Raw genomic sequence first — 60,948 nt, 5'->3', positions numbered from 1 at the left:
GACAGTGCTGTAGGGTGTGATTTCTGTCCAGGATGCTGTAATCAGTCTTCTGTACCGCCATTCCTATTTCACCCAAAGCTGTGTACGAGTCAGGGTTCTAAAGAATCACAGAATTTATGGAATGAGTCTCTCTCTTTCTCTCTTTGTCTCTCTTATCTCTGTCTTCCTCTCTCCCTCCCTCCCTCCTTCCCCCCTCTCTTTCTCTCTCTCTCTCACACACAGATTGAACAAATAAAACAACAACAAAACAAATAAAAAATCCAAAGTCAAAACAAACAAACAAAGAAACAAAAATCTAAAAAACCCCACAGAAGTAGATGGTGCCCTGAGCTGTTGCCTGAATTTGACCCCTGACCTCTACATACATGAGCACATACTTAGTTGCACCCACACGCACCTGTACAAACACACATACAAATCACTCAAGGCACCTTACACAGTGGATCTGCACCACATATATATCCAGTCCTCATCCTCAGTAAGCATGGACTCCCCATGGTAGTCTATGAGAGTCTTCAGACTCCAGTTCCTGATAGTGTCCTAGCACTCAGGCTCTGATTTTATACCCAGCTGTGTTTTCCCATGACACTGGGGGCAGAGAACAGGCTCAACCTTCCTGTTTCTGTCTGAACAATCCAATTCCCGTGCAAGTCTTGTGTGCCCTGACCCAGCAGATAACCTCCTTGATGAAACTGTCCATCTGTCCACACCTCCTGTCAGACACAGTTCCTGGTGTCTGTGTGGCCAATGCTGTACTGACTGAATCATCTCTCAAGCTCCATTGCATGCGTCTAACACCAAACTTCCCCAACCACCTGTGTTAGTCAAAGTTCCATTGCTGTAAACAGACACCATGACCACAGCAACTCTTATGAAGGAAAGTATTTAATAGGGGCTGGCTTACAGTTTCAAATTATAGTCCATTATCATCATGGCAGGAAGCACGGTGGCATGCAAGCCGACATGGTGCTGGAGAAGTAGCTAAGAGTTCTACATCCACATTGACAGGCAGTAGGGAGAGAGACACTGGGCCTGGCTTGAGCATTTGAAATATATAATCCCACTCCCAGTGACCTAATTTTGCTATCACTGCCTTGCCTATCCAACAAGGCCACACCCACTCCAACAAGGCCACACCCACTCCAACAAGGCCACACCTACTCCAACAAGGCCACACCCACTCCAACAAGGCCACACCCACTCCAACAAGGCCACACCACTCCAACAAGGCCACACATCCTATGTGCCACTCCCTGGTGAGAAAGCATACAAATTCTTGAGCCTATGAGTACCAGTCTTATTGAAATCCCTAAACAACCCCTCATGTGGTCGTTGGGAGGACAGACACCTTCATATCTGGGGTTTGGTTTTAGTCTGCTGTCCTGTAGGAGAAGCAGCAGTGAAAATGTGGCAGCTATGCTGATCCTCCCTCTGCCTCTCAGCAGTTTCCTGTGTTCAGACAACATGAGGAGCCCAGGGCAGCAAACAGCTCTACAACAGCCATTCAGGGACAGGTCTGAGAGTCGCCAGACCTCAGCTGTCCTGTACATCACAGCCAATCAGAGGACAGCTCTCCTCTCCGCCCCCCTTGTCCATGCCCTTCTCCCTTTCCTTCCTTCCCCTGCCTTGACCTCATGCCCCTCCCCTGCTTTCCCTGCTCTGCACTCACCAGGCCTCCCCTTTATCTCCCTGGGACCTGGCTCTCCCACCTCTGGGTTGCTCCTCTTACCTTTGGAGGGCTGAGCCCTTTGAAAACGTGGGCACTTCCCATATGTGATTATCCTTTCAGATGCTTTAAACATAAGAATTCAGAAATCTGGGTGGTAAGACTTCAGGATAGGTTGTCTTAAAGGGACTCTCAACTTTGTCCTTTGTTCTCTTTGACCCTAAAGAAATGTAAGGCTCCTGAAAGCAAGGCCTCAGCTAGCAACTAACCTGAGGAGAAAGAAATTAAAATTGCATCAGAGTGCCCTATCCCACCAGTTCCGCATGGGGTTCGTCCTATGGGAAAGGAAGGTCCTGGACCTCAGGAGCCCCTGACACAGGAGGCAGCCAGTTTTCCCCTGAAGGTGATGGTTCCAGTGACCTGGACTTGGAGCAACTCATGGAGGACATTGGAGAGCCAGAGGAGGGAGGGGACTCGCAGCAGAGGGACGGCTCTGAGGAGTTCCTGGCGGCCCTTCTTGAGGAGTAGCGGCTCTGGTCCTCCTACTGCTGTCTGTCTCTCAGCGTTCTTGAGCAGCTGATGAATTCAGGGTTGTTGCCCTGCCAAGTGGTTCTAGTCAGAGCTGTGCAGCCCGTGTCAGTAAAGCCGGTCTCTGGCTACTGCTGAGGGGTGCTTCCTGTCCTGTCTCTATGGCGGAGACCCAGACCTGGGGAACCTCCAGGACAGCATGTCTGTGAGTCCTGGCTCTCCTTCCTGGCAGTGACTTGACCTTTGGAAAACACCGTAACCATCTGGTGTTCAGTTCCCTGTCTCACGCCATCTCTCTAGGGCTATTGCTGCTGTCTTGTGTGGTGGTGCATGGGGACCAGTCACAGTGTGTGCTGGTCTTTATACTCACAGATGTGGGTGCACATCGTGTGGACAGCTGCCAGCATTTGAGGCATCCCCTGCCTTGGGTAGCTAGAAAAAAGTGATGGGGGGGGAATCTTAGAGGGCCCACTACTAGTGACCCTTAATTAGATTCATTTAGGCAAATTCTGTGGACCTTTTTATTTGTATGAAAAGGGCCTAGCAGGTTAGAAAAGGGAACTGAGAATTTTAGTTTCTCTGAGTTTCTGACGTGTGAATTTCTGTCCTGGCCATGGGTATCTGTGACTTGTGCGCGTCTGACTCTGTGGGCATCAGTGGAAGCTGGGAGTCTTCCTACTAGAAGCAAAGGTGACTCTGAGATGGTCACCCAGACCCGCTCATTTGGCCTTTACAATGGCGTATACAGTCTCTTCCTGGGAGTTCTCATGAACAGGCCAGCAGGCTGGTGTTCCTGGGGAGGTTGGGCTTGAGAAGGCAATGGAGGCATACACGATGTTGTTGTCCTGCAGGGGTGGGGGGACAAGGCATTAGATAGCAGCAGTGCAACTGAGGCTCCCATAAAGCAGCAGCTGCTGCCTGAGTGTCCCCCTCCCACACCTCTGACCTCCAACCTTCTGCCTCTGTCAACACCCCTTTACCTCCTTCAGACCTGAGTCTGAATTGCTTACCTTGGGGTTCTCGTTGGGGTCCATATATCGTCCTAGAGGAAAAGGAACACAGAGTTCTGAAGTCAAGGTGTGTGACTGGAAGGGAGACTGATGGTGAGGTGAGGACCTTGGTTACTTGGGAGGGACAGGGTGAGGGAGGGACAGGGTGAGGGAGGGAGAGGCGAAAACACTGAGGGAATGCTTGTGTAAGTGCATGGTCTTGGGAGAAGAAGGCAGAGCCAAGTGTGGAACAAGAAGCTGGCAGAATTTACCTTCAGGCTCAACTTTCTCACATTTCTCAGTGTTTTCAATGAGTTCCCTGCATGAGAACAAGATGGGCAACAGATTAGAGGCTGGACAAGAAAGAATTAAGACATTAGGTACTGGGCTGGAGAGATGGCCCAGTTAGTAAAGTGCTTGTCACATACACATGACGTCCTGACTTCAGACCCCAGAGCCCACCCACCTACAGCTGGATGCTGGAGAAGCAGAGACAGGCAGAGAAGTCCCTGGAGTTCAGTAGCCTGGACTAAGAGATGAGCTCTAGATTCAGTGAGAGACCCTGTCTCAGAAGATGAAGTGGAGGCTGGAGATGGTTCAGCTGGCAAAATCTTTGCTTAAAATGAAGACCCAAATTTAGATCCCCAGGGACCCATGTAAAAACCTGGGGTACAGCCAGGCAGTGTTGGTGCACGCCTTTAAACCCAGCACTCTGATTGTTTGAGGCCAACCCGGTCTACAAAGGTTGTCCCAGGACTTCCCCCCTCCCCCCGGATGTTTATACGGAGAAACCCTGCTTCAAAACAAAACAAAACAAAACAAAACAAAACAAAGACAAACCCAAAGCAACAACAAAATGCTCTGAGCACAATGTGCCTGGAGGGTGGGGGGAGATGGGTGGATCCCTGAAGTTGTTGTCTGCACAGCTCAGCCGAACTGATGAGCTTCAGTTAGTGAGAGACCTTACTATAAAGGTCTCAAAATAAATATTAAATAAAGGTGGGAGAATCTGAGGAGAGTCACGACATAGACCTCTAACCTCCACATACATGCACAAGTGCACACACAAACACAACATACACACAGGAACACAACATAGAATGGAGAAAAACTGAGAAAGAACACCATTGATCTCTGCCTTCTACACACAGGGCACGTGTGCACTGCACATATACCCCCACACAATAACATGTAATAACACACTTGGGACTGGGATGGTAGTTCATGTTTGTATTCTCAGTGCTCAGGAGATATAGACAAGGGGACTCCTGATGTTCACTGGTCAACCAACCAGGTCTAATTGGTGAATTCCAGACCAGTGTGAGACCCTGTCTCAAACAAGACAAAACAAAACAAAAACCCCAAACCCAAGTAGGGTCAGGTGAAATGACTTTGTGGATAAGGCCATGCCATTAAGACTGACAACCTGATGTCATCCCAGGGAAAACAAGTTGGAAGGAAAAAGACAGCTCTAGAAGTTGTCCTCTGCTTTCCACATGTGTGCTGTGACAAGCTCATACCCACACATGCATATATACACATGCACAAAGACAAGCAAAATGCAATAAAAATAATTATTTAAAGTGGATGACACCTGAGAACACACACATGTGCATGCGCATGAGTGCCTGCGCACATGCATGCAGGCACACACCCGAGCACACATATTCACACACTAGAAGCTGGTTCCCTTTGAGTGGTCTCTGCCATCCTCAATGCCCAACTCACAATGGGGTTGTTGGTGTTTGGCCTTCACTGTAGAGAGTGAGAGGCCATCGGTCAGGTGACCTGGCCAAGGTCTCTCAGCACTAGCTAGAAAATTGTAGGAAATTGCCTTACACTGGGCAGGAACAGAGACTAGTAATAGAAAGAACTTACGCTATCCTCACACACTACATTGATTAAAACTAGTAGGCAGAAAAGTTTCAGATCTTCGGGGTAGGTGCTCAGGCTAAGGTCGTGGAAGAAGGGACTTGAGATCAGACTGGAGGAAGGGCATCTGGCCAAAGAAGCCACAGGGAGAGGAAAGACGGAGGAGCTGGGAATGCAGTGTTGCTCTCAGAGTGCTTGTGTTAACTGACAAGGCCCTGGGTTCCATCCCCAGCCCCTCATAAACCAGGTGTGGTATGATGCCTGTCATTCCAACAGTTGGGAGGTGGAGGTGAAAGGATAAGAAATTCAATGTAGTCCTTGGTTACATAATTCTGAGACCCTTTCTCAGAAAAAACGAAGGCTCAGAGCAGGCCATGTGCAGTAAGGAAAAGAAAAGACAGGAGAGAAGGGCAGAGAGGTTGGGAGGTGAAGAGAGAAGGGCAAGAGATGTGAAAACCTAGAACAAAGAATTCCTGGGGAGCAGGGCTCACTGACCACAGAGGAAGACAGAGGGAAGAAAGGGAAAGATGGGAGAGCTGGCAGAGTCCGGGCTGATGTTCAAGGCTGAGAGGAGCCAGAGCCACAGAGAGGGAAGCCTAGGAAGTGGAAGGAGAGAAGGAGAAAGATCCCATGAGGCCTGCGGTGGGGGCTGTTCTGGGAAGGAGACTCCCTGAGACTCTGCTGCACCCCTTGTCAGTGTGTGAAGCAGGTGGTCCTGAAGGGATGGCGTCATGGAGGAAGCAGTCAGGATGAGTCAGGGGTGGGGAGATGTGCAGAGCCCTGTGTGCGGTTCTCCATTGCTCCTCTAATGCCATTTGAAGGGGCTGGAGAGATGGCTCAGTGGGCAAGAGCATTGGCTGCTCTTGCAGAGGACAGCATGGCGCTCACCTGGCTGGGGTTTCGGCTTTAGTCCTCTGGCCTGTGGGGGAAGAGACAGTGTCAGTGTGACATCTGTGCTGATTGTCCATCTGCCCCTCAGCTGTCCTCCATGTTCATCTCCTTCAGAGGACAGGGGAGCAAAGAGACCGCCCCAGACAGCCAGAGCAGAAACTACCTCTGCTGGGCTGCTGTCCTACACAGCAACCCCTCCCCCAAATCCCTGCCAGGTCCAGACCCCACCCCTGTCTCCTTTTTTCTTTACCTAACCTTGAGTTCCCCTTGACCTTGCCCCTACCCCTGCTTGGCTACTCTGCATTCTCTGGCTTCCTTTTTGTGCCGTTAGGACCCGCCTCCTTCTGGATTATATTTTACTCTACTTTCTCTATTTGTCTTGGTGCATTCTGTGCTCTTTTAATTACTATAGCTTTTAATTGCCACTTACTTATTATGTGGCAGGGGCTGTGCCACAGTTTGTGCGGAGGTCGAGGGCATCTTGCAGGAGTTGATTCCCTCCATCATCTGTTTCCCAGGAGTGGACACTGAAACATTTTACCCTCGGAGGGCTACTGTAGCCTTTTTTCTTTGTAATTTATTTCATATTGACTTACCTACTGTATTTTTGTTTCTAGAATTTTAAAATTTTGTGCATCTGATCTGGGGTAGATGCACATGAGAGCAGAGCCTGTGGATTCAGGAGAGAGCTCCCGATATGCCTAGAACTGGAGTTACAGGCCTTCTTAAACTACCTGATGTGGGTGCTGGGAGCAGAACTCAGGTTCTCTGTAAGAGCATTCAGTGCTCTTAACTGCTGAGCCATCCCTCCAGCCTCCTATTGCAACTTTCAATAAATTCTGGGGTCGGGAAGTGAGTGTTCCATTATTGATCATTTCATTTCTGTTGTTGTTCATCTCATTTTGTCTTTGAGGAGGCACGTGAATTGGAGAAGATAAACTGTTTTTGCAAAATTGCCATTGTCATTTAGATGGGAATTATATTGAATTCAATTTTTGTTGTGTACATATCTTTTTAAAATAATCTTTAATTATTTTTATTGTATGAATGTTTGCCTGCTTGTGTGTCTGTTTGCCACGTATGTGCCTGGTCCCTGTGTCAGTCAGAGAAGGGCATCAGATCCGCTGGAACAGGAGTTACAGGGGCCTGTGAGCCATCGTGTGGGTGCTGGGAATCAAACCCCAGTCTTCTGCAAGAGTATCCTATACTATACTAAATGCTATAGAGATTTGCATTGGTATTGATCTTAGTTTATTGATACAAATTTAAGATCAATTGTGTTACATATATATATATGTCTACTCTAGATTAAGGTATTGTGATTGTTTAGTTTTTAAAAATGTAATATATAATTAAAATATAGGTTAATAGATAATCATCTATAATAGTCAAGCTTGTAGTCATGTTAGTTAGATTTTCTAGAAGTATAGAGATACATTTCAGGTAGACAGGAATTCTTCAGATCTTTCAGAGACCTTCAGAATATGGCATTTGAAATGCTTAAGAACTTTAGACTTTTTATGACAGTGAGACACATCTGCTCCTAGCAGCACCAAGCTACTTCAAGAGGATGATGGGCATTGAAGAGGCTCCTTATGGAGTTGTTTGGCCATTTGGCAAGAAACTGCTCTTGCCTGGACTGTTTGGTAAACTGGACAAGCAGGTCCCACAGAGAAATGACTGCTAAACATGCTTAAAGGTGAGACAATCCTTCAGGATTCCTGCATCATGAATGAGTCTGGTAGACATTCTGCAGGACACACACACACACACACACACACACACACACACACACACACACACGTGATGGACAAACTGCCAGCATAGGTGGAACTGTCTTTGAAATTTCCTGCTTTATAAAAAAGTCTGCTGGTTACTATGGGCCTGTAGGCTAAAGATGGATGCCCCAATGGTACAGAAGAACTTTGGGTGACTGTCCAAGCAGTGAGATGTCTCTGTCATTACTAGAGTTTTGGAAGTTGCTTACAATGTACTTCCTGCTTACTTAGATAATATTATAACTTTCTGGAGTCTTTGATTGAGTTGAAGAATAAATGATTATAGTTATAGTTTTCCTTAATTATGATAAAAGATAAAATAAATATAAATATTGTAACTGTAATTCTTGCTTGATACTTGTTTTGTTTTATGTAATATTACTATGTTAAAATTAAAGCCTTCCTTTTTATCTAAACAGAAAAAGGGAGGTTATGTGGGATTTCCCTCTGTATGCTGTGATTACTGTGAATAAGAAAACTACTTTGAGCCAATAACAGAGCAGGGTGGGGCAGAGCAGAGCTAGGCAGGGAGGACTGGACTGAATGCTGGGAGAAAGAAGAGCAGAGTCAGAGAGAAGCCATGGATCCTCCACCTGAGGCAGGCGCTGGGAACTTTAGCTGGTAAGCCACAACCACGTGGCGATATACAGAATAATAGAGATGAGTTAGTTTAGGATATGAGTTTTGCCAGAAATATGCTTAAGCTATTGGTCAAACAGTATTGAAAATAATATGGTTTTCTGAGTGGTTATTTCATGGCTGGGTGGTCGGGATGAGCAATCAACCCTTCCCCTAACAATATCCAGTGCTCTTAACCACTGAGCCATCTCTCCAACCACCTAATATAGACATCTTAATTAATATTTCCATTTTTAGAATGAGATGTTTCCTACTCACCTACTTCCTCTGTCATTCAACAACATCACTGTTATTATTCAGACATCTGTACTGGCCCCTGAGGTTCAGACAGGATATGTTCTCAGTGCAGCCACTAACAGCACCTCCTGTGTACTTTTGCTAAGTTCCCTTTTATAAAGTGGGCCTTGTCCACCTCCTGTATCTTCCTTTCTCTCTTTCTGCTTCTCTGTCCTGCTCTCTGTCTCCCTCTGTCTCTCTCTGCCTCTCCTCTTCTGCTGCTCCTGTTCCAGAAGCTGGTCTCCCTTTGCCCATCCTTTGCCTCTGTTATTAGAGGCTTGGGGACCTGACTTACAGGGTTCCCTCTGCTGTCATCTCCTGCCTCCCGTGCCAGTACCACACTACTCAAGAGTTTCTTACATGGTTTCCCTTTCCTGGAAGGCCAGAGAGTGTCCTACATGACTCCCAGCACCTTCCTGGCTATTCTGTTCAAGAGAGAGGTGGTGCGGGAGAGTTATCTGTATTCTGTCAATCATATTTTAATAAAACGCTGATTGGCCAGGCAGGCAGTATAGGCGGGTCAACCAGACAGGAAGTAGAGGCGGGGCAAAGAGAATAGAATAAGGTTATGGAGGAGGAAGGTCCCTCCGGCACTCCTGCGCAGATCACTGAAGAAGCAACATGTAAGCTGCCCCCGCTGGAAAAGGTACTGAGCCATTATGGCTAACATAGATGAGAATAATGGGTTAATATAAGTTATAAGAGTTAACAAGAAGCCTGACCTAATGAGCCAATCAGTTTATAATCCTATGGAGTCCTGTGTGTAATTTCTCTTTGGGATTTGCCGGCTGTTGGGGTACCGGGCGGGACGGAAATCCCAACAAGCCGGCCCCTCATGTTACATATGGCGCCCAGACGTGGATAACTGAATCCACAGAAAGCCTGAGAAAGCTTGGAAAAGAATAGAGTAAAGCATGGCTTCTTGGTGGCAGCAATTTCTCAGGTCTACTTTGCTTGCTAGAGGCAAGCAAGCACTCTCTTCTGAGAGAGGCTTCCTGACTCAGCTTTAGCTGCAAAACCTTGCAGCTCTTTAAAGAGGTCCTGCCACAAAACACTTAAATGTTGTTGATGACAAGCTGAACGCATTCTTTTCAGTTTTCAGCTGTAGCAGGAGAAAAGCTGTGCTGTTTTAAAATGCCGGCTATCTGGGCTGTCCTGCCAGAGCAAACTCTGACTCTTTCAGGCAGGCAGTCCGACTGAGTGTGGTCTGTGAGCAGAATGCTGCAACTTGCTTGCTGACAAGGACCTTAAAACACCGTAGAGTTGTGGCAGTAAAAGGCTTCAGTGGTACCTCAGCCACAAGGCTGGAAAGCTAAAAAATGAGCTGGATCTAGCCGTCAAAGCCACGGCTTTAAAGGAGAGGACTAATCTTCTCCTTAAAGACTCATGTAGTCAAAAAAGAGAGAGAGATACAGTAAAGAGAGGTTCAAAGACGAAGAAAACCTCTAAATGGTTTACAGTGTGTTAAAAATATATGCAGGATAAAAGTTAAAGTTCTTAAAGTAAAAAGAAAGAAAGAGAGTAGTTAGGTGTGGTAGAACACACCTTTAATCCCAGTGCCTGGGAAGCAGAGGTATGTTGACCTCTGAGACTTTAAGGGGCAGAGGTAGTTGACCTCTGTGACTTCAAGGTGTGGTAGCACACACCTTTAATCCCAATGCCTGGGAGGCAGAGACAGATCTCTAAGTTCAAGGTGTGGTAGCACACACCTTTAATCCTAGCACTGGGGAAGCAGAGACACGTGGATCTCTGTGAGTTCAAGGTGTGGTAGCAAACACTTTTGAGCCCAGTACTGGGGAGGCAGAGAAGGAAGGATCTCTGTGAGTTCAAGGACAGCCTGGTCTACAGAGTTATTCCAGGACAAGGATATACAGAGAACCTGTCTCAAAAAGTAAAAATAAAAGAAATAGAGGTTGAAATAAAGCTGCATAAAGATGGAAAATAAACAGAGAATCTTGATACTGTATGCTATTATTCTCTCTTTGAATTGTTTGAATGCTGAGGAAGGAGCAACAGCTGCTAAAAAGCTTTTGTTTATAAATGCTGCTGAACTAACCCAAGATAGGCATTTTGAAAATACCTTGGCTTCAAAACTGAAGTCAAAAGGTATGTTACTTTGGAGAAGAGATTCTGCTTTTGTTTCCACAGAAAATGAGAGACTCTGGATTTATTCAGAGTTAAGAATAATCACCTTTGACCAAGGGAGGCCACCTGAAAAATCTCCGATAGGAACAGATGGCCCAGATGTCTGAGTTCTACATCCAGAACAGATTCAAGACTGCTGCCTGAGATGATCGAGACTCACAGGATACTCCAGTCATGACTTGATTATAACTCTAAATTTTCTTTAGGTCCCCTTAAGACTATCAGCGCCCCCAACCAGCAGGAAGTAGCCTGAAATACTACGCCCACATTCCCAACAAATGGATTATGGGTATTTTCCTTTGTTTAAAAAAAAAAAGAGAGAGGGAAATGGTGCGGGAGAATTATCTGTATTCTGTCAATCATATTTTAATAAAACGCTGATTGGCCAGGCAGGCAGTATAGGCGGGTCAACCAGACAGGAAGTAGAGGCGGGGCAAAGAGAATAGAATAAGGTTATGGAGGAGGAAGGTCCCTCCGGCACTCCTGCGCAGATCACTGAAGAAGCAACATGTAAGCTGCCCCCGCTGGAAAAGGTACTGAGCCATTATGGCTAACATAGATGAGAATAATGGGTTAATATAAGTTATAAGAGTTAACAAGAAGCCTGACCTAATGAGCCAATCAGTTTATAATCCTATGGAGTCCTGTGTGTAATTTCTCTTTGGGATTTGCCGGCTGTTGGGGTACCGGGCGGGACGGAAATCCCAACAAGCCGGCCCCTCATGTTACAGAGAGGGGTTTTGATAAATGCTCATGGAGTCAAGATCCTCCTGCTCCCCCACCCCAGGTGCACAGAGTCAGGTGTGTATCACCAGTGGCTGTCATTGTTTTTATTTTTAATTGTGTTATATTTATTTATCCACCATGTGTGTGAGTGTGCACAGGCCATGGATGCGTGTGTCAGAGGACAACATACAGGACTCAGTTCTTTCCTCCGGCCCTGTGTGTTCTAGTATGTCCAGTGCCTTGACCTCCTGAGCCATCTCACTGCCTCTGGCTGTCACTATTTATTATTTGACATTGTATGTAATTTTTCCTCCTCTGAGAGCTCCCCAACTCCCCTGTCTCTACTCTGACCATGTCTGTAAATACCACAGCCCTCTGTGAAATTAGCTCTCAGCCCTTGGGACACCTCCCCCATCACCCGCAGTTACGGGGAAACTGGATGTTCATCTATTTGTAATTCTCTGGTTTCAAGCTGGACTTTGGGAAGTGGGGCAATTAATACAGCTGAGCTGAGGCGACTTCCAGTCCCTTCTGCTTTCCCCTCCCCTGGTTTCCTCTGGGCTGGCCCTTTCTCCTCTGATGACAAAATGATTGAGTCAACAGAGAAGAACTGACTTTGTGACTGTACTGTGTGGTTCACAAACTGAACCCTCTAAGCCTCACTTGGGGAACCGGAACCGCCTTAAAGCAGATTCCCGGTGGTGTTAGCAGTGCAGGCCTGCAGCCAACCAAACTGAAACAACAACAACAAAAAGACCCCAGCTACTCTAAGCAGAAGCCTCAAAGCCTGACTCTGGACTCAAGAACAGGCCATCAGGGATCTGCCCTGGGGAAGCCAGAAGCCACCTTTAGGTATTGCTCCTCAAAAGTTGTCCACCTTGTTGGTTTTTAAGACAGGGTCTCTCACTGGGACCCGAGGCTCAACAATCAGGCTAGTGTGACCTAGTCATCAGCCTCGGGGATGATCTTGTCCCCCCTGCTCAGCACTGGGACTACAAGGACTGTGGTGAAGGATCCTCAAGCTTGCGCAGTAAGCACTTTACTGACTGAGCCATCACCTGAGCCTTAGGATCTGAGTTGTCAACAATCCCCTTCGAGGACTCTGGTGCAGATTGTCCTGTGAAACACTCAGGAAGTGTGATGGGGATGCAATCTGGACCACTTACCTTTCCTTCTCTTCCACCTGATGGACACCATCAATCCCAAAACCCCAGCCAGGAGTACAGCAGCAGCCACTGCCAACCCAACTCTGGTTCCCCGATGAACGGTCTCATTTTCTCCACTCATCTGACCTTCTGTGGCCGTGAGGGCGTTTTTGGTGCGTGTAGAAGTTGCAGTGGTGGGGCTTGGAGCGGTGGTCGTGGGGGCTGGGAAGAGATAAAGGAAGTCAGCATGGAACTTCCCCAGTAGGAGTGAAGATGTTCTAGAGATGCCTCTGCAGCACTCTTTGCTGTCAGATACTGAAGCCGTGGATTCCAAGGAACTGGGGACACCCAAAGAGTCTCAAGCTGGGAGAAGGAAAAGGCAAAGCTTGGAGTCAGCCAGTAAAGAACTGATCTCCCAGAAAGAGAGTTCACACAGTTCTGACAACTCCTCAGATCACCTTGCAGGAGAGACTGGAGACAGAGGCTGATGGCTCACTGTGGGCGGGGCCACCCCGGAACTGGGGCTGCTTAGCTGTGCTTATGTCTTGTCTTCTATTTAGGCCTAAACCCCAGGTCAGGATGGGTCAAATCCCAAATACAGAGTTTAGGGGTTGTCAGTGGACCTCCTTGTTCCTCTTCCCAATCTGGCCAAGCTGAGCGTCGGAAGCTGTGACATCATACAGTAATTGCTCAGTCATCTTTCAGGAGTGACTTATCAGAACCAAGGGATCTGCTAAAGGCTAAACCAAAGGAATGCTTTTGGCGTTCTTGCTTTGTGAACAAAGTAGCTGTCCTTTGCTGTTTTTCAGTGTAGCTGACTTCCCTTCTGTCACATATTTAGGAATTTATTCCCTAGTTCAGAACAGTTCCCCATTGTCCAGCCTTGTTTCTCTCTCCTAGGTAAGCGCAGAGATCTGCCTTCCTGCAATTACCTTTATCAGCAGGCATTTGGTCAGGGCTTAGGGTCCAGGTATAGAGCATCACCTGCCCAAGCTGCTGCTCTGTTTTTACCCCATATAAAAGATTCTTAACTCCTATGCTTACCTTCACCTCGGTTCACTGATGATTTTAGTTCGGGACTCTCAAGGACAGCAGAAGAAATAATTAACTGCAGCCCAGAGAAAGGCCCACAATAGCCAGGATCAGAATGACTGATAACAGCATAGCCCAGAAGCACAATTTAGAGGCCTGGCTGTCTTCTTGGTTTAGAGCAGTGAGTCTAACTCCAGACTTAGACCATAGAAACTGCAGAGTCTGGTGTGTGTGATATCTGATCAAGAACCATCACCTTCTCCCTGTTTACTTAGGTTACCTGGAAGTCTGTATGCACGCAGGGAGAAAAGAAGTGGCGTGCTGATTTAAACAATCACAGCCCTGTCCATAATTTTTCTGAAATAAACCTTTTAAGCTCTTTCTACCACCTAAAAATGTAGTGTAGCTCAGTAACCTTCCCCTCTAGAATCCTCTGATGATTTAATTCCTTTCTTAACTACCTTTCTCCATTAAGGAGTTCATAGATGTGTGTGTGTGTGTGTGTGTGTGTGTGTGTGTGTGTGTGTGTGTGTGTGAAAACCCTTGTCTGGCTTTCTAAGGGGCCAAAGACTTCTGTCCCTGGAACCTGCCAGGGCTGGGGAATTGCTGGTTTTAAGGATATATATGGCTGGGAACATTTGTAATGGGTAAACTGAGAACAATGTAGGACAAGGACCAAGGCAGAACAAGAGAAACAATGAGAAATGATGGACTGAAGAGAGAAGAATAAAGAATTGTGGATAGACGGAAGCTGTTGGGAGTAGACTCCTGATCTCTTCGCCTCCACCTTTCACTGGGATCACAGGTTTGCACCACCCAACTTAAAAAAATCATTTTTATCTCACTGGTAGGGCACACCTCTAATCTTAGCATTTGAGAGGCAGAGACCGGCAGATCTCTGTGAGTTCAAGGCCCATCTAGTCTACATAGCAAGTTTTGGGCCAGCTAGGGCTACATAGTGAGACACTGCCTCAGGTATAAATGTATGTGATGTACGATATATCATTTGAACTCTGCAATATGCGCTCCAGTAGCTTACAGCACATTCATTTTGTGAAGCAGCCTTCATTACTATTTAGTTCCAGACTTTTTTAATATATAAAGTATTTCCTTTGTTGCCCTAATTTTAACAGGGAGTGTAGGCAAACGTGTGTGTACATATGTGTGCATATGCACATATGTGTATACATATACATTACCTTCTTTCCCAGAATGTCCCAAAAGAACAAAACAAAAAACAAAGTTGTTGGAAGCACAGTGGTTGAGTAATGGCTGAGAGGGAAAAAGTCTCATCGGCCGCAGTCATGGATACGGTTAGAGTCACTAAGGAAGTGTAGTCCCGAGAGGAGAACAGGCAGGCCAGCAACTGAGGAGATGGCTCAGTCAGAAAGCACTTGCCCTGTGCTCTGGTTAGTTATTGTGTCAATCTGACAAAGCTGTAGTTATCTGGGAAGGGAACCTCAACTGAGAGAATGCCTCCATCAGATTGATCACAGGTGAGTCTACAGGACATTTTCTTTCTTAGATTGATGTGGGAGGGTCCAGCTCACTGTGGGTGGTGCTGTGTCTGGGTTGGTGGTCCTGGATGCTTTAATCAAAGCAGGCTGAGTAAGTCAGTGAGCAGCCCTCCTCCATGGCTTCTGCTTCAGTTCCTCTTCCAGGTTCTTGCCTAGAATTCCTGCACTGACCTCCCTTGATGTTGGGTTGTGATTGGGGTGTGTAAGTGAAATAAACCTTTTCCTCCCTGAGTGCTTTGGTCATGGTGTTTTTCACAGCAATAGAAACTCCAACCAGGACACCTCTGAAGCACAAAGGCCTCGCATCCCCAGGGACCTGCCTGTCACCGTGCACTTGTAATCCCAGCACTGCATGGGGAAGACTGGCAGATCCCTAGTCTCACTGCCAGCTGGCCTAGCCCAGCCCACTTGGTGAGTTCCAGGCCAGAGACAGACACCTATCCATAATAAAGGAGGGAAGAAAGAGAAAGAAAGAAGGAAAGAAAGAAAGAAAGAATTGAAAGGCATAATGTGCCCAGGGAAAGGTTTCTGAGGTCGTTACCTGGCCTCCACATGTATGTCCAAACAGACGCATGCATGTAAATATGTAACCACACTGACATACACATAAATTAAAAAAAATTAATAAAAATAAAAAACCAGGTTTAACAGATAAAAACACCTGCCATGACATTTAATTCCTCAGAACCCACATAAAAAGCCAGATGTGGTGAGCATCTGGGAGTGCAGCCTTGCTTTGGGGAGATGGGGGCAGAGATGGGAGAATCACAGGGAGGCTGTCTGGGCAGCCATCTTGCACTCCATGGTGAGGACACACAACAGGGGGAGACCCCTCATTAAAGGAAGTTGGAAGGAGAGAACTTACTCCTAAATGTCCTCAGACCACCGCTGAGACACCCACGTGCCTGTGCACACAAACAGGAAGTACAACTGGAAATGAAGACACGGTGGAACAGGATGGGATAGACAGGCCAGAGAAGCATGCTGTTCTACAAGAGAATCTAGAAACCAGATCTGGGTTTGCACCAGGTCCTCTGAGTACACTTTATGGCTGTTACCTTGGAGGTTTTGTTGGACTCCTAACGGTGGGAGTGGGTTTGTCTCTGACTCTTTTGCCTGCTCTTAGGACTCTTTTCCACTTATTGGGTTGCCTTGTCCATTCTATTATAATAGTAGAGCTTTTGCCTTGTCCTGTTGTGTCTTGTTTTGTCCTGTTTGGTAGTCTCTTAGAGGCCTGCTCTTTTCTGAAGATGAAACACAGAAGGGGCCTCAATCTGGTGGAAAGGGAAGATGGAAGATGTTGGGGATGGAAGAATACAAAGAAGGGAAAACTGTGGTTGAGATGTATTTCATGAGAGAAGAATCTATTTTCATTCAGAGAGAGAGGAAAGAGAAGAGAAGAGAAGAGAGAGAGAGAGAGAGAGAGAGAGAGAGAGAGAGAGAGAGAGAGAGGTCATCAGGGGTCTTTTTGCTTAGACATGAAAGAGAAAATTTGCAAAGCCAAGTATTATTGAATTTGGCTGCAAAAATGAAATTATATAAAAATAGTAAACCAACTGCAGGGTTCTTTCTCAATACTTGTTGCAAATATTTCTCTGGTTGCGATTTCTTTGCACTAAATGTGGGCATTTTGGTCAGATAAACACAAATCTTTTGGGTCTGTGGATGTAGCTCAGTTGGTAGAGGGCTTGCCTAGTGTGCGCGAGGCCCTGAGTCCCATCTCAGGCACTGCACACAGGAGTGGTGACACACGCTAGTGATCATAGCACTTGGGAAGTGGAGACTGGATGGTTGGAAGTGCAAGGTCATTCTCAGCTACACAGCAAGTATGAGCCTGGGCTACATGAGCCTGGGCTACATGAGACACTGTCTTAAAAGATGGAAAGAAAAAAATGTCTTTTTATCATTAGTTTTAGCATTTCAAAGCAATGGGGGAGGAATAGTCAGTTAATGAATTAATTTTAAAAATGCAGACGGAAGAACCCATAGGGACTTGAGGTGTAACTCAATGGCAGAGCCCAGGTCTAGCATGCGTGTGGCCTTGGGGACCATCTGAAGTCCTGCTAAAGAAGAAACCATGGTGTGTCTGACTGAAGCAGAGACGGGCATGGCTGCCTTAAATTGAGATTTCTACCAAGCACCTGACGGATTATCTCAAGGGCCAGGAGAAATTAGGAAAGGAGGAAGAGGGAGAAGGCTGAGAAGAACAGAGATCTCAGAAAAGGCCGTTTAGGGAAATGTGTAGGAGGCACAGAAAACGCAGACGTAAGGCGGCCTGGCCAGTTCTGGCTGTGTACTTTATCCCGAACCAGCACAGGGGTTAAAATGAGGAGTGGTTTGCCTGGTCGGTCTAATGTGGAAGTGATAATCCCATTTATCACTGTCACCTTGAGATCTGGCAATACAATTAATGACTGATATTATTTGGCTGTTAATTTTCTATTTTATTTTCTAAATATTTATTTTTATTAAATTTTTGCATATACATAATGGTCTCTCTCTCTCTCTCTCTCTCTCTCTCTCTCTCTCTGTGTGTGTGTGTGTGTGTGTGTGTTTGCTTGTGTGTATGTGCCAGAGATTAACCTTAGTTGTTCCTTCCTCAGATATCATACCCATTATTTGTAATTCAGGCCATGTGAGCACCTGTAACCACAACACCATGGGAGATGGGGACAAGAGGATCAGTGCAGATTCGTAGCCCTTCAGCCTGGCCCAGAACAGTGAACTCCAGTTTCAGTGAGAGACCCTGCCTCAAGGGAATAAAGTCGGTCTTACCAGAGGAGGATTCCCAGTGCCGCACTCTGGTCTTCCCAAGCACAAAAAGGTGTATATGTGTACACACGCACGCGCACGCACACACAGACACACACACACACACACATACACACATACACACATACACTTACATCATATATCCATGGTCCACAACCTCAAGATAGGAGGAGGCAAACAACAGCGTGAACTCCAGCAGAGGCCATGTGTCTATAGTTGAGAGACGCTTGGAGGTAAAGGGTCCTTTAGGGTCTGTTTGTCACCAGCATCCTTAGGCAGAGGTTGAGTTCTGCTGGTCTCTGTGTCCTTCTCTGTATAATGACCACATGAGTGCCCAGCAGTGGTGACAGGTGGCAGGGGTAATGCTCACACAGTGACTAGGCTGGGCCTGAGTGTACTCTGTGTGGAAGCTGAAGTCACAGATGCCACAGAGGAGGTGAAGTGTCCAGAAGACCTGATCATGATGAGAACGTGAGGGAGAAGAGGGAACTGAGGGAGGGGAAAAGAAACTGGGGCAGGAGAGGTGAGGGATGTGACTTAGAGAAGTAGGGGGACCCAGAGGAGGAGGGGTGTACATGGAGACCAGAGGCACCTTCTGTGGAAGGCATGAGATGTGGTATAACCGGGAATTAACAGAGACTCTGACACAGCACCAAGTGAAGGCTGCTCCATCCTGGAGAGGCCACACCCACATGGATTTCTGGCAACAAGGGCTGGGGTGGGCAGGGCAGTAGTGTAGATTGGAGAAAGGAGCAGGAGGCTGGGCATCTGGGAAGAGCTGAGGCCCGGGAGTGGGGTGGGATCTGAGGACACAGTGAGGGGGCAGCTCAGGGAGAGCAGCTAAGGCTTGTGGATGGTTGTGGGGAAGAGGAAGGAGGAAGTTGGCAGAGCTCTGGGGAGGGGACAGAACACATGAGAGGAACTGTGGGAAGGATCAGACATAAGATCGCTAATGACATCTACAGTACAAGGAAGCCAGGGCCACCCAAGCCTGACCTGGGATGTGCTTACCACGGGTGATGGTGAGTTGGGTCCCTTTGATTGACTGAAAAAACTCCATGCGCTTTGTTGTTTTCAGACTAACTCGGCAGAAGTACACTGTCTTGTCCTTGTCCTTCAAGTCCAGGATTCTGAGGATTCCAGATGTCTGAGGCTGTGTCCAGTTCAGGATGAGCCGGTCCTTGAAATGCTCATGGATGAAACCCGAGGAAGAGTTGTAGATAAAGTCCCCATGGAAGTGTTTCCATCTCCAGAGAATCGTCATCTGTGGATCTGGTACCAACTTCCGGGGGAAGTAGAAGGAGAAGGGGATCTCGATGGAGCCGCCCTGGACACCAGAGAGGCGTGCTGGTTGATTGACACCAAAGGTATTTGCACTGATGAATACTGCTGAGTTCCCTGGGAAGGGTGGGGAAGAATCTGAAACTGCTGCAGGGGATGGAAAGGACAACCCAGATTTCCCGAGTCTCCATCCAAAGGCAGGCTTAGGACTCGGGAAGGGCTATCCCCATGTCCCACTGTCCAGTAGGGGACAGGATAGACAGAAAGAGTTGAGCTGGACCCACTCTGAAGATGAGCTCTCTCTTGTTCTTCAGAGGACAGGCTAGTTCCTCTAGCAGTCACCTGTCCACACGACAGCCTACTCTTCCCAGCCCCACTCACCCGTCCTGTGGTTAAGTCTCCAGTAGTGAGGTTTCCACCACTCACCAGCTTGCAGCAGAAGCAGGACCCAGGCCATGTCAGGAATCCCTCCAGCAAGAGAGACCAGCAGAGCCATCAGGAGGGAGAGGAAGCCCTGTGGAGGGATCCTCAGGTGCTCAGGAGTCAGGAGAGAATTAGGATAAAGTGATCCACATTCCCTGGGTCTTCTTATGTGGAGGACTGAGTGGGGGCAGGACCTCCCCATCTCCACTTCCTTGAGGTCAGCAACTTCCTTTATCATTCTGGCTTCTTCTTTCCCATGTTGCAGCAGTTCTGCCCTTATGGTCACTGAGAAGATGACTGTGCCCTTGAGCCCAGCCCCCATTTTTTGCTGGAAGAAACAGCCTTGACCTCTGCATGTCGGGCTCTCCTCTCTTCCATCCTGACCTCCTGTCTCATCCAGTCTTTCCCATTCCCTATGCAGCCTGTAATCACTGTTTCCTCAGTTCCTGGTTTCCTCTACTCCTGCCTTCCCCTCAGTCTGTTTCTCACTATGTCTCCCCTCATGCTGGCTGTCTGTGTTCCTCTCTCTCTCTCTCTCTCTCTCTCTCTCTCTCTCTCTCTCTCTCTCTCTCTCTCTTATAAGATCATTTTCTGCTCACCAGACACTGTGAGGAAGGAAGTGATGAGGAAACACATTCAGTCCCCAGGCCCAGCTTGGTGCCCCCACCATTGTCTGCTCTTTGCACTCTTGCTGCCTGTCAGGGACTCCTCACAGCGGCCCTGGAATCCTAGGGCCCAGTGGACACTTTCGCCCTGGCTGCTCGCTGCTGCCGAGTCTGTAACTTCCCTGTGCTTCCGGGTAAGTTATATTCTCGTCTTCCTCACCCTGACACTGACTCCAGAGCTACTCCAGCTTCTGTAAGAGACTTTTTGCCTCCTGCCACCCTTAACACACACTCAGAGGAGGAAATCAAGGGTCAGATAAGCCTGGCATATGTCACATGACTGGCACATGGCAGGTGAATGGACTTCAGTCCAACTGAGTTCTCATAGTCTCATTCTCCACATTGACTTCTGGCTGCTCAGTGCAGTCTGTGAACTCCCCGCACAGGACACAGATCTGCTGCTGGGCTCCAGGGCCCACAGAACACTTCAGTGATTCCTTCTAGCTGTGGCTGTTCTAGAACCTCCTTTAAATGCAGTGGGCAAAAAGTGTTCAGAGCAGCAATGTGTCAGTCATGACATATTGCCTGGGAAATTTCTGAGTATGGACACAGTGGTCCGTGAAAAGAGTCGAGTCGTGAGATGTGGGGGCAGTGACTGTGATGTCCTCAGGGCTGGTTCTGTAGGAGGTCATCCTACCCTTCCCCATGACAAGGTGCCATCAGTTCCCTGAAGGGCAGGAATATGTGATTGTATCAGAGGAAGTGGCGTTATTCTCTCTGAATGACATGTGCAGAGGTGACTTCCCATTCCCTTAGATTTCCTGGCATTGACTGCCTTCTCCATGCTTCCCTGCAGGTGGCTACACCACTGCCCTGTCATGTCTGCTTTCTCTACCTTCCTCACCCCTTGCTAAGTCTCTTAAGGAAGGACTGGGCCTAATGAGCTTCCATGCTCCAGCTGCTGGTCTTCACAGGCTCTGGTTGGTCCCTCAGGATCCCAGCTGTCCCTTGTGCTCAGCCTCACTGCTGCCACCTGCTGGCCACTCAGTCCCAAATCATGAACTCTGTTCTAATGTCAAGTCCTGGACTCAGTTGTTTCCCATAGGGACCCTGCTGTGGGACGATTTCTGTCCAGCAGGCTATAATCATTTTTCTGTCGTGAGAACCCAGTTTGCCCCAATAGCAATGACTGGACCCTGCAGTCATGACACTTTTATAGGGGAGGGGCACTTTTTGTGGAAGATCAGCCTGGGGCTGTCCAGTGCACACATGGGGCTTTTACATACATGTGACCATGGGGGATGTCAGACTGCAGTGTTAGAATCTGGCTGCTGCTCAGGCTGTAGCACAAGTGTGCCCTGCACCCACAGAATAAACACGTGTATTTTAAAAGCTAAACTTAAAGTGGGCTAGGCATTATGGTGCATGCCTTTATTTCCAGCTTTAGAGAGGCAGAGGCAAAGTGAGTGGATCTCAGTGAGTTTGAGGCTATCCTGGTCTATATATCCAGTTTCACACCAGCAATGGTTATATAGATTTGTCTCATGAAAAGAAAACCAAACCAATAAATAAAGAAATCCAAGGTAGAATATGTCCTGATTAGTAACGCCTGAGGTTGTCCGCTGGCTTCCACATAGGTGAGCACACACTTGCACACATATGCACCTGAATACAGACACAGACATGTCATGCATGGAGACATCCATAGTTGATGTGCCCCACATGTCTATCCAGTCCTCATCCTGTGTAAACACGACCTCCCCAGCCCAGCCTCTGTGACTCTCAGACTTCAGTTCCTGGTTGTGTCCCCAGCATTCAGACCCTGATTTTATACTCAGCTGTTTTTCTAATGACAGTGGTGGCAGAGAACAGGCTCAATCCTTCTTGTTTCTGCCTGAACCATCCAATTCCAGAAACTTCCCTCAAATAACACAGTGAAGGGCAGATGGACCCCATCCCAGCAAACAACTCATAGATGAAAAGTGTCTATCTGTCCACCCATCTGTCACACCATCCAGTCTCCCACTCCCAGAATTCTTTTCCCCAGTGACAACTAATGCAGCCCAGAAGGAACCCAGAGTAGCTGCCCAGACTGGATCCTGAGAGAGTCGAGGGGAAGCTTGAGAGAGGGTGGAGGATGATGACCTGTGGTGTAGACAGGACACTCAGGCTGCACTAGGACATCACAGTAGCACATTTGCCCTGCCCCCATCTGAACCCTCTATTCTCCCCTTGATGACATCAACATCTGTCATGTGTTCTCCAACCTCAGTGTGAGCACCTCCCTGCACCCCATAGAGGGGAGCCCCAAGAATAGACTCTATACCATTTCCTAAAATCCAGTGAGTGGCTGGGTGACCAGATCAGTCACCTACTCCTCTGGATGAAGTCTTCCAGATTCTGCAGATAGCCAAGGCAGAGGAAGGAACTCACAAGTCACTGAGTTTGAGGTCACAGAAACTGAGACCCTCTCAATTTCCTCTCCAACTTTTTATATTGCTTAAATAAAACTTTTCATAATTACAAAATTTATTTCAGTGAATCTAAAGGAAAACTGATTATGTCTTCAACAAAGTGAATTAATGGATAACCTGCCTCCCTAACCTCTCTACTGTTTGGATTAGGTTAGCTTTGGTTTGTTGGTTTCAAAACAGAATCTTGTGTAGCCTAAACTGGACTCAGACTCTATAGGTCCTAATGATAGCTTCCAATTCATATTCTTGCTATGTCTACTTGTCAGTTATTGGGATTATAGTCTTATGTCACCATGCCTGGATTCCTCTCGTATTTTTTGTAACGTAATGGTTCTGGCAGGGGAACACAAATCCTAAACTGTGGTAACCTTGCTAGACCCTATGTCTGCTCTTATTTAAGCAGTCCTGCTCCCTGCACCCTGAGGGAATTTTATGTAAATGATGTGGAGAATGCTGGATCTGTGTAAACCTCTGCTGTGGGCCTCTTTATTGCTCCTCCTTTTTGAACAAGGGAAATTTACATGATAAGTCATATGACTATCCGTGTAATCTCCATGAGGTCCCTTCTCTGTGCCCAGCTGCCTGGACGGAGGTGATAGTGAATTAACCATACTGTAGATGACTGGGCAGATGGTCATCATGGCAGCCTGCTTGTGTGAACACCTCAGGGATGCTCAGAGGAGACACCACCCCAGTTGTCAAGATCACTGTGACCACGGCTGCGGCTGAGTTCAGCCTCAGAGGCTTGGATCCAGTTACACCACAGCAGACATCTCACAGCTGCTCCAGGGGACTCTACTTTGGTCATGAGAAGCCTTGGCGACTTCTCCATCACCCCTCCTAGCGTCAGCTAGTCCCATGGGAATGGGACAGTTTTCCAAAGACTCAACAAAGGCCCCTGACTGATACACATTCAGGGCTTGTCATTGATGGAACAAGAGTTGCAACTATACAGGACTGTGATTGGTGGATCTGAATCATGCATGCCTGTCTCATGGTTTCTATTGCTGACAAGAGACACCATGACCATGGCAACTCTTATAAAGGAAATAATTAATTTGGGGTAGCTTTCATTTTCTGAGATTTAGTGCATTATCTTCATGGTGGGACATGGTAACATGCAGGGAGACATGGTGCTGCAAAAGGAGCTGAGACTTTTTCACCTGAATCCACAGGTAACATCAAGTGAACAGTATCTACAGTAAGTGCATCCTGAGCATTGGAAACATACAACACACCCCCACAATGATTCACTTCCTCCAACAAGGCCACACCTGCTCCAACAAAGCTATGCCTCCTAATAGTGCGAACTACAGCCACACTGCCAAATGCCCATGCACCTCTTCTGGCTGTGAAAACAGCCTGGATTTCATCCTTAATGGTCATTATGGAATCTGTCCTTATGTCCCAGCATGCTCTTTGGTAGAAACTGACTCATTGACTATCAAATGTTAAGACAGACAGGACTTGGGATGGAAGTCTTTTCCTAGGGGAGACCTCTGAAGTCAGAACATCCACATGGCAGGAAATAAGGAAAGCCAATGCATGTAGATGGGCCTGTGAGGAAAGGAAGCCCAGCTTGGGACCCAAGCAAGCCATGGTCTGTCACTTGAGGAGGAGCATGGAGTGGTCAGGGGGTGTGGCTGAGATGACAGCATCCAGGGAGAATGGAGAGAGGAACAGGGTTCTCATGCAGTGGTTCTCAGTGTGGACCTTGTTACCTGCTTCTCTCTGTGTCTCTGTTCCTGGACGCAATCTGCTATTCTTTAAGGTCTCAGATAGGTGTTAAAAGAGACAGGATACACATTGCTTGGAGGAATATATTTATTAAAATGTTATTAACTCCATGGACAGATAGGTAACAACACAGTTGGGGTCTCAGGACAAGAGACAGACAAATTGACTGGATTCCGAGGAAAGGAAATCAGAGCTCACATGGCAGAAGTGGTGTTGTCATCTTGTACCTGTCTATGGACAGATGTTTCAAGCACATCCTGCAGCCCTGCTCTCTGATCCTCCGGTTGATGTGAAGGAAGAAGGGGTTGAGATGCAGGATGTGTGGCCACCAATCCCTACTTGGATGGAAACTCACCACCCTGGTGAGCGATGCTGGCTCCTGGAGTTCTGTTAGCTGGGGACTAACAGACACTGCTGTACCTAAGAAGGAGAGGACAGTTTTCCTTAGTCAGTTTTCTACTTGCCCCATTTAGGTCCCCAAATGGATGCAGGTCATTGGGCTTGGATGCAAACACCTTCTCTCTCAGAGCTCTCTCTGTGCTCCCCATTTTTCTTTTGTCCATTAATATGTAATTTTCAAACCCTTCATTTAAAATAAACTTAGAAAATGACATGACCATGATTTATCCCCTTGAAGAATCCACATTATTTTTTATGACATGGTTTCTTATTGGCCTGAAACTCAGAAATTACGCTAGACTAGCTGGACAGACTGCTCCACGCTTCTGTCTGTCTCTTACTTGTCCAGAAGTGGGATTACATATTTCTGTCACACCCCTTGTTTACAGTGTGGCTGCTCCCAGTCAGACTCAGGTCCCCCTGCCCGTGTGCAAAGGTTTCTAACTCAGATCATCTCTCTAGTTCCCTTGCATGCTCTCATAATAAACTTACTCAAGCAGCCCCTCACCTGCTCCTTAGGATGACAACTGCTCACCTGGCTGGATTTGGACTTCAGTCTGCTGGCCTGTAGGAGAAGAACCAGTGTCAGTGTGGCAGCCATGCTGATCTTCTGTCTGCCTCTCAATTGTTCTCTGTGTTCAGACATTAGGGACCAAGGGCAGCAATCAGTTCTGAAGAGACCATTCAGAGACAGGTCTGAGAGTCAGTTCCTCAGCTGTCCTTCTGCCAAACGTGATCACCAGAAAAACGCTCTTAATGTCCATGGTCCCTTGTCCATGTCCTTCTCCCTTTGTTTCTTTCCCTTGTCTTGAACTCATGTCCCTTCCCTGCTCTCCCTGCTCTGCACTTACCAGGCCTCCCTTTTGTCTCCTTGGAACCTGGCTCCCTGGCTTCCCTGTTGAGTGCAGCTGCTGCTCCCTGCAGATTCAGTCTCAGGGTTTGAATCCCAGTCAGACTTCTGCTGCCCCCCAGACTGCTGCTCTCCACCTCTCAGCTGCTCTTTTTATCCATTGCAGGGCTGAGCCCTTCTGAAAATCAGGGCCTGCATGTTCAAGTCTGTGTTTCTGGACTTTTCCTTACACTCCACTATCTGCTCATCTCTGCTCCTGTCCTGTAGTCTACACATTATGGATTTAAGTCTGCTCTGAATCTGGTCCACACTTTGCCTTTGCTTTATGTGTGTCCAGGGTCTTGTGAAATCCAGGTTCACCCTCAACTTTCTATGTAACTTCAGATCAGCTTGAACTCTTAATGCCCCCTGTGTACTTCCCAGTGTTGATATTAGGGTACCTCCTACTATGTCCCCATGTGTGTTTCTTAGAAACTTTTTGATTTTAGAAGACAAATAATTTGTCTTTACAAAAACGCAATTGGGATTTGAATAGAGACTGCATTGATTTTTAGACTGCTTCACATTGTAAAGAGTTATTGTATAAAATTTTCCATTGTGCAAATAATCTTACATATTTCAGTATTTTCCTACTTTTTATAATTTTATTTCTGTCAGTACATATATGTATGTGTAGAATTGCATATGTGTACACACATGTGGGTGGTAGAGGACAACCTTGGGTATCATCCGGCAGGAGCTGTTTACTATAGTTTTGGGGACAGGTCTGTCTTTGGCTTGGGGTTCCCTGATTGAGCAAGTCTAGCAGCACAGTGAGCCTCATGGATCCTATCGTCTCTTCCTGTCCAGTATCTATCTGTCAATGTGGCCAACTTATCTGTGAATATTGGAGATGGAACCCATGTCCTCGTGTTTGTGAGGCAAGCACTTCAGCAACTGAGCCATCTCCCAGCTGCTATGCAATTTCTCTCTGCAATGTGTCATTTTAGGGTACAAATCTTTCACCTCTCTTAGTGTAGGCTGTTCTCAAACATGTTCTTTTCACCTGTGGCTCTATTGCACACTGTTGTTTAATTGCTGTGTTGATACCATATCCCCAACTCAGCAGTTCTCTGTCTTCACGGTCTCACCTCCTGTGAGATGCTGTCCCTGAAGGCTGCTCTACTTCAGACCTTGTTTAGCAGCCACAGCTCTTTCCAAATGAGACCCTGGGGCTCCCGCGTGCCCCTTGAATTCCTTAGGAGCGGGCTGTGTTCAACTGCACTCGGTCCTCTAATTTCCAACTGGGATCTAAGGAAGTAGGAGCAGATTCAGTCCTGGGTGGGTTCAGCCTCTTTTCTGTCCCTGTGTCCTCTGGACTCTGCCTCACACAAGTTTCCTATGATGGCTTTTCTGGTCAATGGTACTGTATCGGGAATGAACTATAGTTCATTAATGAAGGGACACACTTGTGATCTGGATCTTGAGGGAGGAAGACAGCATCCCTTTGATCCAGACCTCGAGGCTAGAAGGCACACCTTTCATCTGGGCCACACCTTCTGTCAGAAGCCTGTGTAAGGACAATGGAAGAGGGAAGGGTGTTCTTCATCTGCTTGTTCTCACCTCTGTCACACATTCATTTCTGTTTTCGAGATCCCAACAGAGCAGCTGAGTCACCAAGCCTCAGGGGACGGAGTAGCTACTGGGTTCTTGGTCTTTCCATTCATAACTGGTCACTGTTAGACAGTTGCCTGTAAGTCATTCCAATAAATCCCCATATATATTCATTATATATATTCATAAATCTATCTATCTATCTATCTATCTATCTATCTATCTATCTATCTATCTACCTATACATTCATTCCATAAATTCTGTGAATCTACAGAACCCTGACTAATACAATTACCTATCTCCATGTCCCACAGCTGAGAAAACTCAGAGGTAAGCTCAGGTGAGAGCCTGTCCTGGACCACTCACCTTCTCTTCCACCAGAGGAAGATCAGCATCACATAGACGGGGGTTATGAGCACAGCTGTGGCCACCACCACCCCCACTGTAGCTCCTAGGTTCACAAGAGAAGGATTCCTCTGGCCCTCTGTGTCCTCCAGTTCAGCCATGGTGACTGCAGAGGTGACGATGGAGGGGCTCTGCATGGTGGTTCTAACTGCTTGGGAGAGATGAGGAGTGAGCAGATCCTCCCTGGATGAGGAGGGATGGGGTGAGTGTCACATCTTGTCTCCTCTGTGGGAGGTGGGATGGGCAGCAGCTGTTAGAAGTTCACAGAGGGGAACACATGTTGAATGCTGAGACTCTGGGAGAGCAAGCTCAGTGCACACCTTCCACCTCTCCCGACTGTGCGTCCTCAGATTTACATTTAGTCATAGATAATTAACTCATAGAAATACAGTTGTTTTGATCATAAATGTATGGAACAAGCAGATGTCTCAGTCTGTATTGTTTGCTCTCTGGAACTTAGACCCTGAGTTAGATCTCTAGAGTCCATCTGAAGAGCCTGGTGAGCTGGGCATGGTCTTTAATCTTCTTCCTAAAGGCAGAGGCAGGCAGATCTATGTGAGTTAAAGCCAGCCTGTCTATATATATTTAGTTCCACACCAAACAGAGTTGAGAGAGTTGTGTCCCAGTAAAAGAAGGTGGGGACAGGCATGTCCCAGGGGCTCACTGGTTAGCCAGCCTAGTCTATTTGGCAAAGTTGTGGTGTGGGAGAATTGTCTGTATTCTGTCATTCATATTTTAAATAAACACTAATTGGCCAGGCAGAAAGTATAGGAGGGTCAACCAGACTGGAAGTAGAGGTGGGGCGATGAGAACAGGAGAATGATGGGAAGGAGGAAACCCATTCTTCCCAGACTCCTGCCCAGATCATAGAAGAAGCAGGATGTGACCTGCCCTACTAAAAAAGCTACTGAGCCACATGGCTAACATAGACTAGAATAATAGGCTAACATAAGTTATAAGAGCTAATACAAAGCCTGAGCTAATGATCCAATCAGTTTATTCTGTACAGGGCAGCATACATTCATCTACTCTGCAATCCCCACTAAGGTCAATGTCCACATTTATCTATTTGGAAACACTAGACCAACAGTTCCCATCCTGTAGTTTGCTACCCTCACAGTGGTAGAATATAATATCACATGCAGTCATATATTTACAGTATGATTCATAACAGTAGCAAAATTATAAAATAATTTTATGGTGGGGGTTCACCACAACAAGAAGAGCTGTATTAAAGGCTGTTTGCATTAAAAAGGTTGAGAATCACTGCTCTAGACCCAAGAAACATCTCCTTTCTCTCGCTTCCCTGAGCCCTGACAGCTGCCTTTTGACATTACATCAGATCAACATGGCAGCCATAGAGACTGCACCGGAACTGTGCTGTGGGCGTCCTCACATAGGTTGGCTTTAATCCAATCAACAGCCACTGCTGGATGTGGTGGCAGAGGCCTTTATCTCAGCACTCGGGAGACAGAGGTATGTAGATTTCTCTGTGTTCCAGAACAACCAGCGCTACATGGTGAGACATGTCTTACGAAAATCAAAACACCAATATATATATATATAAAGAACAACATAGCAAGGTTGTGGTCAAAAAGAAAGCACACAGAGTTCCCAGCTCCTGCAGGACCATTTAAAGGGTGCAGGGGTAATAGAAACATAATATTCCACTCTGTGTTTCTAGTGCATGGGTCTGCAGTTACTTCTGCTTCAGAGGAGAGGCAAGGATCAGAACACAGAGCAGCCACTTCATAACAATGGTGACATTAGTTCCCAAGACCCTTGGGGCTTGTGTGGGAGAGGTGAGGGCAGGAGGACAAGGAAGGGGAGAGGGGAGTTGGGAAATGGAGACCTTCTAAGGGAGTTGTCTGGAGAATTTCTATAGTGCTACAACTGGTTTGACTCCAGAGTGTTAGCACTTCGCCTTAATCTGCCTTTTGTGACTGCTACAGCTTTCCCCTGTCCCCTCTATATGATTCTTGCCTGAGAATTTTCTGAAGGTGCAAAGCCTATGCAAATTTGGTTGAAGCAGTGCTCAGAACACCTCAGGTATTCTTCATCTGAGGATTTGGGCAGCTTAGATGAGAGGTGTTGGGGTGCAGAAATCAACTTGCTAAAAGGTGTAAGTTGGAGAGCAATAAAAGGGTCCTCCCTATGCTACAGTGGTTCAATCTGAAGACATGGAACCCCTGCAGCAAAAACGGCTAGAATCATCCTTGAGGTGCCTTATCTCTTGATTTCCTGAAGCAGAGAGTGGGTAGGGAGAGGTGAGGGAAGTGTCCTGGGGAGCTAGGATGGGACACAGGGGACTGTGGTGACAGATGGCAGATTACAGTTGGGTTGTAGGACACCAGGGACATCCGGTGGGCACCGACTGCTTGTTCTGGGCTTAGGTTGGGGCTGTGTGGAGATGCTCCATACAGGGACTAACTGGAGCCCTGACGCAGGACCAAGTGAGTCAGCCGCATTCTGAAGAAATCAATCCACCTGAAGGAAATGGGGAAGGGAATGTAACCTCATAGCCCTTCAGACTAGCCCAAAACAGTGAGCTCCACGTTCAGTGAGACACCCCAATTCAAGGGAATAAAGTCGACCGGTCTTTTTAAAGGAGGATTCCCAGTGCCTCATTCTGGCCTTCCCAAGCACAAAAATGGGGTATATGTACACACACACACACACACACACACACACACAGAGAGAGAGAGAGAGAGAGAGAGAGAGAGAGAGAGAGAGACAACACACACGTGCACACACATGTACACTTACTATATATCCATGCTTCACAATATCAAGATAGAAGGGAGGCAAACAATAGAATGAACTCCACCAGAGGCCATGTGTCTACTGGTTGAGAGATGCTTGGAGGTAAAGGGTCCCTTTTTCGGGTCTGTTTGTCACCAGCATGATCTTGGGCAGGGGTTTAATTCTGCTGGTCTCCGTGTTTCTCTCTATATAATGACCTCAGGAGTGGCCAGCAGTGGTGACAGGTGGTCAGGGTAACGCCCACACAGTGACTAGGCTGGGCCTGAGTGAACTCTGTGTGAAAGCTGAAGTCACACCTGCCACAGAGGAGGTAAAGCAACCAGAAGACCTGATCATGGTGAGAACGTGAGGGAGACGAGGAAACTGAGGGAGGGGATAAAGAAACCGGGGCAGGAGAGGTGAGGGATGTGTCTTAGAGACTGGTGAAGTAGGAAGACTCAGAGGAGGAGGGGTGTACATGGGGACACTAGGGCATCCTCTGTGGAAGGCCCGAGATATGGTGTAAACCGGGAACTAAAGCAGACCCTGGCACAGCACCAAGTGAAGGCTGCTCCATCCTGGAGAGGCCACACCCACATGGATTTCTGGCAACAAGGGCAGGAGTGGGCAGGGCAGTAGTGCAGTTTGGAGAAAGGAGCAGGAGACTGGGCATCTGGGAAGAGCTGAGGCCCGGGAGTGGGGTGGGATCTGAGGGCTCTGGGAGGGGGCAGCTCTGAGAGAGGAGCTGAGGCTTGTGGATGGTTGTGGGGAAGAGGAAGGAGGAAGTTGGCAGAGCTTTGGGGAGGGGACAGAATACTCGAGAGGAATCTGTGGGAAGGATCAGAAGTGTAGGATCTCTAGTGACATCTATGTTATAAAAAAGTCAGGGCCACCAGGGCTGACCTGTGATGTGCTTACCACGGGTGATGGTGAGTCGGGTCCCACTAATCGACTGCCACATCTCCTTTTGATTTCTTGCTTTCAGATGAACTCGGCAGAAGTATGTGTTCTGGTCCTCCTCCTTCAAGTCCAGGATTTTGAGGACTCCGGATGTCTGAGGCTGTGTCCAGTTCAGGGTGAGCCGGTCCTTGAAATGCTCATGTATGAAACCCGAGGTAGAGTTGTAGATAAATTCCCCATGGAAGTCCTTCCATCTCCAGAGAATCGTCATCTGTGGATCCTCTGTCAACTCCCAGGGGAAGTAGAAGGAGAAGGAGATCTCGATGGAGCCGCCCTGGACACCAGAGAGGCGTGCTGGTTGGTTGACCCCAAATTCTTTTACTCTGTTGTATCCTGCTGAGTTCCCTGGGAAAATCAAGGAGAATCTGAAGTCGGCAGGGTATGGAAAGCACAGCCCAGAGCTTCCTGAACCTTCATCCACAGGCAGGTGTGGGACGTAGGGCAGGACTATCCCTAGGTTCCACTTCCCATGTGACAGGGCAGACTAGCAAAGTTGTTGGGTTGGACCGACTCAGAGCGATAAGTTCTCTCTTGGGGCACAGAGACAGGCTGGCTCCTCTAGCAGTCAGTTGTCCACATGACAACCCACTCTTCCCAGCCCAAATGACCCCTCTTGTGATTAAGACAGAGTCCATGATAACAAGGTCCCCACCACTCACCAGGTGGTAGACATGTTGCTGGCAGTAGCAGAAGCAGGATCCAAGCCATGGTCCAATTACCTCTCCAAAATGAGACCAGTGGAGCCATCAGGCAGGGGAACAAACCCTTTGGAGGGACCCTGGGTTGCTCAGGTGTCAGGAGAGAATGAGGGTAAATGGATGCATATTCTCCCGGCCTACCCATGTGGAGGACAGTGTGGGTAGGACCTCCCCATCTCCACTCCCTTGTGGCCAGCAACTTCCTTTATCATTCTGGCTTCTTTTTTCCCATACTGCAAAAGATCCTCCCTTGTGGTCATTGACAGGATGGCCATGCCCTTTTGCCCAGCACCCATTTTTTGCTGGAAGATACAGCCTTGACTTCTGCATTCTGTGTTCTCCTCACTTCCACCTTGACCCCCTGTCTCATCCAGTCTTGCCCATTCCCTATGCAGCCTGTAATCACTGTTTCCTCAGCTCCCGATTTCCTCCACTGCTGCCTTCCCCTCAGTCTGTTTCTCACTATGTCTCCCCTCATGCTGGCTGTATGTGTTTCTCTCTCTCTAATAATCTCAACTAAGGAAGTGGTCAGCTTCTGCTCACCAGACACAATGAGGAAGGAAGTGATGAGGAAACACATTCAGTTCCCAATCTTAGTGTGGGGCCTCCACCATTGTCTGCTCTTTTCCTTCTTCTTGCCTTTCAGGGACTCTTCACAGGGCCCTGGGAAAATCAAAGTTCAGTGGACACTCTTGTCATGGCTTGCTCACTACTGTTGATTGAGCTTGTAACTTCCCTTGGTTTCCTGGGTGACCGTCCCCCTCACCTCGACAGTGACTCCCAAGCTGGTCTAGCGTCTGAAGGAGCCTTTCTGCCTCCCACCAACCTTGACACAGACTCAGAAGAGGAAATCAAGGATCAAGAAGCCCTGGCATATGTCACATGACTGACACATGGCAGGTGACTGGACTTCAATCCCATCGAGTTCTTGTAGTCTCATTCTCCACATTGACTTCTGGCTGCCTGCTCAGTGCAGTCTGTGAAATCCCCGCTCAGGACACGGATCTGCTGCTGGGCTCCAGGGAGGCTGTTCCCACAGAACACTTCAATGATTCCTTCTAGATGTGGCTGTTCTAGAACTATCTTTAAATGCAGTGGGCAAAAAGTGTTCAGAGCAGCAATGTGTCAGTCCTGACATATTGCCTGGGACATCTCTGAGTGTGGACACAGCTGGTCTGTGAATAGAGTCAAGTTGTGAGATGTGGGTACAGTGGCTGTGGTGGCCAAAGGGCTGGTTCTGTAGGAGATCATCCTACCCTTTCCCATGACAAGGTGCCATCAGTTCCCTGAAGGGCAGGAACACAGAGGAAATGGCATCATTCTTCCAGAGTGACATGGACAGAGCTGACTCTCCATTTCCTTAGTTTTCCTGGCATTGATTGCCTTCTCCATGTTCCCCTCAGGTGGCTATGCAGCGCCCTCTGTCATGTCTTCTTTCTCTGCCTTCCTCACAATCCCCATGGTCCTCTGATCTCTTGACCTGAGCTCTCATGGTCATGGACCTCATTCTCAGGGCCTCACTGCCAGCTGCACATGGATGCACTTCTGTATCCATCCATCCTGTCCTTGGAGATGCAGAGTACAGAACCTTTGGGATGATTTAGCCCCAAATGGACCATCAGTCAGGAGAGGGGACTGGGCTTGTTGTACCTGTCAGAAAGGTCTCCCTTATTGGATGAGGTCTCATGTAGCCCAGGATGAGCCTTGAACTTGTTTTGTAGCCAAGGATGACTTTGAACTCCTACAGAACCTCTGCTCTGCCCTTCCCTTGTACAGGGTGACAGGTGTGACCCATTGTCCACATTTGTCTCTTGCTGGAGATAGAACCCAGTGTACTGTGCATGCCAAGCAAGTAAACGCTTCACCAGTTGAGTATTGTCTTTAGTCTCAGTGAAATCTGAGAGGGGGCCCTCCTGATCCTGATTATTCACCTCCAGGTTTCATCTGGCCTTGCCCTACTATCTAGGGTCTGTGGGAGAGGGTCACCCAGTTCCTAAGACTCTCTAGGAAGGCCTGGACCCCATGAGCCTGCATTATGTCAGCTGCTGGTCTCCAGCATTTTTATACAACAGGCTCTGGTTGGTCCTTCAGGATCCCAGCTGTCCTTTGTGTTCAGCCTCACTGCTGCCACCTGCTGGCCCCTCAATCCCAAGTCATGGACTTTGTTCTAATTTCAAGTACTTGACTCAGTTGAATCTCCTTAAGGACTCAGCTGTAGGAAGATTTCTGCCCAACAGACTGTAATCATTTTCCTGTAGTGAGAATCCAGTTTCCCCCAATAGCAATGACTGGGTCCTGCAGCCATGATGCTTTCACAGGGTAGGGGCACTAAGTGTGGAAGAGCAGCCTGGGGCTGTGGTGTGCACACATGAGGATTTTGCATATATGTGACCATGGAGAGTTTCAGACTGCAGTGTTAGAACCTTTTGATGCTCAGGCCAGTCTCTGTGACTCTTCAGACTACAGTTCACGATCATATCCCCACCATTCAGACTCTGATTTTATACCCAGCCCTGTTTTCCCATGACAGTGGTGGCAGAGGACAGGCTCAACCTTCCTTCCTGTTTCTGTCTGAACCATCCAATTCCAGAAACTTCCCTCAAATAACACAGTGAAGGGCAGATGGGCCCTGCCCCAGCAAATAACTCATAGATGAAAACTGTCCACCTGTCCACCCATCTGTCACACCATCTACTCTCCTACTCCTTGAATTCTTTGCTTTGTGTCTAAAAGTCCCTTATGAGTGACTACATATGATGTTTGTCTTTCTGGTACTGAGTTACTTCACTCAATATGATGGTTTTTAGATCTATCCATTTGCCTGCAAATCTCAAGATGTCATTATTTTTTCTGCTGTGTAGTACTCCATTGTGTAAATGTACCACATTTTCCTTATCCATTCTTTGGTCAAGGGGCATTTAGGTTCCTTCCAGGTTCTGGCTATCACAAACAATGCTGCTGTGAACATAGCTGAGCACATATCCTCGGTGTACGATTGAGCATCCTTTGGATATAGACCCAAAAGTAGTATTGCTGGGTCTTGAGGAAGGCTGTTTAGTAATTTTCTGAAAATTTTCCACACTGACATCCAAAGAGGCTGTACCAGTTTGCACTCCCACCAGCAATGCAGGAGTGTTCCCTTTACCCCACATCCTCTCCAGCATAAGTTGTCATCACTGTTTTTGATCTTGGCCATTCTTACAGGTGTAAAATGGAATCTCAGAATTGTTTTGATTTGCATTTCTCTGATGGTTAAGGATGTTGAACATTTTCTCAAGTGTCTGTCAGCCATTTTAGATTCCTCTTGTTGAGAGTTCTCTGTTTAGGTCTGTACTCCAATATTTTTTACTGGCCAATTTCTTGAGTTTCTTTTATATAGTGGAGATCAGCTGTCTATCTGATGTTGGGTTGGTCGTTTGGGCCTGTTCCCTTGGAGATTGCTTGCTTAGGGCTGTTTCTGCTGTGGCTGCTGCCTTAGGCTTGTTCTGGCAGAGGTTGCTGCTTCAGGCCTGTTCCAGTGAAGTTTGCTGGCTCTGGCCTGCTCCCTCAGAGGTCACTAATTCATGCCCTGTCCTGCTAAGGTCTCTGGTTTGGGCCTGCTCCCTCAGCAATGGCTCCCTTGTACCTGCTCCTGTAGAGTGCACTCCCTCAGGCCTGCTCAGGCAGAGGTTGTTGTCTCAGGCCATTGCTGCAGATATCCCTGGCTTGGGCTTGCTCTCATGGAGATCCCTGGATTGGGTCTGGACCTGCAGAGGCCTCACATTCAGTTCTATTCCCTCAGAGGTCCTGGACATGCACCTGGACCCGCAGAGGGCACAAGCTCCAGCCTACTCCCTCAGTGGTCGCTCCCTTGTACCTGCTCCTGTGGAGATTGCTGTCTCAGGCCTGCTTCAGCAGAGGTCACAGATTCAGGCCTGTTCTTGTAGATGTTCCTGGTCAGGGTCCACTTACGCAGAGATCCCTGACTTGGGCCTGCTTCCGTGGAGGTCCCTGGCTTGGATCCAGTCCCACAGAGGCCTCTGGTTCAGGTCTACTTCCTTTAGGTCCCAGAGTCGTGCTTGGACACGCAGAGGCCACATGCTTAAGCCTACTCCCTCAGAGGTCATTCCCTTGTTGGATTTCATCCTTATTGGTCAGTGTGGATGCTGTCGTTATGTCCCAGAAGGCTCTTTGGTAGAAGCTGACCCACTGACTATCAAATGTTAGGCAGACTGAACTTGGGAAGGAAGTCTTGTCCTATGGGAGACCCCAGAGGTCAGAACATCCACATGGCAGGAAATAAGGAAAGTGGGTGGATATAAATGGGCCTGTGAGGAAAGGAAGTCCAGTATGGGACCCAGTCAAGCCATGGTCTGTCACCTGAGGAGATGCATGGAGGGGCCAGGGGGCTGTGACTGAGATGTTAGTGTCCAGGGAGAACAGGAGAGAGGAACAGGGTTCTCATGTAGTGGTTCTCAGTGTGGACCATGGTCCCTGCACCTCTCAGTGTCCCTGCTCCTGGACACAATCTGCTACTCTCTAAGGTCTCATGTGTGTATGTGGGCGGGGGAGTGTTAAAAGAGGCATGAAATGCACTGCTGGGAGGAAGATATTTATTAAATATGTTATTTATTCCATGAACAGATAGGAAACAGCAGATTTGGGATCCCAGGATCAGAGACAGACAGATTGACCTAGGTTCTGAGGAAAGAAAATCAGAGCAAACATGGCAGTAGTGGGGATTCTCTTCTTGTACCTGTCCAAGGGTGGTTGTTTCAAGGCAAAAGACTGCAGCCATGCTTTCTGATTCCCAGTCCATGGTCAGGGAAAGGCTTGAGATACAGAATGTGTGGTCACCAATTCCTACTTTGATGGAAACTCACCACCCTGGTGAGTGATGCTGGCCCCTGAAGTTCTGTTAGCTGGGGACTAACAGACAGTGCTGTGCCTAAGGAGAGGACAGATTTCCATAGTCAGTTTTCTACTTGCACAATTTGGGTTCCCCCAAAATGAATGCAGGTCACTGGACTAGTTTGCAGACACCTTTTCCCACTGAGTTATCTCTCTGTTCCCCACTTTTCTTTTGTCCATTAATATATTACTTTGAAATACCTCCTTTAAAGTAAATTTGGAAAACGTTATCAGCATGATTCATCCCCTGGAGTCACACACATTATTTTTTATGAAATGGTCCTCATTGACCTAGAACTCAGCAATTACTTTAGACTAGCTGGACGGACAGCTCCATGACTCTGGCTGTCTCTTGTTGTCCAGGGCTGGGTTAACAAATTCCTGTCACCTCCCTGGCTTACAGTGTGGATGCTCTCAATCAAAGTCAGGTCCTCCTGTCCATGTGCAAGGCTTTTCTACCTCAGTCTCCTCTCTACCTTGTTTGCAAGCCCCTCACAACAACTTCCCCTCACCTGCTCCTTGGAATGACAGCCGCTCACCTGGCTGGGGATTCAGCTTTAGTCTGCTGGCCTGTAGGAGAAGAACCAGTGTCAGTGTGGCAGCCATGCTGATCCTCTGTCTGCCTTTCAGCTGTTCTCTGTGTTCAGACAACATTAGGGGTCCAGAGAAGCAAACAGCTCTGAAGAAAATATTCAGGGACAGGTTTGAGAGTCCCCAGGACCTGAGTCCAGTCCTCAGCTGTCCTGCACAGCACAGCAAATCAGAGGACAGCTCTCCTGTCCACTGCCCCTTGTCCATGTCCTTCTCCCTTTCCTTCCTTCCCCTGCCTTGAACTCATGTCCCTTCCCTGCTCTCCCTGCTCTGCACTCACCAGGCCTCCCTTTTGTCTCCCTGGAACCTGGTTCCCTGACTTCCCTGTGAGTGCAGCTGCTGCCCCCTGCAGATTCAGTCTCAGGGTTCGAATCCCAGTCAGACTTCTGCTGCCCCCCAGACTGCTGCTCCCAACTTCTCAGCTGCTCTTCTTATCCATTGCAGGGCTGACCCTTTTGAAAACCCGGGCCTGCATGTTCAAATCTGTATTTCTGGGATTTCCATTACACTCCACTATCTGCTCATCTCTGCTTCTGTCCTGCAGTCTACACATTATGGATTTAAGTCTGCTCTGAATTCAGTCCACACTTTGCCTTTGTTTTATGTGTGTCCACGGTCTTGTGGAATCCAGGTTCACTTTCACCTTTCTATGTAACTTCAGATCAGTTGAACTCTTAATTTCCCCCTCCTGGTGCATTTCTCAATGCTGGGATTACCTTCCCACAGTAGGTGACCCCTACTGTGTCCCCATGTTTATCTCTTGGAATCCTTTAGATTTTAGAAGACCAATCATTTATCTTTGCAAAAAAGCAATTGGGATTTGAATAGAGACTGCACTGAACTTTTAGATTGTTTTGTATTGTAAGGGGTTATTATACAAATGTCCTTACATATTTCAGTACTTTCTTCCTTTTTATAAATTTATTTCTAAATTTATATATATATATATAATTTCTAAAATTATATATGTGTGTGTGTGTGTGTGTACATTTGCATATGTGTACACACGTGGGTTGTAGAGGACATCCTTGGGTATCATCCGGCAGGAGATGTCCGCTATAGCTTTGGGAACAGGTCTGCCCATGATTGGGGTTCCCTGATTGTGCAAGCCTGGCAGCATAGTGACCCTCATGGATCCTATCGTCTCTTTCTGTCCTGTATCTGCCAATGTAGTCAACTTTATCTGTGAATCCTGGGGATGGTACCCATGTTCATACTTCACTAACTGAGCCATCTCCCGGCTGCTCTGCAATTTCTCTCAGCAGCATGCCATTTTTATAGTACAAATCCTTCACCCCTTTTAGTGTAGTTTCTTCTCAGACATTATCTTTTCCCCCGTGGATCTATTGCACAGTGTTGTTTAATTTCTGTATTAATACCATATCCCCAGCTCAGGCAGATCGATCTCTGTCTTCATGGTCTCACTTCCTGTGAGATGCTGTCCCTGAAGGCTGCTCTACCTCAGACCTTGTTTAGCAGCCACAGCTCTCTCCAAATGAGCAGTTAGCCCCTGGGGCTCCCGCGTGCCCCTTGAATTCCTTAGGAGCAGGCTGTGTTCATCTGTACTCGATCCTCTAATTTCCAGCCGGGACTCTAAGGAAGTAGGCAGAGATTCCAACATAGTTGAGTTCATCCTCTGTCCTTGTGACTCTGCCCTGCACATGTTTACCGTGCTGGCTGTTCTTGGTTGTCAACTGGACTGTGTCCGGAATGAGGTATAATCTAGAAACGGAGGGCACACTTGTGATGTGGATCTTGAGGGAGGAAGACAACAGGCTTTTGATCCAGACCTCGAGGCTGGCAGGCACACCTTTCATCTGGGCCACACTTTCTGTTAGAAACCTGTGTAAGGTCAATGGAAGAAGGAAGGATATTTTTCACCTGCTTGCCCTCACCTCTGTTACACATTCATTTCCATCTTCGAGATCCCAGTAGAGCTGCTAAGACACCCAGCCTCGTGGGACGGAGCAGCTACTGGGTTCTTGGTCTTTCCATTTACAACTAGTCAATGATGGATGGCAGCCTTGACGTCATTCCAATAAATTCCTATATATACATTTCATTATATATATTCATAAATAAATGTCATTATATACTAATATATACATATATTTATTCCTTAATTTCCATGACTCTGAAGACCTGACTAAAACAATTACCTTTCTCAATGTCACACAGCAGTAAAAACTCACATGGGAAAATCGGATGAGGTCCTGTCCTGGACCACTCACCTTTTCTTCCACCAGAGGAAGATCAGCATCACATAGACGGGGGTTATGAGCACAGCCGTGGCCACCACCACCCCGACCGTGGCTCCCAGATTCACAAGAGAAGGATTCCTATGGCCCTCTGTGTTCTCCAGTCCAGCTGTGGTGACTGCAGAGGTGATGATGGAGGGGCTCTGCATGGTGGTACTGACTGCTGGGGAGAGATGAAGAGTGAGCAGATCCTCCCTGGATGAGGAGGGATGGGGTGAGTGTCACATCTTGTCTCCTCTGTGAGAGGTGGGATGGGGAGCAGCTGTTAGAAGTTCACAGAGGGGAACACATACTGAATGCTGAGACTCTGGGAGAGCAAGCTCAGTGCACACCCTCCACCTGTTCTGGCTGAGTGTCCTCAGATCTTCCTCTTGTCACAGATGACCAAGCCATGGAGACCTGGCAGTTTTGTTGTAAATGTAGGAAACACACAGCTATCTCAGTCTACAGAGTGCTTGCTCCCAGAACTTAAAACCTAAGATTGATCCCTAGTATCCATGTAAATAGCTGGGTGGGTTCTGATAGCCGGCCTGTAGCAGCTAAGACCGCAGGCAGGGACTCTTCTGAACAGCAAGGGGCTCTGATCCTGTGCAGGGGTAAGTGTGTGGACCGGTGAGGGGACACACAATATTCCTGCCATCCTTATCTCCCTGGCTACTCTAAAGGGGCAGCTTCCCCCAGCTAATCCCTCTCTCCTGCTACGCCATCCCAGCTTTTGGCCTCGAACCCCTCCCCTCCTCTCTCCCTTTTTCCGGGCTTAAATTCCTCCATCTCAGCCAGGGTGGGCACCACGGGTCTGGATAGGTGGTGAGTGCAAAGGGAAGGAAGTCCCTTTGTTCTAAAGCCTGCCTGCAGCTAGCTAAGACTGCAGGCAAAGTGATTCCTGGATAGCAAGGGACACTAATCCAGTAGAAGAAGACCCAGCGGAGGGAAGAGCCATTGGAGAGCATCTGAAGGAAGAGATGGGCAGGCGCCAAGGCAAGAATTCCTCCAACAATCTGAAAAACAACATGAAAACACCAGATCCCAGCGATCTTTCGACAGAAGGACTCGAACGCCCTATTCCGGAAGAAGTGGAAAACAGTGTCATTATGAAAGCAATAGAGTCTCTTAATCAGGGTATGAATAACTCACTTAAAGAAATAGAAGAGAAATATAACAAAAAATGGAAGAAATGAGTAAAGAAATGGAAGACAAATATAACAAAAAGTTTGAAGAAATGAGTAAATTCGTAAATGATACCCTGGGAAACCAAGAAAAAGCAATCAAACAGGTAATGGCATCAGTTCAAGAATTGAAAACTGAAATGGAGGCAGTGAAGAAAACACAAACCGAGGGCCGACTGGATATGGAAAATCTAGGTAAACGAACGGAGACTACAGAATCAAGCTTAACCAATAGAATACAAGAGATAGAAGAACGAATCTCAGATTATGAAGACACCATAGAGAAAATAAACGCCCTGACCAAAGAAAACAGCAAATCCAACAAATTCTCATCACAAAACATTCAGGAAATATGGGACATAATAAAAAAACCAAATCTAAGAATAATAGGAGTAGAAGAAGGAGAAGAATTGCAGATCAAAGGTCCAGAAGATATATTCAACAAAATTATAGAAGAAAACTTTCCCATCCTAAAGAGGGATATTCCTATGAAGGTGCAAGAAGCATACAGAACACCGAATAGACTGGATCAGAAAAAAACGTCCCCTCGCCATATAATAATCAAAACACAAAGCAGTCAGATTAAAGAAAGGATATTAAGAGCTGCAAAGGATAAAGGTCAAGTAACCTATAAAGGTAAACCTATCAGACTTACACCAGACTTCTCTATAGAAACCATGAAAGCCAGAAGGTCCTGGATAGAGGTACTGCAGAAATTAAGGGACCATGGATGCAAGCCCAGACTACTTTACCCAGCCAAGCTTTCGTTCACTATCAACGGAGAAAACAAAATATTCCAGGATAAAAACAAATTTAAACAATATGTAACTACTAATCCAGCCTTACAGAGAATACTAGAAGGAAAATTACATCCCAAGGAATCCAACACTGCCAACACTGACTACAATAATTCAGACATCTAGTGACCCTTCACTAGCACAATTCAAAGAAGGAAAACACATACACTCAATTACCACCAAAAAAAATGAATGGAGTCAACAACCACTGGTCATTAATATCTCTTAATATCAATGGACTCAATTCACCTATAAAGAGGCACAGACTTAGAGATTGGATACGAAAACAGGATCCAACATTCTGCTGTTTACAAGAAACACACCTCAACCACAAAGACAGACACCTACTCAGAGTAAAGGGTTGGGAAAAGGTCTTACAAGCAAATGGACCTAAGAAACAAGCGGGTGTGGCCATTCTAATATCTAACAAAATCTACTTCAAACTAAAATCAATCAGAAGAGATGGAGATGGACATTTCATACTCATAACAGGAACAACTCATCAGGAAGAAGTCTCAATCCTGAATATCTATGCCCCTAATGTAAAGGCACCCACATATGTAAAAGAAACTCTTCTAGAACTCAAGGCAGTCATCAAACCACACACGCTAATAGTAGGAGACTTCAACACTCCTCTCTCACCAATGGACAGGTCAATCAGACAGAAACCAAACAGAGAATTAAGAGATTTATTGGAGGTATTGAATCAAATGGACTTAACAGACATCTATAGAACACTCCACCCAAATAGGAAAGAATATACCTTCTTCTCTGCAGTTCATGGAACCTTCTCGAAGATTGACCACATACTCGGCAACAAAGCAAACTCTCACAGATACAAAAAAATATTAGTAACCACCTGTGTCTTGTCAGATCACCATGGATTAAAATTAGAATTCAACAACAATGCTACCCCCAGGAAGTCAACAAACTCATGGAAGTTGAACAGTCAACTACTAAATCACCCCTGGGTCAAAGACGAAATTAAGAAAGAAATTAAAGTCTTCCTTGAATTTAATGAAAACAAAGACACAACATACTCAAACCTATGGGACACTATGAAAGCAGTGCTAAGAGGAAAGTTCATAGCAATAGGTGCCCAAATAAAGAAAACGGAGAAAGCACACATTGGAGACCTAACAGCACACTTGAAAGCTCTAGAAAAAAAAGAAGCTGATTCACCCAGGAGGAGTAGAAGACTGGAAATAATCAAACTGAGGGCTGAAATCAACAAAATAGAAATAGAGAAAACAATCCAAAGAATCAATGAATCAAAAAGCTGGTTCTTGGAGAAAATCAACAAGATTGACAAACCCCTAGCCAAACTAATCAAACGGCAGAGAGAGCACATGCAAATTAATAGGATCAGAAATGAAAAGGGGGATATAACCACAGACTCAGAGTAAATTCAGAGAATCATTAGATCTTACTACGAAAGTTTATATGCCACAAAGTTGGAAAATGTAAAAGAAATGGACATTTTTTTAGATAAGTACCATATACCAAAGTTGAACCAAGAACAGGTGAGTAATCTAAATAGACCTGTTAGTCGTGAAGAACTAGAAGCTGTTATCAGAAATCTCCCTACCAAAAAAAGTCCAGGACCAGATGGTTTCAATGCAGAATTCTACCAGAACTTCCAGGAAGAGCTAATTCCTATACTCCTTAATGTATTCCATAATATAGAAACAGAAGAGTCATTGCCAAACTCCTTTTATGAAGCTACAGTTACCTTAATACCAAAACCACACAAAGACACAACCAAGAAAGAGAATTACAGGCCAATCTCACTCATGAACATCGACGCGAAAATTCTCAATAAAATACTGGCAAACCGAATCCAGGAACACATTGGAAAAATTATCCATTATGATCAAGTAGGCTTCATCCCAGAGATGCAGGGCTGGTTCAACATACGCAAATCTATCAATGTAATCCATCATATAAATAAACTGAAAGAAAAAAAATCATATGATCATTTCATTGGATGCTGAAAAAGCATTTGACAAAATTCAACACCCATTTATGATAAAGGTGTTGGAGAGACTGGGGATACAAGGATCATACCTAAATATAATAAAAGCAATATACAGCAAGCCGACAGCTAACATCAAACTGAATGGAGAGAAACTCAAAGCCTTTCCACTAAAATCAGGAACACGACAAGGCTGTCCACTCTCTCCATACCTCTTCAATATAGTGCTTGAAGTTCTAGCAATAGCAGTAAGACAACATAAGGGGATCACGGGGATTCGAATTGGAAAGGATGAAGTTAAACTTTCGTTATTTGCTGACGATATGATAGTGTACATAAGTGACCCCAAAAACTCTACCAAAGAACTCCTACTGCTGATAAACACCTTTAGTAACGTGGCAGGATACAAGATCAACTCCAAAAAATCAGTGGCCCTCCTATACACAAAGGATAAAGAAGCAGAGAGGGAAATCAGAGAAACATCACCTTTCACGATAGCCACAAATAGCATAAAATATCTTGGGGTTACTCTAACCAAGGAAGTGAAAGACCTATTTGACAAGAATTTTAAGTCTTTGAAGAAAGAAATTGAGGAGGATACCAGAAAATGGAAAGATCTCCCTTGTTCTTGGATTGGGAGGATCAACATAGTAAAAATGGCAATTCTACCAAAAGCAATCTATAGATTCAATACAATCCCCATCAAAATCACATCAAACTTCTTCACAGACCTTGAGAAAACAATAATCAAGTTTATTTGGAAAAACAAAAAACCCAGGATAGCCAAAACAATCTTATACAATAAAGGAACTTCAGGAGGCATTACCATCCCTGACTTCAAACTCTATTACAGAGCTACAGTATTGAAAACAGCTTGGTATTGGCAAAAGAACAGAGACGTCGACCTATGGAATCGAATAGAAGACCCGGATATTAACCCAGAAACCTATGAGCACCTAATTTTTGACAAGGGAGCAAAAGGTATACAATGGAAGAAGGAAAGCATCTTTAACAAATGGTGCTGGCATAACTGGATGTCAACCTGTAGAAGGATGAAAGTAGATCCATACCTATCACCATGCACAAAACTCAGGTCCAAATGGATTAAAGACATCAACATTAATCCGTCCACTTTGAACCTGATAGAAGAGAAAGTGGGAAGTAGTCTACAAGATATAGGAACAGGAGGCCTCTTCCTAAGTAGGACCCCAGCAGCACAGACAATAAGAGAAACAATGAATAAATGGGATCTACTGAAACTGAGAAGCTTCTGTAAAGCAAAGGACACTGTCAGTAAGACAAAAAGGCTGCCTTCTGACTGGGAGAAGATCTTCACCAACCCCTCATCAGACAAAGGTCTGATCTCCAAAATATACAAAGAACTCAAGAAACTAGGCACTAAATCTCTAAATAACCCAATTAAAAAATGGGTACTGAACTGAACAGAGAATTCACAACAGATGAACTTCGAATGGCCAGAAGACACTTAAGGTCATGCTCAAACTCCTTAGCGATCAGGGAAATGCAAATCAAAACCACTTTGAGATACCATCTTACACCTGTCAGAATAGCTAAAGTCAAAAACACCAATGATAGCCTATGCTGGAGAGGATGTGGGGTGAGGGGAACACTCATCCATTGTTGGTGGGAATGCAAACTTGTGCAGCCACTGTGGAAATCAGTGTGGCGGTTTCTCAGGAAACTGGGAGTCAACCTCCCTCAGGACCCAGCAATTTCACTCTTGGGAATTTACCCTAGATATTCCCTAGCATACAACAAAAGCATTTGTTCAACTATGTTCATAGCAGCACTATTTGCAATAGCCAGAACCTGGAAACAGCCGAGGTGCCCCTCAATAGAAGAATGGTTAAAAAAGGTGTGGAACATATACACATTAGAGTTTTACTCAGTGGTAAAAAATAATGACATCTTGAATTTTGCATGCAAATGGATGGACATAGAAAACGCTTTACTGAGTGAGGTAAGCCAGACCCAAAAAGAGGAACACGGTATGTATTCACTCATAAGTGGATTCTAACCATAATTTAAAGGTCTTTGAGCCTATTTTTCGTGATCCTAGAGAAGCTAAATAAGAAGACGATCCTGATGAAGATTATTTAGCTATCCGCCAGGAGGTAGGAAATAGTCAAGAGTCCCAGGTAACCTTGGGTGCATGGGGGGGTGGGTGGGAGGGTTGTTGGAAGGGGAGAGGGTTAGAGAGAAGGGAGTAGGAGAGGAATGGAGAAAGCTCGGTTGACCGGGATGGGGGGAAGGGAGGAAGGATGAATAAGGGATCAGGGAAGAATATATTTCAACTAAGGGAGTCATTTTAGGGTTTATAGGAAACTTGATTATATATGGGATCCCAGGTCCAAGGAGACATCCTCAGATTGTTCTCTGGACAGAGGAGAGGGTGCCTGAACCGGCCTTGGCCCATAACCATGCTGATGAATATTTTGCTTATCACTATAGATCCTTCATCTGGCGATGGATGGCGATACAGACGGAGATCCACATTGGAGCACCGGCCTGAGCCCCCCAGGATCCAAATGAAGACCAGAAGGAGGAAGAAAATGACGAAGGACTGCGAGGGATGCTATCACCCACTGATACAAGGGGTCGGATCTAATGAGAGTTTACCAAGGCCAGTTGGACTGCGACTGAACGAGCACGTGATCCAACCAGATTCTCTGAATGTGGCCGGATTCTCTGAATGTGGCTGGCCCGGAGTCTTTCTGAGAAGCCATGGACAATGACACTGGGACTAGTTTCCTCTGCATATACTGGATTTTTGGGATCCAGTCGGTTTGGATACTCACCTTCCTGGACCTGGAGGGAGGGGGGACGAACTTGAACTTCCCACAGGGCTGGAAACCCTGACTGCCCTTAGGGGCAAAGATGGAGGAGGAGAGGGAGGGGGGGAGTGGGAGGGTGTTGGGAAGAGGGGCGTAAATGGAAACTTTTATAATTTAATAAAATTACTGTCAAAAAAAAATAGCTGGGTGAACTGAGCATGGCCTTGAATCTTAGCCTCAGGGGCAGAGGCAGGCAGAGTTCTGAGTTAAAGGCACACCATATATATACACATACAGATCTATCCACAGGAAACAGAGCTGAGTGAGTTGTAATCCCTGTAAAGAGGAGGCAGAGACAGGAGTGTCCCTGGGGCTCACCGGTCCCACAACCTAGCCTACATGACAAACTTGAGGCCCGTGAGAGATTCTGTCTCAACAAATAGGGTGGATGGCATCTGAAGTTGTCCTCTAACCTTCACGTGCACTGAACAAATGTGAACATTCACACACACACACACACACACACACACACACACACACACACACCTAAATGTATAAAACCACATGATCACACACACAGAATACATAAACTGTATCACACAATATATATAGAATTTTAACCATAAGAGTACAGAACAGCACAGGGCAGAGGACATTCATTTGCTCTGCAAACATCACTATGGTTAATTTCCACAACACTTACCCATTTGGAAATTCTATACCCGCAGCTCTCAACTTGTGGGTCCATAAGCCCACAAAGATCCCATATTGGATATTCTGATTATCATAAAATTACACTATAATTCATAAGAGTAGCAAAATTACAGTCATGAAGTAGCAACAAAATAATTGTATGCTTGGGGTCACCACAACATGAGGGACTGTATTAAATAAAGGGTCTCTGCATTAGGAAGGTTGAGAACCCAGTTCTAGAGCCACAAGACAGTTCCTTTCTGCTCCCTGAGCCCTGGCAGCTGCCGTTAGACATTACATCAGGACAACATGGCAGCCGTAGAGACTGCACAGAGAACTTGGCTGTGGGCGTCCTCTCATGGGTTGTCTTTAATCCAGTCAACAGCCACTGCTGGATGTGGTGGCACATGACTCTAGTCTCAGCGCTCGGGAGACAGAGGCAGGCAGATTTCTGTGAGTTCAAGGTCAGACTGTTCTACGTAGTAAATTTGAGACAGACCTGGTTGAAGTGTGAGAACCTGTGTTGTGAAAACCATATATTTCACCTCCAGGGTGGCCGTGTATAGAGTTCCACCATGACAAGGCTGGGCCTCGGGGCTCAGTGTGCAAGGGTCTGCAGTCACTTCTGCTTCTGAGGAGGGGCCAAGATCAGAAGACAGCAACCATGTCATGATATTGGAGACATTAGTTTAAAAATCCTCGGTGCTTTTAAGGTAGAGTTTAGAGCAATGGAGGAGAAAGGGGAGTTGGGAGATGGGGAGGAGACGTGGAGTGGGTAGGGAGAGGTGAGGGATGTGTTCTGGGGATTTAGTAAGGGCAATGGGGACTGTGGTGGCATGTAGAAGTTCACACCAAGAACATCCAATGGGCACCTACTGCTCATTCTGGCCTTAGGTTGGCGCTGTGCAGAGATGCTCTATATGAGGACTATGGGAGCCCTGACACAGGATCAAGTGAGTCAGCTACATGCTGGAGAAGTCAGTCCACTTTGAGGTCAGGAGAAGGGGAAGTGGGCAGAACCACAGTGTTAGTTTGGGTCAGAATGGAGGTGAACTAGGGGGTAGGACACAAAACGAAGCCAAGAGAAGGGTGGGGTTCCCTCTGAGCAGAGAATGACAGACACATCAAGGAGACAGCCAAGGCTTGGACATAATTACAGTGGAAAGATCCTGTTGGCAGAGACCTGGGCAGAGCCAAGGGAAAGGAATATAAAACCAATCTCAGAGCTGTGGAACCTGAGGGGACATGTAAGGGACAAGGAAGCCAGAGGCATCAAAGCCACAGCCAGGGTGGCTCACCATGGGTGATGATGAGTTGGGTTCCACCAATAGACTGCCACCTCTGCATGCCGCTTTTTGTGTTCAGATGAACTTGGCAGAAGTACACTGTCTGGTCCTCCTCCTTCAAGTCCAGGATTGCGAGGGCTCCGTATGTCTGAGGCTGTGTCCAGTTCAGGATGAGCCGGTCCTTGAAATGCTCATGGATGAAACCCGAGGAAGAGTTGTAGATCAGTTCCCCAAGGAAGTGCTTCCATCTCCAGAGAATCCTCATCTGTGGATCCTTTGCCATCTCCCAGGGGAAGTACAAGGAGAAGGGGATCTCGATGGAGCCGCCCTGGACACCAGAGAGGTATGCTGGTTGGATGACCGCAAAGTATCTTTCTCTGTAGGTTCCTGCTGGGTTTCCTGAGAATGATGGGGAGAATCTGAAGCCATTTCAGGGGATAAAATGGACAACCCAGAGCTTCCCGAGCCACCATCCATAGGCAGTGTGGGACACAGGAGAGGTCTGTCCCTATGTCGCACTGTCTCATATGGAACAGGAGAGACGGGGAAAGGTTGGGCTGGACCAACTCTGAGGATGAGCTTTCTCCTGGGGCACAGAGGACAGGCTGGCTCCTCTAGCAGTCACCTGTCCACACGACACCAACTCTTCCCAGCCCCACTCACCCCTCCTGTGGTTAAGTCCTCAGTAGTGAGGTTCCCACCACTCACCAGTTTGCAGGCAGGCTGCTGGCAGCAGCAGAAGCAGGACCCAGGCCATGTCCAGAATCCCTGCAGGAAGCGAGACCAACAGAGCCATCAGGCAGGAGAGGAGGCCCCGTAGAGGCATCCTCGGGTACCAAGGAGTCAGGAGAGAATTAGGATAAAGTGACCCACATTCCCTGGGCCTTCTCATGTGGAGGACCGAGTGAGGGGCAGGACCTCCACATCTCCACCTCTTTGAGGTCAGCAACTTCCTTTATCTTTCTGGCCTTTTTTCCCCCTCCATGTTGCAAAAGATCCTTCCTTGTGGTCACTGAGAAGATGACTGCACCCTTGAGCCCAGCCCCCATTGTTTTGCTGGAAGATGCAGCCTTGACCTCTGCATGCTGGGCTCCCCTCTCTTCCACCCTGACCTCCTGTCTCATCCAGTCTTTCCCATTCCCTGTGCAGCCTGTAATCACTGTTTCCTCAGCTCCTGATTTCCTCCACTTCTGCCCTCCCCTCGGTCTGTTTCTCACTATGTCTCCCCTCACACTGGCTGTCTGATCACTGTTAAGGGATTGATCATTTTCTACTCACCAGACACACCGAGGAAGGAGGTGATGAGGAAACACATTCAGTCCACAGCCCTAGCTTGGTGTCCCCACCATTGTCTGTTCTTTGCATTCTTGCTGCCTGTCAGGGACTCCTCACAGCGGCCCTGGAAAACTAAGACCCAGTGGACACTCTCGCCCTGGCTGCTCGCTGCTGCCGAGTCTGTAACTTCCCTGTGGTCTCGGTAAATTATAGACTTGTCTCCCTCACCCTGACAACGACTCCACAGCTACTCCAGCTTTTGAAGGAGACTTTTTGCCTCCTGCCCCGCTTAACACACATTCAGAGGAGGAAACCAAGGGTCAGAGAAGCCTGGCACATGTCACATGACTGGCACACGGCAGGCGATTGGACTTCAGTTCCATTGAGTTCTCGTAGTCTCATTCTCCACACTGACTTCCAGCTGCCTGCTCGGTGCAGCCTCTGATCTCCCCTCAAAGGCCATGGATCTGCTGCTGGGCTCCAGGGAGGCTGCTCCCACAGGACACTTCAGTGATTCCCTCTAGCTGTGGCTGTTCTAGATGCTCCTTTGAATGCAGTGGGTAAAAAGGGCTCAGAGCAGCAATGTGTCAGTCATGACATATCGCCTGGGACATCTCTGAGTGTGGACACAGCTGGTCCATGAATAGTCAAGTCGTGAGATGTGGGGGCAGGGGCTGTGGTGGCCAAAGGGCTGGTTCTGTAGGAGGTCATCCTACCCTTTCCCGTGACAAGGTGCCATCAGTTCTCTGAAGGGCAGGAAGATGTGATTGTATCAGAGGAAGTGGCGTTATTCTCTCTGAATGACACGTGCAGAGGTGACTTCCCATTTCCTCAGATTTCCTGGCATTGACTGCCTTCTCCATGCTTCTCTGCAGGTGGTTACACCGCTGCCCTCTGTCATGTCTGCTTTCTCTGCCTTCCTCACCCCCTGCTAAGTCTCTAAAGGAAGGACTGGGCCTAATGAGCTTGCCATGTTCCAGATGTTGGTCTCCAGCATTTTCATACAACAGACTCTGGTTGGTCCCTCAGGATCCCAGCTGTCCCTTGCGCTCAGCCTCACTGCTGCCACCTGCTGGCCACTGAGTCCCAAATCATGAACTCTGTTCTCATTTCAAGTCCTGGACTCAGTTGATTCCCATAGGGACCCTGCTGTGGGATGATTTCTGTCCAGCAGGCTGTAATCATTTTTCTGTCGTGAGAACCCAGTTTGCCCCAATAGCAGTGACTGCACCCTGCAGTCATGACACTTTTATAGGGGAGGGGCACTTTTTGTGGAAGATCAGCCTGGGGCTGTCCAGTGCACACATGGGGCTTTTACATACATGTGACCATGGGGGATGTCAGACTGCAGTGTTAGAACCTGGCTGCTGCTCAGGCTGTAGCACAAGTGTGCCTGCACCCACAGAATAAATAAGGGTAATTTTAAAAGCTAAACTTTAAGAGGGCTAGGCATGATGGTGCATGCCTTTAATTCCAGCTTTGGTGAGGCAGAGACAGACGCAAACGAGAGTGGATCTCAGTGAGTTTTAGGCTATCCTGGTGTATGTATCAAGTTTCAGGCCAGCAATGGCTATATAGATTATAGCTCATAAAAACAAAAGAAAGAAAGAGAGAAAGAAATCCAAGGTAGAATGTGTCCTGAGTAGTAACGGCTGAGGTTGTCTGCTGGCCTCCACATAAGTGAGCACACATGTGCACCTGAATACAGACACAGGGATATCATGCAGGGAGACACCCATAGCTGATGTGCCACCACATGTTTACCCAATCCCCTTCCTCAGTAAACACAGCCTCCCGAGGCCAGCCTCTGTGACTTTTCCATATTGTGTTCCTAGCATTCAGACACTGATTTTATACCCGGCTGTGTTTTCCCCATGACAGTGATGGCAGAGAATAGACTCAACCCTTCAAATTTCTGCCTGAACCATCCAATTCCAGAAAATTCCCTCAAATAACACAGTGAAGGGCAGATGGGCCTGCCCCAGCAGACAACTCATAGATGAGAAGTGTCCATCTGTCCACCCATCTGTCACACCATCCAGTCTCCCACTCCTTGAATTCTCTATCCCTGTGACAACTGATGTAGCCCAGAAGGAACCCAGAGTAGCTGCCCAGACTGGGTCCTGAGAGAGTTGAGGGGAAGCTTGAGAGAGGGTGGAGGATGATGACCTGTGGTGTAGACAGGACACTCAGGCTGCACTAGGACATCACAGTAGCACAGATGCCCCACCCCCATCTGAACTAATTTTTCTCCTCTTGATGGCATCAACATCTGTCTTCTGCTGCCCAACCTCAGTGTGAGCACCTCCGTGCACCCCGTAGAGGGGAGCCCCAAGAAGAGGCTCTATACCGTGTCCTACAAGTCTAGTGAGCAGTCGGGTGACCAAATCAGCCACCTACTCCTCTGGATGAAGTCTTCCAGATTCTGCAGAGAGCCAAGACAGAGGAAGGAACTCACAGGTCATTGAGTTTGAGGTCACAGAAACAGAGAAACTCTCAGTTTTCTCTTCAACTTTATATATTGCTTAAGCATGGGACCCAAGCAAGCCATGGTCTGTCACCTGAGGAGGAGCATGGAGTGGTCAGGGGGTGTGGCTGAGATGACAATGTCCAGGGAGAATGGAAAGAGGGACAGGGTTCTCATGCAGTGGTTCTCAGTGTGGACCTTGTTTCCTGCTTCTCTCTGTGTCTCTGCTCCTGGACACAATCTGCTACTCTCTAAGGTCTCGTGTCTGTGTGTTGGGCTCCATTAAGAGAGACATGAGATCATGTCTGAGAGGAAGACATTTATTAAAAATGTTATTAATTCCATGGACTGAGAGAAAACACCACATTTGGGATCCCAGAATCAGAGACAGACAGATTGACCTGGGTTCTGAGGAAAGGAAATCAGAGCGCACATGGCAGAAGTGGGGGGTTCTCTTCTTGTACCTCTCCATGGATGGATGTTTCACGGCACAGGCCTGCAGCCATGCTCTCTGACTCCCAGGCCATGGTCAGGGAAGGGCTGGAGACGCAGAATGTGTGGTTACCAATCCTTACTTTGATGGAAACTCACCACCCTGGTGAGCGATGCTGGCCCCTGGAGTTCTGTTAGCTGGGGACTAAGAGACAGTGCTGTGTTTTCTACTTGTACCACTCTGGTCCCCCAAATGAGCTCAGCCCATTGGACTCGGCGGCAGACATCTTCTCCCACCGAGCTATCTCTCTGCTCCCCACTTTTCTCTTGTCCTCTAATACATAATTATGAAATATTTCATTTAAAGTAAATTTAGAAAATGTTATGACCAAGATTTATCCCCTGGAGTCACACACATTATTTTTTATGACATGGTGTCTCACTGGTCTGGAACTCAGCAATTAGGCTGGACCAGCTGGACGGACAGCTCCATGACTCTGGCTGTCTCTTTCGTCCAGGGCTGGGTTTACAAATTCCTGTCACCTCCCTGTCTTATAATGCAGCTGCTCCCAGTCAGACTCAGGTCCTCCTGCCCATGTGCAAGGCTTTTCTAACTCAATCATCTCCCTAGCTCCCTTGCATGTCTCTCAGAACAAACTTCCCCAAACAGTCCCTCACATGCTCCTTGGGATGACAGCCGCTCACCTGGCTGGGTTTGGGCTTTAGTCTACTGGCCTGTAGGAGAAGAACCAGTGTCAGTGTGGCAGCCATGCTGATCCTCTGTCTGCCGCTCAGCTGTTCTCTGTGTTCAGACAACATTAGGGGTCCATGAAGCAAACAGCTCTGTAGCAGCCAATCAGGGACAGGACTGAGAGTCCCCAGGACATGAGGCCAGTCTTCAGCTGTCCTGCACAGCACAGCCAATCAGAGAACAGCTCTCCTGTCCACTGCCCCTTGTTCATTATGTCTTTCTCACACACACACCGTTCCCCCCCCGCCAAGTTATACACAGAGGAGCATACCTGCTGTAAAGAGCTACACATCCCTCTTCATTCTGCTGCCCCAGCTGCCTGCTTTTTTTTTTTTTGAGACAGGGTCTGATGTAGCCCAAGCTGGCCTCAAACTTGCTATGCAGCTGAGGATGACTTTGAACTCTCAATCCTCCTGATCCTCCTATTTCTACCTCTTTAGAGTTGGTATAACAGGAATGGACCACAATGCCTGGTGCTGGGGATGGAACCCAGGCCTTAATGCATGTCGGGCCAGCACTCTGTCAGCTGAGTCACATTCCTGCCCTGCTCTTCTCATTTGATGCAGGGATAACAAGAAAACCCTTATCTGGCCTTGAGGACATTTAGGTAATTTAGTGGTGCAAAATTCAAGCCTAGGACTAGATATTTATTCTACATATTAAAGCTCATGAGACCCAAATCAAAGAGAAGGTTATCTTGGGAGCCTGTGCGGTAGAGGCATGGAGATTGCCTGGGGCCCTGGGGCAGCAGCTCACCACCTTCCCCTGGATCTACTGGCTTGTTTTCTTGTATATCACAGAGAAGAACATTCTGTTCTTTGTAGAAACCTTTGCCCACACTGATGACTGCCCTGCTTTAGTGAGAAGGAAAGCCATGGGAAGATGTGTATGTGTGGGTCATTGAGACCCTCATTCCAGCCAGTTTAAAGCAAGTCTGCCCTTTTGACATGTGATGTTAGGTGGGGGGTGGGGTTTCTGGGAAAGACTAGAGAACAAAGGTGGAGATTACTAGGGGGACAGGGCTGTGATGGCTACTCTTGGTTGTCAAGTTGACAACCAAAAATAACCATCACAAGTCCACCCCTTGGAAACTTGACACACAATCATAGCTTCTTTTATTTAAAAAAATATTTATTTATTTATTTATTTATTTATTTATTTATTTATTATATATAGTGTTCTGTCTGTTGTTTGCTGGCCAGAAGAGGGCACCAGATCTCATTACAGATGACTGTGAGTCACCATGTGGTTGCTGGGAATTGAACTCAGGACCTCTGGAAGAGCAGTCAGTGCTCTTAACCTCTGAGCCATCTCTCCAGTCCACAATCATATAGCTTCTATGTCATGCTTAATTTCCAAATGAAAACAATAACCAGGTCATAGTAATGCCTAAACATAATCTAGCTATCCCACATGTAATTGCAAATGCATTTAACCAGGTCATGATTATGGCTAACCTGATATAACTGTACTATGTATAACTGCACATACAGTATAAATTTAGAATAGATGGCAATGGTCTTTTGGGGGATATCCTTTTAGTATCTCAAATTTACATATGATATCCATTGATACTCTCTTAACTGACATTACAACATATGATAAAGAAATGGAAGGAAAACACAAATATCCGTGTAAATGCATTCTTAACAAAATACAACAGAAGCACTTGTGCCTACTATAATCCTAGTTTCTGCAATTGGTCACATGGCTTAGGTGGTGTTTAGAATCACCTCCCCACAGTCAGGGCTGTTACACAGAGGAGCCCTGTCTCAGAAACATAACTACCTTCCTCTACTACCCATTCTGTATTTCCTCCACCTTCTGCAAACACCTCGGTGCGTCTTGTCTCTTCCTGGAGGAGTGACCCATACCTTCAATCCTGATGGGTCTGGGCCCTTTGCCACCCTGACTGGATCAGGCTGTTGTAATTTCCCACTGACTTTAAGCACAGGACACAGTAGCACCAAGAGATGCCCTAAAGGATCTCCTGCACGCCAGACATGATCTTTCTTACCTCCATTGTGTAGAAACAATCCAGTTTCCCCATGGTAGTCTGGATCAGTCACCCTCCTAACTCTGTTATTCCATCCTGAGCCTGTGGGCTTAAGGGCATCAGAAGCCCAAAATGGCCAGGGAGAAGTCTGAGTTTCCACTTCAATGGGATGTGTGTTGTAGCTCCTGGCAGGAACACTCCCCACTCTGGAATCAAAACTGGCCAGCAGAACTTAGGGTTTCAGGAACATGGAGCAAAAACATTCCTAGTGGGTCACTAGGGGTGATAGTGAGTGGAACTATTCCTTTTCCCACCCCTTGATTCCTGGACCTGTGGATCCTGGCTATGGGGGAAAACAGTACCATGTATTTGACACTGACTCAAAGCATATACCGCCTACTGTAGAACTCTGACCCAGCCCTCTACACTGCTGCCAACTAATTGGTGCTGTAACTGTGTCTTCAGAAGACCATGCCATTTGCTTCCGGATGGTGGAGAACATGGTAAGACCAGTAGATTCCACGATCGTGAGCCACGGTCACACTTCTCTGGCTGTGAACTAAGTTTCTTGGTCAGAAGCAAAACTGTGTGAAAGGTCACATTGGTGGATCAGGCATTCTGTAAGTCTACAGATGGAGGTTTTGGCAGAAGCATTGCATGCAGGAAAGGCAAGTCCATGGGTAGACTAAGTACCTACTCCACTAAGGACAAAGTGCTGTCCTTTTCAATGCAGTGGACCTGCCGCCAGGTCACTGACTGGTCACCCAGGGAAATGGCACCGTATCTGGAACTCAGTGTCCGTCTCTGCTGTTGGCAGATCTGGTGCTCAGCAGCTGTAGCCAGGTCAGCTCTGCTGAGTGGGAGTCCATGTCCCTGAGCCCATGCATAACCTCCATGTCTGTCACCATGACCACTTTGTTCATGGGCCCATTGGGCAATGACAGGAATGGCTGGGGACAGAAGCTGACTGTTCACAGAACGGCTCATCCTATCTCCTTGATTACTAAACTCCTCAGCTGAAGTCACCTTTTGATGAATATTTACATGGGACACAGTATCTTCCCATCCTTTGCCCATTTGGAGAGCTCTATCCACACTCTTCTTCCCCAGATGTCTTGCTCACCGACTTGCCTGTCATGCTCTTTCCAAGTCCCTGGCCATCCAGTCAGTCCATTGGCTACAGCCCATGAATCAGTGAACAACTGCACATGTGACCGTTTCTCCTTCCACGTAAACTGTAATACCATGTGTACTGCCCAGAGTTCTGCCCACTATGAAGATTTTCTTTGCTAGAGTCTTTCAGGGTTGTCCCAGAAAGGGGGAGCAGCTGTCAGCTTCTGGTTGGTGCCTATATAACGTGCAGAACTATCAGTAAACCAGGCCCTGGTCTCCTCTTCGTCAGGCAACTGATCACAGGGAACAACACCTCATGAGACTATAGGTGCATGTTTGCCAGCAGACAGCATTGTATCAAGAGTAGAAACCATAGGCATTTGGATAAATCTTCATGTAACTTGCTTGTGCCTTCAGGGCCTACTGGGGTCTGACTGGATATAATCCACTTCCATTTGCTGCTGTGAGGTCCTACGTTATAACCTGGCCCATCCGACAACACCCAGCTCAAGAAGCCATCATCCACACCGGGTGCAGAATTTCCAGGGAGGTTGCTTCAAGGTCCTTCATGTTCCTGCTCATATCTCTTCACCCGTGATCTGTAAATAAGCCTAACAAACTCACTGGTTCCCCAGAGTGAGCTTTGGTTTGCCCCTGGGACCTTATTAGGTATAGATATTAGTATATATTGCTCAATCCTTCTGCCTCCGAAGGTAGAAAATTCTCACAAGGTCAGCCTGGGATGCATGATGTCCATCTCAAAACAAACCAAAACGACATCACGCACTGCCTTAAAGAGAGCGTTAAAACAACATAAAAGCCTGCAAAATCTGAGAGGAAGAAGCCACTCGCTGGGAAGACAGTGGACAACTGCTAAATGCTTCAAGAGGGGCCTGTAAGAAAGAATACAAACTCAGGGAAGATGGAGTGGGTGGAGTGGGCAGGGACATTCAATTTTAGAGACAGTTTCTGAGAAGTTAGCAGACTTCGGCCAAGGCCTTGGTGATATGCTATGTAACAGAGCAATGCCGGGTGCCGGGCTGGGACTCACTGGCCTCTCATTGTCCCAGTCTCTCTTTCATGTCCTACTAGCTAGTCTTGGCTTCAGGTAAAGAGGATTTGGAGTTTTCCATCCTGTGTAGTCTGAGGTAAGAGAGTCCCCTTCTTCAGGGCTTCTCTCACATCTTCGACTGAACGTCCCAGGAAACCACCGACTAGAGATTGTCAGGTGGGTGAGTAACACTATGGCTGTGCCTTGTGGGAGTCTGTGCTGACCACTGTGGGGGCAGGTGGGCATGAAAAAGTGACTATGTGAGTCAGCAACCCTTGTGGGCCTTATTTTCCAGGATACTGACTGCCCTGTGTCCCCAAAGGATAGATATAGGTGTGGACTGTGTATGGGCCCTGGGTTCTGATTGTCCTGTGGAAAGAATGAATCCACAGAGATATACAAATCGAGACCCATACGGACTCTAGAAACAAATACACAGAAACACAAATACTGAAACACATATAGACACACAGATACATATACTGAGACATTCAGACACATAAACATATACTTAGAAATATACACAAAGACACAGAGACACAGAGAAATAGAAACATGGAGACACATAGAGATCCTAAAAACATACACATACACACAGAGATACAAAGAGACAAATAAATAGAGATAAATACACAGAGACACATAGACAGAGACAGGATCATAGACATATGCAGACACTAGACATAGAGACATAGGTACATACACACAAAGGCAAATAGACACCAACATAGAGACACACACCAAGACACAGACAAGTGACACAAAAGTGTCATGCAGAAACATAAATACTAGACATACATAGATACAGAGATAAACACATACATACACAGGCAGACATACAGATATAGAGACAGACACATAAAAATAGAAACACGCACACAGACACAGAGACACATCCAACTACAAGAAGCTACTTAGACAGTTGAAGGAACTGCCTCATGCACTCTAGCTCCCCGCAGCCCCCTACTCTTGGACACGAGGTAAAGCACTCTACTTCCTGACCCTTGAAATGGGTCCAGAGAACAAACTTCTGAGCTGTCAGACAAAAAGTGCCTCACCGGACTGGCCAGTGGGACTTGTGGGGGAAGGCTATCCTAAAAGATCATTACAAAAGGTACCAGTGGGTGGGAGGGGCGGTTCTGGATGCTAAAATGTCCTCTTGGCTTTACCAATCATTCAGCTGGCCATGATCTTTCTGCTCTACCCAAGCCCAGCAGACCCAGGAGCTCACAGTGCCAGGCCCTGAGTGACTGGGCCCAATTAATCCAGGATTTAGAAGTCTTTGGCGTGTGACTTTAGCGTTCAAGCTGGACGCTGATTACCTTGGACTTCAAGCACAATGATCCTGGCACTAGACTGTTTCTAATTCCCAGCTCCTAGCAGTGGGACCAGCGGCAGCAGGCAGCGCCTTCTAGTGTTACCTCAAAAGCCAATTAAAGACTTGACTGTGACAAGCAGAGAATGGAGATTTTTTCAATGCGTTCATGCTGAGAAGAGGAACAAAGAGGTCCAGAGACATATCCTCCCCAAACAAAAAATGAAAAGAAACTGAAAAACCAAAAGCCAAAACCAATCTCCAGGGCACTGACCTGAGGTTTAGGTGGAAATAGAGAGAAAAGGCTGGGGATGTGGTTAGTGGAGGAGAGAGCTGTGCCAACACGAGGACATGAGTTCAAGTCCCAGAACCCCTGTGTGTGTGTGTGCGTGCGTGTGTGTGCGTGTGTGTGTGTGTGTGTGTGTGTGTGTGTGTGCAGGCTGTGTGTGATGGTGTCTTACATAGGGTTATTGTTGCTGTCATGAAACACTATGACCAAAAGCAACTTGGGGAGGACAGGGTTTACAAGGCAGGGACTCGAACTGGGCTAGAACCTGGAGGCAGGAGCTGATGCAGAGGCCATGGAGGAGTGCTGCTTACTGCTTGCTCTTCATGGCTTGTGTTCCTGGCTGACCAGAGACCTGGTTACCTCTCTTTGGCCGAGCCAAGTGGCCACTAGAGGGAGCGCTAGGACTTTCTGAGATAGGCAGGGATAGGCAGATCGTCCCCAGCGAGGGTAAGCAGGAGGGGACAAAGGAAAGCATTAGGATATATAGGTTAGCACGTGAGAAAGAGGGGTGGTGGGAGAGAAAGGGGGTGGTGGGTTATCAGGATGGTGCACAGTTGATCATTATAGGATTTATTTAACTAGAGAGGGACAAAGGTTGACAGGAGGAGACAGAGGTGTGCAGGAGGTGACACGGGCCACTCAAGAGGACACACTGATGAGGTGACAACATGGAGGAACACAGGAAGGCCTGACTGCATATACCATATCACACGAGCCAGAGCAGAGAGTGGAAATACTGGCTGACACGTCCTCAGAAGAGGGGACAGGGAGGAGGAGTGGACGCTGGTGAGCTGGAGGTCCAAGGGTCAGCAGGAAGGGCAGAGCTGTGCTTAAGGGAACACAGTTAGGCACGAGTGACATGGGTGAGCTGAAGGACCTATGAGTGTGCCATGGTGTGTGTGCATGTGTGTGTCGTGTGCAGCAGTGTGTGTGTGTGCATGTGTGTGTCGTGTGCAGCAGTGTGTGTGTGTGTGTGTGTGTGTGTGCGCGTGCGCGCTTGCGTGCACGTATGCATATGTGGGTCAGGTGAACAGCAGAGAACCTGTGTGACCAGAGACAGCACAGCTGATCAAGAAGAGGGAACGTGTGAAAAAGAGGTGACGCACACGAGCAGGACGAGACACGGGTTAGCAAGAGGGGTGGAGGAGATTAATAAGGGAATCAGTGATTAGAAGAAGCACAGGCGAATAGAATGGAATCCAGGTGGGTACTGGGGACACGGGCAAGTAGCCAGGCACTAGGCAGACGTGGGGACACAGGTCGGCAGAAAGTTACAGCAGAGAAGTAAGTTAGAACATGGATGAACAGGAAATGGCCGCTGTGTGCAGGAGCGGGAACAGCATGAAGGAATGGGGAGAGGCAGTGAGCAAGCCTGGGGTGATGGTGAGCAGGTGGGGGCAGAACGAAGCAGGGAGGGTGAGCAAGACTGAGGGGACAAGGCTGTGTAGGAAGGGACAGAGGTAATCAATAGACGCTATAAAATCAGCGGTTCTCAACCTTCCTAACGCTGTGACCCTTCAATATATGCAGTTCCTCATGTGGTGACCTCCAACCATAAAAGTGTTTCGTTACTACTTCATAGCTGCAATTGTGCTATTGTTACGAATCACAATGTAAATATCTGACATGTAGGATATCTGACACAGGATCCCTGTGGGATCGTG

General features: G+C 47.2%; 3 protein-coding genes and 1 long non-coding RNA gene across 15 annotated transcripts; 1 reads left to right on the top strand and 3 right to left on the bottom strand.

Annotated features, from left to right (window-relative positions):
- Window positions 1-867: 867 nt before the first annotated feature.
- LOC125400180 (paired immunoglobulin-like type 2 receptor alpha) lies at window positions 868-20,140 on the bottom strand. Of its 2 annotated transcripts, XR_015737278.1 has the most exons (8): window positions 19,684-20,140; window positions 18,988-19,374; window positions 12,677-12,877; window positions 5,944-5,974; window positions 3,456-3,502; window positions 3,205-3,236; window positions 1,198-3,039; window positions 868-1,157 (listed from the first exon to the last, which is right to left on the bottom strand). XR_015737278.1 is itself a non-coding variant. In XM_087903446.1 (7 exons), exons 1-7 carry the CDS (start codon window positions 20,000-20,002, stop codon window positions 2,914-2,916), a joined length of 1,143 nt encoding a protein of 380 aa, XP_087759572.1. In that variant the 5' UTR covers window positions 20,003-20,140; the 3' UTR covers window positions 868-2,913. The 2 variants fall into 2 exon arrangements, 1 of the variants encoding a protein (XP_087759572.1); XM_087903446.1 differs by having other exon boundaries at window positions 868-3,039.
- Window positions 18,832-36,726, top strand: LOC148123127 (uncharacterized). 2 transcript variants are annotated; one of them, XR_015737279.1, is made up of 7 exons: window positions 18,832-18,998; window positions 19,098-19,343; window positions 27,654-27,946; window positions 29,087-29,220; window positions 30,710-30,844; window positions 31,472-31,735; window positions 32,791-36,726. It is a non-coding gene; the product is annotated as an uncharacterized LOC148123127 (long non-coding RNA). The 2 variants fall into 2 exon arrangements; XR_015737280.1 differs by lacking the exons at window positions 27,654-27,946; window positions 29,087-29,220; window positions 30,710-30,844; window positions 31,472-31,735; window positions 32,791-36,726 and adding an exon at window positions 23,338-25,122 and having other exon boundaries at window positions 18,842-18,998.
- On the bottom strand, window positions 24,566-32,324 carry LOC146895480 (paired immunoglobulin-like type 2 receptor beta). Of its 4 annotated transcripts, none has more exons than XM_087903457.1 (5): window positions 32,106-32,324; window positions 31,405-31,791; window positions 27,706-27,895; window positions 25,404-25,460; window positions 24,566-24,916 (listed from the first exon to the last, which is right to left on the bottom strand). In XM_087903457.1, exons 1-4 carry the CDS (start codon window positions 32,287-32,289, stop codon window positions 25,448-25,450), a joined length of 774 nt encoding a protein of 257 aa, XP_087759583.1. In that variant the 5' UTR covers window positions 32,290-32,324; the 3' UTR covers window positions 24,566-24,916; window positions 25,404-25,447. The 4 variants fall into 4 exon arrangements, with proteins under 4 accessions (XP_087759583.1, XP_087759585.1, XP_087759586.1 ...); XM_087903459.1 differs by having other exon boundaries at window positions 25,431-25,460; XM_087903460.1 differs by having other exon boundaries at window positions 27,706-27,892.
- Window positions 36,720-49,514, bottom strand: LOC146895481 (paired immunoglobulin-like type 2 receptor beta). Of its 7 annotated transcripts, none has more exons than XM_085682979.2 (6): window positions 49,304-49,514; window positions 48,608-48,994; window positions 39,857-40,046; window positions 39,295-39,467; window positions 37,547-37,604; window positions 36,720-37,071 (listed from the first exon to the last, which is right to left on the bottom strand). In XM_085682979.2, the coding sequence occupies exons 1-5, from the start codon at window positions 49,485-49,487 to the stop codon at window positions 37,570-37,572; spliced, it is 969 nt and encodes a 322-aa protein (XP_085539105.2). In that variant the 5' UTR covers window positions 49,488-49,514; the 3' UTR covers window positions 36,720-37,071; window positions 37,547-37,569. The 7 variants fall into 7 exon arrangements, with proteins under 7 accessions (XP_085539105.2, XP_085539121.2, XP_085539103.2 ...); XM_085682995.2 differs by having other exon boundaries at window positions 37,574-37,604; XM_085682977.2 differs by having other exon boundaries at window positions 37,574-37,604; window positions 39,857-40,043.
- Window positions 49,515-60,948: the final 11,434 nt, after the last annotated feature.

Source organism: Myodes glareolus, chromosome 2 (assembly GCF_982192425.1).
Source record: "Myodes glareolus chromosome 2, mMyoGla1.1, whole genome shotgun sequence".
Classification (NCBI taxonomy): Eukaryota; Metazoa; Chordata; class Mammalia; order Rodentia; family Cricetidae; genus Myodes; species Myodes glareolus.
This window is presented reverse-complemented; position numbering and strand designations above follow the sequence as displayed.

Excerpts from the sequence above, each read along its gene's own strand:
- LOC125400180 (XM_087903446.1), bottom strand. The coding sequence starts at position 20,002 with ATGGGGGCTGGGCTCAAGGGCACAGTCATCTTCTCAGTGACCATAAGG. Across the intron at positions 19,375-19,683 it reads CCTGCTTCTGCTGCAAGCTG|GGAACTCAGCAGTATTCATC; the intron begins GTGAGTGGTGGA and ends CACCCTTCCCAG. Across the intron at positions 3,503-5,943 it reads AAAGCCGAAACCCCAGCCAG|GGAACTCATTGAAAACACTG; the intron begins GTGAGCGCCATG and ends GTTCTCATGCAG.
- LOC146895480 (XM_087903457.1), bottom strand. The coding sequence starts at position 32,289 with ATGGGTAGGCCGGGAGAATATGCATCCATTTACCCTCATTCTCTCCTG. Across the intron at positions 31,792-32,105 it reads AGCAACATGTCTACCACCTG|GGAACTCAGCAGGATACAAC; the intron begins GTGAGTGGTGGG and ends TGATTTTCCCAG. Across the intron at positions 27,896-31,404 it reads CCGACTCACCATCACCCGTG|CAGTTAGAACCACCATGCAG; the intron begins GTAAGCACATCA and ends ATCTCTCCCAAG.
- LOC146895481 (XM_085682995.2), bottom strand. The coding sequence starts at position 49,487 with ATGAGAAGGCCCAGGGAATGTGGGTCACTTTATCCTAATTCTCTCCTG. Across the intron at positions 40,047-48,607 it reads CCAACTCATCATCACCCATG|CAGTCAGTACCACCATGCAG; the intron begins GTGAGCCACCCT and ends ATCTCTCCCCAG. Across the intron at positions 37,605-39,294 it reads AACCAAGAACAGCCAGCACG|GCCAGCAGACTAAAGCTGAA; the intron begins GTAAACATGTGC and ends CTTCTCCTACAG.